General features: G+C 36.9%; 4 protein-coding genes across 6 annotated transcripts in view; 2 read left to right on the top strand and 2 right to left on the bottom strand.

The window, feature by feature from the left end:
• Window positions 1-919: 919 nt before the first annotated feature.
• On the top strand, window positions 920-2,007 carry LOC131978752 (trace amine-associated receptor 13c-like). The gene is made up of 2 exons (XM_059342505.1): window positions 920-1,112; window positions 1,194-2,007. The coding sequence occupies exons 1-2, from the start codon at window positions 943-945 to the stop codon at window positions 2,005-2,007; spliced, it is 984 nt and encodes a 327-aa protein (XP_059198488.1). The 5' UTR covers window positions 920-942.
• Window positions 2,008-6,784: 4,777 nt separating this feature from the next.
• sf3b1 (splicing factor 3b, subunit 1) lies at window positions 6,785-29,918 on the bottom strand. Of its 3 annotated transcripts, XM_059342490.1 has the most exons (24): window positions 29,828-29,918; window positions 28,100-28,272; window positions 26,706-26,807; window positions 26,192-26,306; window positions 22,708-22,787; window positions 22,416-22,601; window positions 21,142-21,616; window positions 19,635-19,756; window positions 18,493-18,690; window positions 18,283-18,384; window positions 17,272-17,451; window positions 17,098-17,184; window positions 15,299-15,569; window positions 14,557-14,702; window positions 13,776-13,922; window positions 13,387-13,512; window positions 12,414-12,635; window positions 11,308-11,490; window positions 11,096-11,207; window positions 10,040-10,160; window positions 9,812-9,943; window positions 8,903-9,175; window positions 7,969-8,185; window positions 6,785-7,356 (listed from the first exon to the last, which is right to left on the bottom strand). In XM_059342490.1, the coding sequence occupies exons 1-24, from the start codon at window positions 29,853-29,855 to the stop codon at window positions 7,198-7,200; spliced, it is 3,957 nt and encodes a 1,318-aa protein (XP_059198473.1). In that variant the 5' UTR covers window positions 29,856-29,918; the 3' UTR covers window positions 6,785-7,197. The 3 variants fall into 3 exon arrangements, with proteins under 3 accessions (XP_059198473.1, XP_059198474.1, XP_059198476.1); XM_059342491.1 differs by lacking the exons at window positions 26,192-26,306; window positions 26,706-26,807; window positions 28,100-28,272; window positions 29,828-29,918 and adding an exon at window positions 23,145-26,062; XM_059342493.1 differs by lacking the exons at window positions 6,785-7,356; window positions 7,969-8,185; window positions 8,903-9,175; ... (15 more) ...; window positions 22,416-22,601; window positions 22,708-22,787 and adding an exon at window positions 22,815-23,896.
• Window positions 29,919-32,868: 2,950 nt separating this feature from the next.
• coq10b (coenzyme Q10B) lies at window positions 32,869-44,814 on the top strand. The gene is made up of 5 exons (XM_059342510.1): window positions 32,869-32,992; window positions 39,246-39,401; window positions 41,894-42,086; window positions 43,494-43,595; window positions 44,406-44,814. The coding sequence occupies exons 1-5, from the start codon at window positions 32,895-32,897 to the stop codon at window positions 44,571-44,573; spliced, it is 717 nt and encodes a 238-aa protein (XP_059198493.1). The 5' UTR covers window positions 32,869-32,894; the 3' UTR covers window positions 44,574-44,814.
• Window positions 44,815-51,822: 7,008 nt separating this feature from the next.
• hspd1 (heat shock 60 protein 1) overlaps window positions 51,823-53,390 on the bottom strand; it is a 12,117-nt gene continuing 10,549 nt past the window's right edge. Inside the window, exon 11 of the mRNA XM_059342502.1 lies at window positions 51,823-52,880. Within this exon, the coding sequence (XP_059198485.1) occupies window positions 52,713-52,880 (168 nt within the window). The 3' untranslated portion in view covers window positions 51,823-52,712. The remainder of the gene's footprint in view (window positions 52,881-53,390) is intronic.

The raw sequence follows: 53,390 nt of genomic DNA, 5'->3' as shown, positions 1-53,390 counted from the left end.
TAGGAGACAAAGTCATGGACTAGGAGACAGAGTCAGGGACTAGGAGACAGGATCAGGGACTAGGAGACAGAGTCAGGGGACTAGGAGACAGAATCAGGGACTAGGAGACAGAGTCAGGGGACTAGGAGACAGAGTCAGGGGACTAGGAGACAGGATCAGGGACTAGAAGACAGAGTCAATGGATTAGGAGACAGGGTCAGGGACTAGGAGACAAAGTCAGGGACTAGGAGACAAAGTCAGGGGACTAGGAGACAAAGTCAGGGACTAGGAGACAAGGTCAGGGACTAGGAGACAAAGTCATGGACTAGGCGACAGGGTCAGGGACTAGGAGACAGAGTCAGGGACGAGGAGCAGGGACAAGGAGACAGGGTCAGGGACTAGGAGACAAAGTCATGGACCATGAGACAGGGTCAGGGACTAGGAGACAAAGTCAGGGGACTAGGAGACAGGGTCAGGGACTAGGAGACAGAGTCAGGGACTAGGAGCAGGGACCAGGAGACAGGGCCAGGGACTACGAGACAATGTCATGGACTAGGAGACAGGGTCAGGGGACTAGGAGACAGGGTCAGGGACTAGGAGACAAAGTCATGGACTAGGAGACAGGGTCAGGGACTAGGAGACAATGTCATGGACTAGGAGACAGGGTCAGGGGACTAGGAGACAGGGTCAGGGACTAGGAGACAAAGTCATGGACTAGGAGACAGGGTCAGGGACTAGGAGACAGGGTCAGGGACTAGGAGACAAAGTCATGGGCTAGGAGACAGAGTCTAGGAGACACATGAATCCCTTCCCCTGGGGCCGGTTAGTTTGAGGAAAGTTAACTTCCTGAACATGAGGAATGATGTAATGATCAGCCGTAGCTGTACGTGGAGGAGGCGTGTGATGTTTTATAACCAGCTGCGTGGCGTGCGGCCGTGGCCAGACGCTGCCTGCTGCAGCACCATGGAGCCTCAGCAGGGAGCCGAGCTCTGCTTCCCTCAGCTGAACTCCTCCTGCAGGAAGCCGTCGCTGCCCCAGAAGGAGGCCCTGCTGGTCTACGTGCTGCTGTCCTCCATCTCTCTGCTCACCGTCGCTCTCAACCTGCTCGTCATCATCTCCATCTCACACTTCAGGCACATCAAAAAACCTCTTTAACTGTCACGTTGATGACTTTTTTTTCCTGCATGTGTCGTGATGATTTCTCTCCTCTGCAGGCAGCTCCACACCCCCACCAACCTGCTCCTCCTCTCCCTCGCCACCTCCGACCTCCTGGTTGGCCTCCTGCTCATGCCCGTCGAGATCATCTACATCGAGGCGTGCTGGTTCCTCGGCGACGTGGCGTGCACGATGTACTACGTGGTCGACTACATCATCACGACGGCGTCCGTCGCCAACATGGTGCTCATATCTGTCGACCGCTACATCGCCATCTGTGACCCTCTGCACTACTCCGCTAAGGTCACAAAGAAACGGGCTCAGGTCTGCGTGTGCCTGTGCTGGATCTGGGCCGTGTGCTTCCGGCTGCTCCTCATGAGCGACCACCTGAAGCAGCCGGGCCGCTCCATCAGCTGCTCGGGAGAGTGCGTGGTCGTCATCAACTACATCTCCGGGGTGGCCGACCTCGTCTTCACCTTCATCATCCCCATCGCTGTGATCATCGTGCTGTATCTGAGGGTGTTTGTGGTGGCCGTGTCCCAGGCCAGAGCCATGAGGTCTCACATCGCAGGTCAGGCGGCTCAGCGTTCGGGCGCCCCGAAGAAGATGGAGATGAAGGCGGCGAGGACTCTGGGCATCGTCATCCTGGTGTTTCTGTTCTGCTTCTGTCCTTATTACTACCCGGCGCTGGCGGGCGAGGACACGTCCATAGACGCGTCGGCGGCGGACTTTGAGATCTGGCTGGCTCACTTTAACTCGTGTCTGAACCCCGTCATCTACGCCTTCTTCTACCCCTGGTTCAGGAAGTCCATCAGACTGATCCTGACCCTGCAGATCCTGAAGCCCGGCTCCTCCGACACTCAGATACTATAGTGACACAAAAACCTCACACAAACAGATAATCGTAATAATTTGTGTTGTTTTTATTGCTCCCCCATTTCATCCCTGATATATCCATACACACACTGATATTTATGCATGAAACTGAAACAGCCCCTCTGATGTTTATATCTAAGTAATAATCACGTAAACACAAGCATAAAAACATAACATTCAATTACATAATGGCATTTTATAACTGAAGTATCTAAGAGAAAACTACACCAATGCATCTTTTTTTTTGTCTGTTTTCAGGCTTTTTTTCCTGCATCCTGCTGACTTTTTCTGCATCAATTTAAAAAAAAGTGGAAATAACACATTATATAGATCCATATGATGTTATACAGATGCCTGAATGTATTTAATTTAGGTATGTTTTATATTTAGGTAATAGTCATGTAAACACAAGCATAAAAACATAACATTCAATTACATAATGGCATTTTATTTCTGAAGTATCTAAGAGAAAACTACACCAATGCATCTTCTTTTTGTTCTGTTTTCAGGCTTTTTTTCCTGCATCCTTTGCTTTGCATGTTATTTAGCAGTCGCTTTGGACAAAAGCGTCTGCTAAATATCATGTAATGTAATGTAATCCTACTGACTTTTTCTGCTTCAATTTATGGCAGAAAATATATATTATTAATATACAGTTGCATCTCAATGAATTAGAATATCATAGAAATGTGTATTTATGTCAGTAATTTCATTCAAAAAGTGGAAATAACACATTATATCGATCCATATGATGTTATACAGATGCCTGATTGTATTTAATTTAGTTCTGTATAATATCTAGGTAATAATCACGTAAACACAAGCATAAAAACATAACATTCAATTACATAATGGCATTTTATAACCTAAGTATCTAAGAGAAAACTACACCAATGCATCTTTTTTTTGTTCTGTTTTCAGGCTTTTTTTCCTGTATTTTTCTCCTGCATCCTTTGCTTTGCATGTTATTTAGCAGTCACTTTGGACAAAAGCGTCTGCTAAATAACATGTAATGTAATGTAATGTAATCCTGCTGACTTTTTCTGCTTCAATTTATGGCAGAAAATATATATTATTAATATTCAAGTGCATCTCAATGAATTAGAATATCATAGAAATGTTTGTCAGTAATTTAATTCAAAAAGTGGAAATAACACATTATATCGATCCATATGATGTTATACAGATGCCTGAATGTATTTAATTTAGTTATGTATAATATCTAAGTAATAATCACGTAAACACAAGCATAAAAACATAACATTCAATTACATAATGGCATTTTATAACTTAAGTATCTAAGAGAAAACTACACCAATGCATCTTCTTTTTGTCTGTTTTCAGGCTTTTTTTCCTGCATCCTGCTGACTTTTTCTGCATCAATTTATGGCAGAAAATATATATTATTAATATACAGGTGCATCTCAATGAATTAGAATATCATAGAAATGTTTATTTATGTTGGTACTTTAATTCAAAAAGTGGAAATAACACATTATATAGATCCATATGATGTTATACAGATGCCTGAATGTATTGTATTATATTTAGGTAAAAATCATGTAAACACAAGCATAAAAACATAACATTCAAGCATTTTATAACTAAAAGTATCTGAGAGAAAACTACACTAATGCATCTTGTTTTTGTCTGTTTTCAGGCTTTTATGCATCCATTTATGGCAGAAAAAATATATATAGAGAGAAAATATAATGAAGTGTAATGCTCTAAAGCATCCTGTATATATTTGAAATATCCGTTCTAAAAATGTATTCTTCTGCAGATGAATTTTGTGTCATTGACCCTCTGAAACTCAAAAAAGGACTAAAAGGACTTTATTATTATTATTGTTATTATGATTTTTATCTTGAAAAAATATTTAAATGATCATGATGAGATCTCTTCTTCTATTTCTACTTTCTGCAGCATTCGTGACAATTCAAAATGGTATATATCATCTAATAATGCTCTAAAGCTTTCTGGATTCATTTAAAATGTTTATTCTAAATATTTATTCTCCTGCAAATTAATTTATCTCATTTGACCCTCTGAAACTCTTGCTGCATGATTTGGCAAAAATGATTTGTAATTATTTTTGACTGATATTATCAGGACTTTATTATTATTATTTAGATTTTATATTGAAAACTTTCTACTTCCTGCAGCATTTTTGACAATTCAAAATATAATGGAATATAATCCAATAAGGCTCTAAAGCTGAAACCAGGCTGCTTGACTACTAATTACTAATTGACTAAAATTACTAATGTAATTTCTGTAGAAAAAGAAATGGAAAGATGGCATTTAATGCACAAGAAATTGTTAATTTAAATATCTTTTTTGTGTTTGAGTATACTACCCTCCAAAGGCTAACTGCAGTAACTACATTTTTGGTCAAAATTGAGTTATAACTGAAAATGAACTCCTTGATGTCTGTTTTATCATCTGACAAAGTTTTAGATTTCAATTTTGCTTTATTTCAGAGAAATAATTATATAAAAACCACAAAATCAAACTCAAAACCAAACAGTAATTGCACTTACCACAGTCTGCTTTGGATATATATACTCATTTAAACATAAAAATAATAGAAATTATGAGTTTATTTGATAGGGAAATTATAATCTACATTGTGATGAAGTATAAAAGTGAGATAAAATTAAATTAAGAATAAAATATAACATTACTTTATATTATTAAGTCTAAAATACAGAAATATTCAAAATAGAGTTGTAAAACACTTAAATACACAAAGAAAATACATTTGAAAATGTTTATTCACTGAAAACAAAATATAAAAGCTGAAAGAAGACAACATTTTAGTTACTGCACTCATTAATATTAGATCCTTTTATAGCAAAACCAGAGTGCGGTAACTATGTTTTTGAGGTCAAAGGTCAAATAAATCATCATGATTTTTGAGCATATAAATTGATTGATCAATACATGTAGAAATAAGTTTCATATCACTTATCTACATATAAACAATTTGGCTGGCCAGTTAAAAAACGTTAAACAACTGCTGTTTAAAGGTTAAATGACAGACAACCAACTTGGTAAAAAAAAAAAAAGTAATTTACAAAACTTCAAATCGACACACTTTAAATAATATTTCAATATTTACAGCACTATACTGTAATAAATTATTCTGTAGTCATTTCATTTTACTTAATATATTTGACAAAATGTATTAAATATAAATGCGTCCTTTATTTTGAGGCAGTTGTTTAAGTAACTTTAATATAAAAATGTTTACACCTCTGTCTGCATATGCATGCACCTCTGTTGTAAGGCAGTTGTAAATTTATCAGTTGTTGGTCGTATTTTCGGCTAAAGTTTATAATCTATTTTATCACCACACAAGGATTTGGCTAATGTTATTGTAATGGATGTAAAATGTCGCCATCTGTTGGTGAATTTAATCTATGACAGGCAGTTTTGGAGGAGATATTAGAGATAAATATTGATAGAAATGAGTGTATTTGATACTTTTGTTGACAGAAGGAACTAAATTTGAATGTAGCTAAATTTTGAAATATCAGTCTGTTTGGTACTGAATTAGTACGTTTTATTAGGATTGTAGTTGTAGCCTATATAATAATAATAATAATGACAATAGTAATAATAGATAGCAATATTTGTTTTAATTAATATTAGTATAAGTATAGAAGTAGTAGTACTGCCAGTATTAGTGGTTGTAGTTTGCATTATAATCGACTATAGTAGATACTACTAATATAATATACATATTAGTATTAGCAAGAACGTTTAAGTGGCCATATGACGACCTCAAAAATGCAGATGTGTGCATCTGTAAAAGGCACACATGCTTGTTTTGCACTCTTTCAGTGCCTGAAAGACTCAAGGGTCTGACTTTTAGTTTTTTGTAGACACAAGTTGAAGTTACTGTTAATTTTTAATTCTTCTTTGTTACTCAGATTTAGGCCCGAAGACATTTTTTGTGTGCTGAGGGCCCCATTTTGGTCTGGGGCAGCCCTGCTTTATATTTATATATTAACCTTAGCTTGATTGTAATGAATTTGATGGGAATAATTTTGGTCTTATTCCTCACACGCAGAGTGGAAAGTTATTAATTTCATACTGAAACTTAAAATGTCTTTTACTCTTTGTGAAGAGTGTTCATGTCTACAAAACTATCAAATAAATGTTTGTATAATGGACGGCAACATCATGATTTTCACAGAATATGAACCTCATGTGTCTCATACACACAATATAATAGATACAAATAAAATTTAAAAAAACATAAAAATCCTCATTAATGAAAATAAACTTTAGTTATCAAGAGTCAAACAGTCACAAACACAAAAATAATCTTATCTAAATTTTTTTTTAAAATATTTATCTTTAAACACCCAATTTTAAAGCATGTTAAAATGTTTTTTTCCTCCTAATTATCACTATTATATATTATTTTATATATAATTTATTTTAATTATATTATTTTCATATTTTTTAAGGCATGTTTTCTTTCCACAATGCTATTTTGGAACCAAGTTGTTTGACTGAATATATAGCAATAAAACTAAAAATGATAATGAGTCTAGATGGATAAAAAATAATATAATATAGCTGCGGCGTAAACATTTTTTTGTGACAATTAAAATTTTCTATTGTATTGCGTCCTTGGGTTTCTTGAACCATACCATTACCATTATTATTATTAATGTTCAATGTTTACGACACTCATGCATTTCATGTATATTGGACACTGGGTTCAGGTTATATGAAGACAATAAAAACACAGTTGGAGTTGGAGTTTTATACACAAACATTTTATTCGGTTAAATAAAGCAACGATCTAGTAAGAAGAGAGGTGACGGAGGAGCGGGTCGTACACTAACAAAAAAATGATCCAAATATTTAAAACATCCTGATGACTTTTCTCTGCATTCTGCAACAATCGAGGCTCGGCCGTTTTCTTACAGGGAACACTCAAAGAGTAAAAATTAAAAAAAAATTACATACAGACTCTACAAGTTTCCTCTTTTTTCTCCTATTTTCATGCTCGTTTTTTCAGTCCGGGGCCAGTAAAGCTTCATCAAACAGACGGTTTTAACCCGAAACATCACAGCTGCTAAATAAAAAGGGACTCGGCTTCAGACCGAGTCACAGACGACGGTGAGAGTGACGGATGAAGGGAGGAGAGGAAAGAAGAATTATTATTTACAAGACGTAGTCAAGCTCGTAGCGGACGTACATGTTCTTCTCGTCGTTGTAGACCTGCGGGTAGTGGGCGATGAGCGCGTCCTGCGAGCCGATGTAGATGGAGTTGTAGATCTTCCAGTAAACGTCTCGCACCTTCCTCGCCGGGTGGAACAAACCCTGAGGAGCAAACGACAGCACCGTCAGTCACAGGGAGCTTTTTATTAGATTTAACTCTTTAGTCCATGTTATTAAAATAAGACAGATCCTCCATCTAAAGATAATGACAGTTATCTAAAGCAGTAGTTCTCAACCTTTTTGAGTCGCGACCCCCAATTTAACATGCATGTTGTCCACGACCCCGCTCACTGAACACAATCTCACACGCACAGTTCAGATCACCCAGAAAAGAAACAAAATGACCATAAAAAGAAACAAAATGACGATAAAAAGACACAAATTGACCAAAAAAGGCACAAATTGACCACAAAATTATAAAAAAAAGAGACAGAAAATGACCAAAAAAGGCAAAATTGACCACAAAATTATAAAAAAAAAGACATGAAATGACCAAAAAAGGCAAAATTGACCACAAAATTATAAAAAAAAGACACAAAATGACCAAAAAACAGACACAAAATGACCCAAAAAGGCACAAATTGAACACAAAATTATAAAAAAGACACAAAATGACCCAAAAAGACACGAAAAGACCTGTAGGCAGTACTGCAGCATAATAAATAGATAACAATGTCTAATATAATATATAATAATGTATATATTGGTGCTGACCTGTAGGCAGTACTGCAGCATGCGGCAGGGCCCGATGGCGACCCGCAGCCCCTCCAGCGCTCCCATCACCGCCTGGATGACGTGCGGCGACGTCTCGAACACGTTGGGCCAGACGTAGTTCAACAGGTGGTTGAGAGAATCCTCGCAGCCGAAGCCGTACACGCCCAGAGACATGTGCTGCACCACGGCGCTGGCCGTCTGTCTGTGGACCAGGTCTCTGCAGGAACAGGGTCAACGGTTAGTCCCCGAGGTTAAAACCAGAAGCTTTGTGTTCATTAAACCAGTTACTATGGAGAATTGGTGGTTGTTTAGTGGATGTTTAGGGGGAGATAGCAGGTCAACAATAAATGCTACATAGAAGTGATGACATCATCTGAAAGCTGAGAACATGTTGTTCTGGTCAAAAATATCTAATAAAAAATGACTTGAATCAATTAATTATTTATTGAAATCTATTATTATTATTATTATTATTATTTTATTATTATTACGGGGTATAAAGCCTATAACATTAGTGTTGGCTTTCTAAAGTCCATTTCCATGTTCGATGTTGTTGCAGCAATTTTTGGGTTGATACCATTTGCTACACACATTTGGAGCTCAATAATGCAACTTTATTCATACATAGAATGGATAAAAATGGTCAGAAAACCCATAGAAGAATCTATGCTGTGATTTGGGTTCATGAACTTTGGTCAATTTGGAGATTTCTGTATTTTCAGCAATTGGATGACGAAACCTTCTTATTGTCACTATACCAAGGAAAGCTGCTCACCCTCTGAATGCTCTATGTTTGTGGTTGTAAAGTTCCAGCTTTCCAGTGATACCAAGTTTATCTAATTCAAAGCCTGTTTAGGGACCCCAGTGTGCACAAATATTGACATACAGTAGGCGGAAATGGCGGGCCCGGTTAACAGATTAAAGGTGGACTCACCGGTCCATGAGCGCGTCCTCCAGCAGCGGCGTGACGGCGTAGATGTAGTCTTTGCCCATCTCTCCGATGTACTCGAACAGGAAGGAGAGGGACTTGAGCACGCCGTTCTGCACGTTAAGCTCTGGCACGCGGTACTCGTTCATGAGCGCCGGCAGCACGGTGAACGGCGAGCAGGTCTCGGCCACGATGGCGATGGCCACGGTGGTGCAGACGCGGTTCTGACGCTCCTGCACCTTCAGGTTGTTGAGCAGCGTGGCCAGCACGTCGTGAGGGCTGCAGGGACGAGGAGCAGAGGGGGGTCAGGCTTTCACACGTTTACAGAAAAACTGATAAAGGCTTTAAACTTTACCTACTTAACCTTTAATAGCAAATAAAATACATTTTATGAACAGTTAAAAATCTCTTTTCCCAGTACTTTCTGTGAGTTAAATAAAGGCGAGGCCAAAATACATAATTACTTATCTCAAAAACACACACATAAATATATATATATATATATTTATTTATTTATGTACAGTATAAATTTCCATCACTTTCTGAAATAAATTTAAACAATAAAATCATGCCATTTTCTTTTTTTCTTTAAATGCAATATTAAGTATACTGCATTATGAGGAAAATAGCCAACAGGAATTTTCTTCCTTTTCTATTATAGGGACCACAATGGAAATAAGCCTTAGGGCTTTATTGTGTCATCCCTGACTATTTTTTTTATCTATTTATATTACGTATGACACAGGTTGCTGTTTCATATTTTTTGTATCAAGAATGGTCAAATAAAATCAATCAATCACCTTTCACCCTTCTGATTTTGTACATTTTCAGATTTAATGCATGGACCCAGCGCACTATAAGAGGCTAAAGAATGTTGTGCTAAACATAAACACAGACACCGTTAATGGCGCTCACCCAATGGCTTTGGCGATGTAGCCGAACGTGTTGACCGTTGCTCTGCGGATCGCTTTCTTGTGAGCCTTCAGCAGCTCCAGCAGCTCGAAACAAATCCTCATCCACTCCCTGGCCGACACGTACTCAGCTCCCCTAAAAAACACACACAAGTCAGGACACAGATAATAGTGATAATACACACTACAATCACATTTTTATGATGTAAATCTAAGGTTTTATTCCACCGACCTGTCGGCGATCCTTCCCACCAGGTCGATGCAGTTCTCCTGCACCTTCTCGTGTCTGTTCTTCAGGATGGGAGTCAGACGGGGAAGCAGGTCTTTGATCGGTGGAGTCATCTTGTGCATACCTGCAACAAGAAGACAAATTATCCAGATTAGTGTTCCATGATATAACCACACTAGAGAGGTATCACAATGACCTACGTTTAGTGGGGCTGGGCGATTATATGATCGCGATAAATTTCAGGTGGATTACAGTGATCAGCTGTGAGTATATTTACTCGATCAAACATGTCGGTTTGTAATTTATCGGAGGAGTAAACAGAAAGACCAAACGTGGAGCTAAACGTGGAGCTAAGGGCAGAGAAATAGATGACAGCCATAGACAGCCATGATTTGGAGCCATAAACCAGAGAGGAACAGGTGAATGTTGGGAAAGCGCAAAGGAAATTACAATCTATCCGCTGCTGAATGGAGAGAAAACTAACATTCACAGCACAGCAATTCACACACAGGTATGGTGCATTCAACGGTGCATTCAAGAGCGTGGGACATATGAAAACTTGCAGAGAAACAAGTTATGACTGAATAGAACCAAGTTCCATTAACAAGTTAACAAAACATTAACAGCGTGGGCTTTCTAACAACAAATCTCACAGTTTGTTTATTTCAGGTCTTATATCTGCAAAAACACTAAAGTAGTTCACGGTTATTTTTTTCTACATTTGACTAAAACTATTTTTTATATTTTTTCTATGTTCATCTTATTTATTTTGTATGTAAAAAAATATTGAACTAATCTCTACTTTCTTTAGTTATTAGTACAGATGATTTAAGACGGGCAGTTTAAAAACAGTATAAAAATCGTGATAATAATTTAGATCGGACGATATGAAAAAATATATTGTGATCTTTTTTTTTTTTTTTTGCCATATCGCCCAGCCCTAATGCTTAGAATATTTTGTTATTTACATTTATACACATTAAACCACTTTACTTCCTGCCTCCTACTCTTCCTGACAGGTGTTTCCTTTTATAAATCCTGAAATCTGCGGCGACGTACCAATAACGTTAACGATGGCCTTCAGCGCTCCCAGGATGCTGCCCAGCACCTCGGGGTACTCCTCTCCCAGGTACTCGTACAGCACCACGCCCAAGTGACCCATCAGCTTTTCCTGCAAGCAAACAAACAAACAAAAATGATGAGTTTCTAAAAATAACTCATGCGATCGCATCTTTGGGTCTCTGTATCTCTTTTTATTAACAGCAGCTAACCTCCTGACACGTCTTCATGACCACGGCGGTGCGGGAGATCAGGTCGGCGGCCTGCTGACGCACTTTGGCCGACTTGTTGTTGAGACGCCACAGCACCGTACCGCAGATCTGCGGCAGGTACGGCTTCACGCGCTTCCCGAGGGCGTTCACCACCGTGCCGAAGCCATTCAGCATCACAGAGTCCTGGAAGACAACGAAAAGAAGAAGTTAACATTGTTTTAGTATTTTTTTCCCCATTTTTTTTTTTTTTTTATTCATTACTATATTTGTGTAGGATTTTATTGTATTTAACCCTCAGGGCAGGTTGAGCTTTTCATTCTTCATTTGTTAATAGTTTTAGCTGTGTTCATGCATTTGGCATGAATTTTAGCCAGATTGTGTATCTTTATTTGCTCTTGTTATTTCCAGCCCAGCTCAGCTCCTGCAGTAAGGCTAAAATACACTGTGAATAAACAATAACTACTTTTCAGGTTGAGCCACTGAAACCCATTTCTGATCTCACTTATGTTAAAACATAATACAAATGATTAGACCACCATTGTTTTCTTCACTTGATTGTAGGTACATTTGTTCGGACAATAATAATATAAAAACTAAAATAGGTGATAAGAGTTTAATTTCAGAGCCAATATCTAGACATTTCCCAATAATGTAATACACTTTTTTTTACCAATTATGTAATAAAGTATAACACCAAGCGGGTCAAAAGTGAATAAACATTCAACTTTGACCTGTTGGTGGCGCTAGAGCTCTTGAGCTAGAGTTGATACACAGTATCACCACTTGAACCCAAGTAATGGGTGGTCTGCTGTTAAATTATTACAATATTGGGGAATTATTACATTATCAGGGCTTGCTAAATGAAGGCTAACCTGATAATGTAATAACCTCCATTGATGTTATACTTTATTACATTATTGGGAAATGCACTTTATTACATTATCAGGTTTTATTACATTTTCAATGGACTCAAGTGCAGATTTTTCTTACATTATCGGGAATTTATTACATTATCAGGTTCTACAGTGCTCTATAAATACATTTTGACATAACTTGAGTTAACAAAACCAAACCACTATGAAGAAATGCCTCATCCTCTCCCTCACCTCTGTCGTCTGCTCCTGGAAGGCGTACAGGATGCCGTCGATCAGCTGCTCCTCCAGCTTGTGGTCGATGTCGGCCGCGCCCAGGTTGCCCATGATCTTCTCGATGGTCTCCATCACCATCTTCCTGTACTGCTCCGCCTCGTCTTTCAGGTCGTCCACGATGCGAGAAATGATCTCTGCTGCTCCCACTTTGTTGGCCAGCTCCACCGTGGTGTCCACCAGCTGTTCAGAGGGATCATAATATTAAATGAATATCATTTCAATATATATTATAATATTTTTCTGCATCTTAGTGTTCCACTTTCAAATATATATTTTATCATCCTTTACTGTATTTTTTTATTATTTTCATCTTTTTTTGTCTAGGTTTATTACTTTTTATTGTTATTATTATCATCATTTACTTTTGTTTTTATTTATTCTATTGTACTTGTTTTATCTAAATAATTTGTAACCTGCCTCCAGTGTTTCCTCAATGCTTGACATTGACATGGCGCTTTATAGACAGATTAATGTATATGAAACCAATAAATACGATTCTATCAGTGTAATATGTGGCTGTAACCAACGGGTGCAGGGTGAGAACAGACGAGACATCAGTGGTCAGGTCTGCTGGCTCTCGTGTTGGTGTTCATCTAGCGAACGACTAGCCCTGATCTAACCACGGAGCGGCTGAACAGGCGAGAATAGTTCGCAGGAAACATAGTGCATGCATTAAGTAAACACAGCAATGAATTCTTAAATCTTGAGAATATTAATCGGAATTGAAATGTGGACAATATTAAAATATCCTAGATAAATAAAACAAATAAACTACAACCGAAACAAATAAAATAAGACTTGCATGCTATGTTAATAAAACATTGCACTGAGATTATTATGTATTACATTGTTTTATAATAAAATAACATATAAACAGCTGGAATGGCTATTTTTTAACTGTATATTTCCCTTATAAGGGATGAAGGCTCACCTGTCTGTAGTTGCGTCTGTCCAGAGCCATCCTGTGCTGCCAGAAGTGTTTGAAGAACGGCGGCAGGATCTCCGTCTTGATGTAGTTTGCTTCCACACCATCAGTGCCGCAGCACTGTTTCACCACCTGCAGGAAGGAAAACACAAGCACATGTCAGGAGAAGGAAAACGAGGACATCGACAGGGATTCAAGCGTTTGTTTGGATTTCTTGCAGAAATGTCACCAACGGGTGCAGGGTGAGAACAGAGAGGACACGGATTAATCAGCTCTGCTAATTCTCGTGCTGGTGTTCATCTAGCGACATACTAGCCCCGTGACAACCATTCAGCAGCTGCACAGGCGAGAATGAGTCGCAGGAAGTGTAACGAAGTTTGGTTTCCATCCTTTACCTTGAGCACAATCTTCTTCATCTCCTCGTCGGGCGACTGGAACTCTCTGATGAGGATCAGCATCACCTCTCTGGTGTAGTAGTTGGCGTACTCTGCGTCCATCAGCGGGATCAGGTAACCGATGGCTTTGAGGAAAGCAGCCAGACCCTGGAGACAAAGAGGGGGAGATTAATGAGAATACAAACTCAGATTTTGTCTTTAATCCTTTACAGGGTTTCCCATTAATTACCTAGACCGCCGCGGCCCCCTATAGTCTCATGTGCTGCGTTAACCCACTGAGGCCTAAAACGCCTGTAAAACCTCTGGCCGATTTTAAAATAAGCCCCTAAAACCTGAAAATTTTCTGGAAATTGTCAAGTGTCAACGTTTCTACTCAATAAAAGATTTTTCAGCCTCTGTAGCAGATAGAAATGAAATTCAAAAAGTATTTGAGAGCTTATACAAATACTACAAAACAACGTATCCGCTTTTCCAGGCTTCAATGGGTTAATGTCACATTTGAAGCTACTGAAAGTATTTTTACATGATTCATAATATAAAGTTATTTTGCGTTGTGTTACCGTTGTTCAGCAGAGTTTCTGTCACCCGTCAGTCAGTCAAAACGCGCCCCCTCTCAGTCGTACTTCGAGACATGCGTGCACATTCACACACTGACATGTGCACAGAATGTACCGAGCTGCCCACCCCACTTCTCAGCTTCAAAACAGAAACGTGTCTACTTGTCTGCATCAGTCCCGTCCCCACATGATTGCTTTGTATGTGTATGCACACGATTTCTTACCTTGCCTCTGTGCTGCCTGATACCCTTCCAGAGAGGCTTGAGGACCGAGTCAAAGGACTCGATACCGTAGGGAGTGGCAGCCTCAGCGAGGGCGGCTATAGCCAGAGCGCTGATGGTCCTGACCTTCTGCTGCTCGTCCACCAGACCTGCACAAACACACAGAAGAACAAAAGTCAGAGTCACAACTTAAGTCACAATTTAACCCTCTGCACCCCAAAGCTGCCAAAAACACACCTTTCATCGTAGCCTTTTCTTAAACCTATCGTTGTGCTCTTGTTTTTAAACCTGTTTTTAATCTTGTTGTACTCTGAAGCACCTTGGGATTGCTTTTAACAATGAAAAGTGCTTTGCAAATAAATAACATAAATAAATTAAATTATAATAGCAAGGAAACTGTAAAAATTGGCTTTATCGTTGGAGTTTGAACTTTTCGATGAAAGTTTCCACGACAAAAAGTACCTGAAATGAAGCTTAAAATTGTGATATTTCTTAAAAATCACTTTATTCTAAAACATGGCCAACAATAAACCTTTTGGAATAAATTGATCCTGTTAAAAACATTAAATGTGCTTCAGTATGTAGAAACTGTGGAGCAACCTTTTGTTGATTTAGTAGAAAAGTAGAAAAATGAGCAAAAAATTGGTCTAAAAAAAGGATTTACTTTTAAGAACTCCCTCTAAGAAATAAGAAATCTGGAGTCTACAAGAAGCTACAAACACCTTAAGATAGGACCGTGACTGACCGTGCTCGATGATCTCCACCAAGCTGCGGAGGTGGGGCAGGATGGCGCAGCCCATGAGGATGGCGATCTGCTGCACGATCTTGATGCCCGTGTGGCGAGCCTGCCACGACTTCTTGCTTTTGCACACGGCTTTGAGGAACGGCAGCAGAGAGGGAATGCCGAGAGCGGAGGCGACCACGGCGAAGGCTCGGGCCGTCGTGTTTCTCACGTACTCATCCATGTTGTCGATATCGGGACGCATCGTTGAGATCATCGTGGCCAAACCGGCGGCCTGAAGCGGACAAAATATCAGAGTTAGATATACAGACATTTACTGACCAGGTGAGGTTTGAGTCAAGCAACAATACTAACTTTAATAGTTATTAATTGAAATAAATGATCATAGGACCAAGGAATCTTTATTAAACGTAAACTAACAGGGTTATATTGCACTGCTATATGTTTTTAACAATTCAATTCTATAATAAATCATTTCTATTCTATAAATCCTATAATCTGATGTAACCAACGGGTGCAGGTTGAGAACAGACGAGACTGCTGCAGAAGCTCCCAAAAACTGTTTTAAGATCACAATATTATATCATGTCTTTTCACCGTCAGAGGGAGATTCCTTCCAAGTTTCTTTTCTTACATTTTCTCCCTTTTATTCATGTATTTTTGGGGAGAAATCCTTATGCATGTCAAGGCTCAGAGGACAGGATGCGCAGAGATTTAAAAGCCCCTTATGGTGAATTTGTGATTTGTGATATTGGGTTATATAAATAAACTGATATCATACATTTAGGCAGGACAACCCAGACCTAATTCTTTGATACAACGGCGCTACAAGAAAACATTCCTAAAATGTATTAAACCAATAAGTGGTATTCTTGTCATGCACGTTTTGAGTAGAAGAATGAATAAAAAAAAGCAATGACAAAAATTTAAATGTCACACAGATGTACAAAACTCTGTCATATGTTGTCAGTTAGCACAGGCTGTTTGTGGTTTGGTGTGTAAAATGCTTTACATCATCTCAAAAGAAATACTTCTGCATTGCTCCCTAAAACAAGTAAGTCATTTCAATATAAATGTGCAATTAAAAACAAAAGAAAGAAGAATCACTACTTTAGCAGAACATGTGCTTGTTTTCCAGGTGCACAGGTCTATATTTGAAACTGAAATGTTTATAGATAGATTAACATATATGAAATAAATAAACAAATAACATTCTATCAGTGTAATATGTGGCTGTAACCAACGGGTGCAGGGTGAGAACATATAATATTTCTATAATATTTTTCTGTCTTTTCTGTCTGTCTTTGTTAAAAAACATTTTCTTTTCTTTATTTGTCATTATTTAATAGTCCATTTTCAAATATACATTTTATCATGCTTTACTTTTTTATTTTTTATTATTTTCATTTTTTTTATCTAGGTTTATTACTTTTTATTGTTATTAATATCATTTACTTTTGTTTTTATCTACTCTATTGTAGTTTATTTTTGTATTTATTTTATCTAAATAATTTGTAACCTGCCTCCAGTGTTTCCTCAATGCTTGACGTTGACATGGCGCTTTATAGACAGATTAATATATATGAAACCAATAAATAAGATTCTATCAGCGTAATATGTGGCTGTAACCAACGGGTGCAGGGTGAGAACAGACGAGACATCAGTGGTCAGGTCTGCTGGCTCTCGTGTTGGTGTTCATCTAGCGAACGACTAGCCCTGATCTAACCACGGAGCGGCTGAACAGGCGAGAATAGTTCGCAGGAAACAGAGTGTACTTTATTGAAAAAAAACCCTCACGTTACCTTTGCCAAGTTAGAGATGATCTCTCTGCCTTCAACTCTCGCGTAGTAATCTTCATCAATCAGCAGCGGCTCGATCACCACCAGGATCTGGACACAAAGAGGACAATGACCTCAGTTACTCACACATAATCCAAAGGAAAAAAAAGAGCAGATCTTATTTTAAATGGAGCCTACCTTGTGTACGTATGGTCGAACCAGGTCGTCCAGTTTGTAGAGAATGCGGTCGATGACTTTAACCAGCAGGTGGCGCTCCTGGTCCTCCAGGGTGGGCGACATGAGCAGCGGCAGGATCTGATTGAAGAGCGGGCCGGCTCCAAACTCACGAGCTTTATCTGTGATCTGACGCAGAGCGGCCTGGAGAGAGGGGAGAGGATCGGTTAAAAATTCAGAAAAACCCTTGATAAATAATATAATAATTCATTATTAGTATCTGCTGATCCCAGCGGAGTATGATGGCCAACACTTTGACCTCCACTGAAAGCAGCAGCTCCTCAGAGAGGAGATCCTTTAGCAAGTAAATATTCACACTGCAGCCACAGACAGGCTCAGTGCTGGGTGTGGATCTTGCATTGGGTGTGATGTCATGCTTCATGCTATTTTGGCAGATTGTTTGACATAAAGAATGGACAGAAGAAGTATACAGAACAGCTGTCTGTCTGTTTTAATCCTCTGAACCCAACAAAAGTAAAAGACAATTTAAGAAAAATCACCAGAATTACATACTCGGAGCCAGAAACTCAAACTAAATTCTGCCCCTCGGCGATACTGTGAAGCCATGAATAACTCTACTCAGTCACACAATCTTGTGACAAAAATCCTATGAATGGAGCTGCAGGCTGTTAACAGAGCAGAGCTTGGAAAAAGAGAAATATCTTAATATTTATAGCTTGCAGAGCCCCTTGAGATTTTCCCAGTACTGGTGACACTTGTGGGCACTTGGAAAATGTTGCTTCTTTTTAGGACTTTATTTATTCTGCACAAAAGACACGAGCCTTGAATTCTCCCTACTTCTAGCTGCAGGACTTATACATTTTATATACTGCAGAGAAATACAAGGACAAAGTGAGTAAAATGTGCAAAAAAATAAAAAAATGGGGAGAAAAAAAAGCCCAGAATCTGTTAGCTGGAGTTCAGAGGGTTAGAAATGGACCCTGAAAATCATATGAGAAGATAAAATCGACCAACCTTCCTCATGGGCGGTGTTCCATTTTTAATCTTCAGCAGCAGCTTCATGATCTTCCTCTCTTTCTGCTCCTCTGGACTCAGCGTGGACTCATCCACCTCCACCTAACGCAAACACACACCATCAACACTCATGTCTAACTTCAGACGGAACAAACAACCCAGCTGCTGATTTTACAATCTATTTTTTTAAATGTATGTTTTGATTCTCACCAGCAGTTTGTCGAAGTACTGGATGTCGTCCGGTTTGAGGAAGGGCAGGTTCCCTGAGGGCTGGTCGTTCATCTGTTTGGTGGTGCGGTCCTCCACCTGCATGTGGAAGCCTGTCATGCCTCCGATGGGGGTTGGTGTGGCCGACAGCTTACGGGCCGGGGTGCGGATCGGCACGTAGCCAGCTGGTGGAGGCAAGACCTGTGGAGGAGAAGACAAACTGTCAGTACTGGGATGACTTCTAAATTATAAGTCTTGACTTGCTCACACACACCTTCACACCAAGGTTATTATAGTTAACGAAAACTAACGAAATAACAAAAACTAGAATTGAAAAAACATTTTCGTTAACTGAAATAAAAATAAAAACGAGAGTTTTTAAAAAAACGATAACTAACTGAAACTGTATTATGTGGTTACAAAACTAACTAAAACTAACTGAAATTATAGTGAAAATGTCCTTAGTTTTCGTCTTTGTCAACTTTTTTCATACGTAATTCTTTTGGTTGATATTAAATCTATTTAATCCATCTGGTTTTATGACTTAATAAACTTATTGGGGCTGAGATGGATCAGACAAAGGAAACATTTATTGTGACCTTATTGAATCTGGCACCCAACAAATACCCCATTACAAAAAAACTAAAACTAACACTAAAACTAATAAAAACTAAACTAAAACTAAGCATTTTCCAAAAAATAAAAAATAATTAAAACTAATGAACTCACTCTGAAAACTAACTAAAACTAACTGAATTTGAAAACAAAAATTGACAACGAAATTAAAACTAAAACTAATGAAACATCCAAAACTATTATAACCTTGCTTCACACACTCTATATCAAAGCTTACTCTGTAGATAATTTTAGATTAGACTGTGTAGCTCTCTGTACTCCATAGATTGTGTGTTTTTTGTTTGCTTTACTTTGTTTATTTATTTAGAATAAATACGTTTTTGGAATGCACATGCTGTCCATTTAATGTTGTACACTGTGAATATGTCAACCTCTATGAAAATAATTCCAAAATCGTTCAACCATTCCTAAATATAAATAAGATAATTTGATTAAACTCATTAAGTTCATTATGAATCAGCCCTGCTTTTATCACTAAGTAAATGAAGTGAATAAAAAGGAGCACGGACCTTGTATCCCTCGGGGAACATGGCATCAAGCTCCTCATCTGTGAGAGGTCGGTTCCTCTCATCGATCTCCCTCTCCCACCTCCACGCCTGCAGTTGCTCTGGAGTCATGCTCATCAGGTGACCTGAAGGAAACAGAAATTTAAACACACTTAAAAACACAATAAAATGGGGTTCTGAGAGTATGTTGTGAAGGTGGCCACATATTTTTAAAAAGCTAAGGACTTGAACAATTCCCTGAGCTATTCTTCTAGGGATTTTACTCATATACAACACAGATTCAATTCAGCACCTTTTTTATAAGTACACAAACTTTTCCAGCGGTGCAACAGTCCAGTTCTGCCCTAAGGCATAGATTACAGTCGTATCTGGTAGGTGCTCAAATAGAAAGATAAGATTTAATAGAACTGTACCCAAGAAACAACAATCACAAATCTCTCAGACAAAATACACCTGATGAAAGGTGTATTTAAGGTCCTTCCTTTTTCGTGTTGTAGAATCATATTAGCCACTGTGAGAGGTTTACAACAGTCAGTTTTCAGTCTTCTATTTCTACTAAATGTAGGTCTTTCACAAACAGTCGCCAAATCTTCTCAAACAAGTCTGGTTTCCCTCTCTGCATACACATTATTTTTTCCAGAGGTAAAGCTGTTAACATCTGCCTAATCCAAAATGTCACATGTGGTCTAATCGTCTTTTTCAAAAGAGGCAATTGATTTTTTTAAGCATGTAAAAGACACAAATCTATCAATATTCGTTCATTCAGGGTTCTATGTGACCAGTGGGATAGGATCCTAACATAAAAAGGGCAGGGTTCATTAGCAATCTTTTGAGAGTAACCTCTTTCGATTGCTTTTTTAACTTCTTTATTATTATTATCTTGTTTGTATGTGTGACAACATACCAAATTTTTAAAACTTTTATTTTGGTACATTGCAAAAGTGATCTAATCATACACAAAAACGCATGAAGGGTCGGACAGATATATCAATTAACCAATACTGGACTAAAAGGCATATTAGTGTATATGTTGTCCAATATGAAAACTTTTTACAATAATAAATAATGCAGAAACAATTTAGAAATGATGCCAGCTATTATGAATTTAGTTGAAGGTGGTCCCTTTTTCTATGAACTATGAATTATCCTCATATTTATTAGCTTTTGTCTTGTTTGTATTGCTGCTAGACATCCAGTTTTTCCTCATATGGGCAAAAAAGGGTTTTTGTCACCAGTAATACATGCTGTGATTGGCTGTTACTGACAGCACAGGAGTTCTGCTGTTTTGAGGATAGTTTGGGGGCGAAATGTTCAGTATTTGTTAACTTTTTGGCTATATCTTTTACATTTTTAAACAGAACTGATCGTCGGGCCAGAGTTCACCCGCAGGCCTGCATTAAATATCAAAGTGGCTTCAGGATTCATATGACTAATATCAGCTTCTGCAAAAGCGGTTCCTTCTTTCTAAAGTCAAACTAAATACAAACAAGTGTAAAGAAAGTGTCTCTACCTGGTGTTGGGGTGGCCATGTTCATAGCTGGCGTTCCAATGGGAGTTTTTCCAGGAGTTAGCAGTGGTGTTGAGGATCCCATCTGACTGGCAGGGGTTTCATCCCACCTTGACTTCCTCTTACTGGCGCCCGGGGTCGGAGTCTCGCCCACCGACTCGTCTCCTCTGTCTGTGCGTGGCGTCTCAGCCCAGCCGTTCCCATGTCCCGGGGTCTCCCTTTCTGTCTTTGGGGTTTCGTCCCAGCGATTCTTGCGTACGCTTCCTGTGGCTCCGCCGTGGCCAGGTGTGGCGTGGCCAGGTGTGTCCCTGCCGGGCGTGGCGGCGCCAGCGGGCGTGTGGCTGGGAGTCGGGTCCCACATGCGGGTGCTTGGAGTGGCGCCCGGGGTCTCACTGCCTTTGGGGCGGCCGGGGGTTTCATCCCATCGGCTGTTTGAGGGTGTGTGTGCCGGGGTGTGTCCGGGGGTGTGTCCTGGAGTCTACAAGATGAAAATACAAGATTAAAAACAAGAATAGGCGTGTTTCCACCGAGTACTTTTTGGGAAGTTTTGAGTGTTTTGGCTCTACCCACTAGTTCGTCCCCCTTTGAAGTGACTAACCAACGGAGTTCCAATGTGACAAAAGACCGATGCAGCGAGCAGTGCTGCCAACTTAGACTCTTTTTCAAAAAAGCAACTAGCGTCAATACTCCTTTTTGTGGCGTTATTGGAGTCTTTTGGAGACTCGTTCCTACTCTTCTTAAAGAATACCGGTAGCAGGCGCCGTGCCAAAGCACTCACAAAGGGCCCAGTCCTCCTGCAGCAGTCTCTCCCAGCTGCAGTCAGAGCAGGAGATGTTAACCCCTCAGCGTCCAGTATGCAAATGAATCACGCATGCGAGAAATCGTCACCTCAACCGTATCCAATCAGCATCAACTAATCAGTAGTAGTAGTCACTGAGCTGCTAACCAGAGAAGTTGGGCGGATCTTCCCTACCAAGCCAAACCCAAAGCGGCTCACTAGAGGGAAAAGTACATAATTGAAGCACGCCCAAGACAATCCACAACTTCAAAACAGTTGTGTGAAAGTCCTTGTTTCTACAGCTCCTTCTCAAATAGATTTTTATGAATGCAACCGCAAAAAATAACAAAAATAAACTTTGATTGAATGTTTTGATATATAGGTTTTCAAAACAATTTGTCAAGAATTCAAGGAAACAATGGATGAGCAATTGATTAAAAAAAAAGATTTTTTTTTTTTTTTAACGGTCAAGTACTTGTTTCAATAATTTCAATCTCACCTCAGCAGAGGAGTCGGCCTGGTCCCAGCTGGACATCTTTTTGGGCGTAGCATTAGAGGGGGTTTGGTCAGCTGTCTGGTCCCATCGACGTTTACGTTTTGCAGCAGCTTGTGAGGCGGCGGACCCGTTGACAGCTTTCAGCTCCCCAGCCTTGGCCTTCTCTGCCAGCTGCTGACGAATCTCTCTCTACAAAAGGAAAAGTGCACGAATGTCATAAAAATGATACAACAAAACACAAAGGACTAACGTGGAAATGGCCTCCAGTTAAAGAAAACTGTGGGTAGGCACTCACCTCCTCTTTGGACAGGTTCTGTTCTAACATGACGTCCACGTATGACCTGACCTGCAGCTTGGGGTCCGGCGTTTTGCCCCCTGCGCGAAAGAGCACGAACAAGAACATAGGACACTCATCAGTATACGCTCCAGGGACCCAAGTTATTACAAACACAGCAAGCACAAACACAGCCAGCTAACCCTGACTCTCTTTACCAACAGATTAACTTAGGTTCCTGTTTTATTATAAAAACAGCTGATTCACAAAAACATTCCTACTGAATTACATACAAATATACATTTTGTCTTGCTTACATACAGTCATAGCATTCTAATGAAAAACAAGCAGATACATAGAGAGAAGAGCTGAGGTTGTGGTGTTTTCTTAAAGTGGATTAAGAAGTTATAGCCATCACTGATGCAGGGGTCCTGGGCTGTGCTCTTCAGAATACGTACACTTTCAGTGCCAAGGGTCCCTCTGCAGTCAGACTTCAACCGGCAGAAAAGAAGCCTAGAAAATTTCTCTTTACCATTAGTAACACTTTGGAAAAGGGTTTGAACTCACACACAACAGTATACCACCTGTGTTGCATTGATTTAACGGCACTCAAAAATAAAAAGACATATCTTCTTGGGGCATAGAAACTAGAAAAAAACTCATGTGGAGACCATGTGGTACAGTTTTTGTTTACACTAGCTTATAAAAATGAAGTCAAGATTGAGGTTACTTCTAGGAGTGACATTCTGACAATATATGAGCATCTACTAATTAAAAAAAAAATAGGCAACAAATTATGATAAATATAGCCCAAAAATATAATAAATGACATGTCAGAGCCATGCTGACTCGCCTCAACAGGACTGGTTAATATCCAATCATGATACATTTTAGATCTTGACTTCAAATAAGGATAAGAAATATAGTCAAATATTTGGGCAGTGATTTTCCATCATGAATGCACGGGAACTTTTATCTTAAATTTGTAGGGAAAAATTGATAAGCCAGATATAAAAAAAACTTGGGGGGGTTGAGGTTTGTTGTAGCTGGGCTGCATCTGATTCCCCTCAAAGGCCCCCAAACAAACAGCCAGTGGACCCTGACCAAACTGACAGAAAGTGCACAGTTCTCTGTGTTCCCCCATAACCTACACAGGATGAGTTGCTGCACCCTTAACAGAGTGCAGTACAGGACTGGCAAAGCAGTACTGCTGTAGGAGAGAAATTAAGGACAGTTAGTATGGGCCTGTGGTATTGTGGTACACATTTTTTCTTGATAACATATTTCTATTTTACAGAGAGAGTTGTAAAATAAAAATATATTTACACAATAACGTTTGTACAAAGAGCTCTCTCTACATGCAGGCTTCAGATAAGCCCTACCTAGACCAACACCTGAAGCTCTCAGGCCATTAAAGCTCATATTGTCAGTGGAGGTGAAGATGCAATAAAAATGGAAAACAGTTAACTAGCTGGCTCAGACTACTGCTTGTTGTTTTACAATGCCTTTTCCAGGCACAGTATTCAAGTCTTCATGATTAGACGTAATTAAAGCCCAATAAACTTAATCCTCAGATTTGTAAAAGTAACAATCATGTCCTATGCTGAGGTCCAAGGACAATGGTTGCCCACAGAGGTGGTTAAAGGGATAGTTGGGATGTTGTACTTATCCATAACCAGTGTATTATCTACAGTAGATGGCGGTCCGTACGCCCCCAGGTTGCAGAAACAGGCAGAAGTACCGACACAGAAGCTAAACAATCTACTGCTGTGGACAGGGGAGATGATAAAAGTATTCTAAGTGTGTAATAAAAATCAATATCAACTTATGGGTACGCTATATTTAGAGTAGTTTCACCTCTTTAGCTTGCCGTCAAACAGCCCTGTTTAAGGGGGAAACAACTATGCTCTCTTCAGAGCCAAACACATCAATTTCTCCTCACAGAACACAGGAGTTCTTGACCTACTACTGCCTTCATCTGGTAAATGGTAAATGGACCTGCACTTATATAGCGCTTTTCTAGTCGCTTTGCGACCACTCAAAACTCAGACTCAGCGCTCATTCACCCTTTCACACACACATTCATACTGGTGGCAGAGGCTACCCTAAACGGTCCCACCTGCCAATTCATTCATTCACCGATGAACGCAGCATCGGGAGAAATTTGGGGTTCAGGATACTTCAGCATGTAGGCTGTGACGGTCAGGGATCGAACCACCAACCCTTTGGTTGGGGGCCAACTGACTCTACCAACTGAGCCACAGCCGCCCATCTGTTAGTAAGTTTGTGTTATTGTGCCACTTTGGTGAATATGAACATGAAATCACACAATAACATTAACAAACTAAGCAACTGAGTGGGCGGTAGACCAGCAACTCCTGTGTTCTGCAAGGTAAAAATGTTTTTATCAATGGAGTCTGGTGGCTTTGAAGAGAGCAGATAAGGGCTTCAATTCCCCCCGTGTAAACTTAAACAGAGCTGTCTGATAACATTAAGCAGTGAAAATATTTTGAATTGAGCAAACACTTAGGGTGCCCCAATCTACAGCAGTACATTGTTTATCTTCGGTGTTAGTACTCCTGCCTGCTTTCCCAAACTGAGGATTCTCAGACCGCCACCTGCTGCAGGTAATACACCGACTGTCGAGAAGTACCTCATACAACCAGACAAAAAAAATCCACACTGTCCCTTTAATCACAGCCCAGAAGACTAAAAAAAACAAACTGGCGGGACAAATTGGATCCGATTCTCACGTCTCTGTTATAACATAACCCTGATCGAACGAGAAATAATCCTAAACTGACTAGGCCAAAGCATATTTCTCTGCAATGCCTGCTGTGGGAGGTTAAGCTCTGTCTATAAGCAAGCAGGATGTTGTCAACTGAGCTCAGCATGGAATAGCAAAGTGTATTGGCAGGTGAATTACACCAAATCTAACCCTAAACCTTACATCCTCATATTCTACAAGAGGAAAATGCCTTTTTTTCCATCATAATTTATGCTGACCCTCACATGGGATAGTTAACCCTTCGACTCACACACAACCCATCTGCGACCCACGTCTGTTAGGTGAAATACCCCTTTTTTTAAATCATTGAGCACCTAACCACCTCTCCCACTGAAAAGCATGGTTACCCTGCAGTGGGTTTCTCTTTGTTTTATTGCACGCACCAGAATAAAACTTTTATTTTGCACATTAAGACCCTGAAAAGATTATTCCAAACCAGAAGATAAACTTGAGCCCACCATGACATTTGAAACATATTATCAAAAGATTAGGAAGAGAAACATACAATGACACAAAATGTTCCTGGACCACAGAGGATTGACCACGGGGAAGGCATCAAGTCTGGGAAGCAAGCTATCGCATTGTGGTCGAAGGGTTAAAAACAGCAACTACGGTTGTGAAACCATTGATAGTCATGGAAGTCACAAAAAAGTGAACCGTGAAAAGGGGGGAGGAAATGGGGAAGGTGTAATGAAGTCAGAAAATAGCTAAATTTACCGTCTGCAAAGGGGTCGAGTCGCTCAGGAGAGATGATCATCTGTCTGCGCCTTTGTTTGTATTCGTCTTCCCGCTCTGCGATCTTCTGTGGACGATGCTCTGCAAAGGGGTCATACTGCAAAACAAAGAAGGGGAAGAAATTCTGAGTGTGTTTCTAAACAGAAAAGTAAAAGAACAATATTAAAAAACGGCTGACTGACTAAAATTAAACTGTGAGACACTACAGGTGAAACGTTGTTTAAAAAAAAAAAAAAAACTTAAGATAACTCCATGAAACTTTCCAGGTGTTTTATTTACATCAAGAAAAAATATTTTGTATTAAAAAGTTTTGCAAATGAGGTGTGACCTCATTAAATGTGTGTTGTGGGAGAAAAACAGCCTAAAAATTGACCGGTGCATGAAAAGACGATTTTTCGCCTGTAGTGTCTCGCCTTAATTCTACAATAACTGGAATTTCCCTCCGATTCCACGAAGGTGAAAACATCATATTTAAAAGACAAAAAACGACACGTACTTGCTCGTCTGACTGAGGAATGGCATTGAGAATGGCCACCGGTGCATGGTACCCTGGCTTCTTTTGTCCCAACAAGCTTGTTGATGAATCTTCTTCATCATCCTGAGGAGAGAAACAGAAACAGAAAGAGTCTAGTCAAATCTCACCAGAAATGGCAAGACTCTCCTAGCCCATATGCAACAGACAAATGGGAGCAATCAAGCTCCAGAGAAAACTGTGACATTGTGATGGAATTAAAAATATTATCAGTAACAGTATTATAACCACATAATGGAGGAGGTGTAGTTTGCATGCCAACACTCTGCAACAATTCTAGAGAAATATATAGGGGTGTGACGAGATCTTGTGCCATGAGATCTTGCGAGATTAAACTCGATGATATTTCTTTTTTTGTTAAAAATCTGTCTCGCGAGACTTGTGAGCTATCCAAACTTTGTGACCTGTGGGGGCAGTAAAAGGAAAAGAAGAAGAGGAGGAGAAGGAGGGTAAGCAGCAAGCAGCCAGAATGACGTCGCAGGTGACGGCTCGTTAAAAAGAGTAAGAACGAATCAAAGCGGCACAGTCCTCCGCAGCAGTTTCCCCTAGCTGCAGAGCCAGGGTCTGAAAATTGCTAACAGGCTAACAGTTAGCTCTGTAGCAGTACAGTGTGTATGTGCTGCTGCTGCAGGAGGTGTTCACTTATCGATCTCGGTTTGTTTACAACAAGCACTGGACACTCTGTGCACAGTTAGCGATGCCGGTTAATTCAAGATTGCTATGTTTATGATCAGCGGAGATGCTGTGCATCAAAATTAGCCATGCTGCTTTGTTTTGATCAGCTGCAGATGTGCACAATTAGTGAAGGCGGCCAAAGTTGCTTCTCCCGTGTTTAATCCATCGCTTATGTGATCACGGTCGAAACTGTCGCTAAGCAATTACGCGACGATCGAAAACCATACGTCACCTCCAGAGTCTCTCAATCCCTCTGGAGGCCTTTTTGTAATTGAGAATTGCAGAGTGAGCGGACATTTGAGAGGACGAGACTTGAGACTTTCCTGGTGGCCACTCTTCCCCCTAAAGGAAACACGGCTCATATTGTTCGCACTTGAAAAAAAGAAAGAAATATTTCATTTACTTTATTTTAACTTTTATACATTTTAGTTTTAGTTTCAATTTATGGAAGAAGAAGTTTATTAAAAGTTCATGCGTACATCATGCATGTAAAGAGTCATAATAAAAGATTTCAAAGTGCATGTGCAACTCGATTAAATAAAAGTCTGTTGATCCAGTCATAGATGGTGTCATTGTAGTTTTCGTAAAAACTTGTCTAGTTCTCGTGAACCCAATATCGTGTCTCGTGAGCTGAGTGTATTGTCACACCCCTAGAAATATATCTTCCATATATCATAACTTACCTCCTCTTGTTCATTGGCAGCGATGGATGTGACGTATCCAGCGAAGCGGCTGTCACTGCCTCCGTAGATCTCCTGGTCATAAAAGCCCGTGGAGATCAGACCCACCCCCTGCTCTCCTTCCTCCAGCAGGGTGGCCTTCATCCCCTGGATCTCCAGGATCTGGGCCTCGATGTCTGCAGAGAAATGAAGAAACAAACAAGAAAAAAATACATTATTAATAAAACATCACAGTACAAAAATACATTTATTTTTGGTTAATTTGTTGAAGTACGTTTACTTTATTACTTTTTGATTTTAATGTCACAATCCAGGTAAAGTGCAATCAAATCAAACATTCATGTGGCTTATCAATCTCCTTTATCTAATCCCTCTGTAGAAAATGCTTATAACAAAAAAGTTTACTGCAGTCTTTCCAGGCTACTTTCTACTTGTTCTCCACTACATTCTAGAGAGAAATCATATTGAACCGTTTCACCTGATTTAATTACTTAACAGCTCTGATTTGTACAGAAAACAAAAAATATGATGTTTTGTTTTTGTTAAAACTACTCAACAGGGCAGCTGAAAACTTGTCTGAAAGAAAAATTAACTGGTCTTTATCATTTAAGCCATTTTCCACCTAAATATATGTATTGTGAATTCCTTAAAACATCACATCAAATCAGTTACACATAGAGTTGCAATACCTCAGTTTAAGACCAGAAATAACTAACCTTTATGTTTAAAAAAATGAAGATTTGCTGCTTTTACTTTTAATCATTGTGATGATTGTAATGAATTAGTCATAATGTTGAGGTACTATGGACTGTTAAGGGGTGACTTTGGGCTGGGGGTAATTGTGACTCCATTTATCACCATTTTCAGAAATTTTACAAATCCAACAAACAATCTATTAATGGAGAAAATGTTTAGTAGATTGATCTATAATGACAACAATCATTAGCTGCAGTGCGTCACAAGCTTTACAGCAGTAACTCCTGCTTTTACATTAATCCTAAGTAATAAGAATAATATAAGTATTATAAGATTATAATAAATGATATAACAACAGCCACGGGCTCCATGTGTCTGATTGAGTACGTGTCTGATTGAGTACGTATAATATAGTTATAGCAAAACTACAACTATATGTACGTTATGGTTTTGAATGCAGGAGTTTTACTTATAATAGGGTATTTTTACAGTCTGGTATTGGTACTTTTAGTAGATAAAACCTCTGAATACTTCCCTAAACAGTGTGCACAAAGAAATAGAGTCAATAACAGTAAGCTTGACACAAATAGCTGCACGTTCCTGGTGTTGTTAATTGAAGCTAATGCTAATTGGAGTTAGCCAAATCAGACATTTATACACGCGATTTTAAATAATAAATAGTGGTGTAAAATGGGGACGTTTTACAATAAAACACATGGTTGAATATTCATCTGGCTATGTAGAGGAGTCTAGGGGCACCAGACGTTGCACCAATATCAACAAATAAAAGGGTAAATAGTAAGCGACAGTCGTGGCTAACTAGCATGCTAACTAGCATGCTAACCAGCGCCATTATCTGAGCCGCCGCGTTGCGTCGCATCACGGCCCGCTGCTTATCGCGTCAAAAAACAACTAAATTATACATTACAGTCAACCCCAGAGAATTAGATATTGACTACAACATTTATTGGCACACAGTCATTTGAAAAGTGCTTCGTACCAGAAGCTATTTAGTGATTTAAAAAGATAATTTACCTTCGTGCGTTTTGGCGATCTTCGCCATTTTGGTGGTGGTTGTTCGAGTCTGGAACCGGAAGTCTGTCAATCCTGACTTCCGCCTCCCTCCAACTGCTCTCAGGTCAGTTTATATTATACATACATATATATATATGTCTATGAGTTTACGAACGCTGACGCGATGTTATTTTTGTAAAATAAATAAATAAATAAAATAAAATAAATCCCATATGTACGATGGAGTATCAGGGCCACATTTAGAAAAAAAAAAAAAAATTTAAAAGATTAAAGTCGTTGAATTACTTTTTTTTTTTTTTTTTTTTTTTTTTTAAATGAACTTTATTAAGGCAGTTGGGTGGGGTGTAATTAAAAAAAAATACATCAGAACGTCGCCAGGGGGTTTCAATAAATCATAAAGAGGTTGTCATACAAAAATATTATAAAAATTACAAATATTCAGAGTTTTAGCAGCTTTCAAATTAGTAGAGTCTTTAATAGAATTAATATACTGCTTGGTTTCACTTATAAATATAGAAAAGAGGGGATTTTTTTTGTGTATCGAGATTTATGTATGTGATATTTTGCCAATAGAATAATTAGATTTATAATGTAATATTGATTTTTTTTGTGTATGGGAAGTCAGTGAAACCAAACAGTATATTTTCAAAACAAAGGGACAAATTAGGTTCAATTGAAAAAAAAAGGAAGTTACAAATATCTTTCCAGAACTTAGACGAGAAAGGGCATCGTTGAATTACTTACGAGGATAAATTCTACGTCTTCGTCTTAATTACGAGACTTTAGTCTCGTAATTACTTCAATACTTACGACTTTAATAGCATTTTTTTTTGTATTGACCCAAATACATATGTGGTTCTTTTGTTGCTGTTGTTTTATTTGTTTGTTTTTACAGTTTGCTGTTACGTGTGTGAATGTTTACATTGTCAGCTTTGCTGTTATTTTCCCATTCTTGATTCGTAATATTATAAATTTTCTACCTGCTCAGTCTTGGTCTACTCCATGAAAAAAGGCTGCTTAAAATTAGGGTAGTAACATTAAAAGTAAATTAAAGTTTTATTGAAGGTGAAAATATGCGATGCAGAAAAAGCTAAAAACAAAAATGAACTTAAGTCTGGAGCAAAACTATTTTTGTCAGTCTTTTTTTTGTTGGAGACCAGAAAAAAGTTTTTATGCAAGTTTTATGTTGGAAAAAAAACCCTCTTAAAGACTTAAACTAAGAAAAACAGTTGCCATCATAATTTTCAGTTTTTGTTTCAGCTCTACTTTTATAAACTATTAGGTAGCTTCATTTACACCAAAACATGATATTTTAGAAGATCTTTGTATAGATTGTATGTAAAAAATAAATAAAAAAGTTCACTCTTTACTTTTATGCATAATTGTAATTTTAGAATAATGAATATTATATTATCAGTAAATAATTATAAATTCATTAATATATTCATCACTTTAATGTTGCAGCTGGTAAAAGTAGCAGTAGATAAAACATTTATTTTTTCAATTTATTATAGCTGTTGGTAGCATGTTTTAATTGCAGAAAATATATAAAATGAAATAATAAATACAAAATATTATACCAAAAAATTAATTAATACTTAAAATACAAAAAATAATTATCCTAATGTAAATTATAAAGTTATCTGGCAACGTTTCACGTGTGTGTGTGTGTGTGTGTGTGTGTGTGCGTGCGCGTGTGTGTGCGTCAGTCAGTGGCGGACTCAGACTGTTTGAAGGGCAGGGGCGAAAAAATAAAAAGGGCACATTCTGCACAACATGGGGCCCCACCAGGACGTCAAAAGCTATGATGATCATGTATGATGAAATATTAGCATTAAGTTAAAAGGAGATCCAGATCAAAGTAATTTGAGAAAATTTTAAATTTTTAAGTAAAATGCATCTATTTTGTGCACTTTGAGAGCTAAATGAGAGCAAACATCTCACATAACATTATTCACAGTTGGGTGATACCGTATTATAGAATCTCTAGAGGGCACATCATCATAATTTATTGTATAAAGGGGCACCCTAGAGGGCAATCAATACGTTTTTTCATGTGTAAAGAGCAGCCGATAAGGCACTTTCTCTCATTTTCACCACTCTAGAAGGCATTTTCGGCGCTTTTTCAACCACGGAGGCACCAAACTGGAAGAAGGGCACTAGAAGGGCACTCCTTAAGGCACGTTATCGAATTTTCTTGCACTACAGGGCCAAGGTTATTATAGTTAACGAAAACTAACGAAATAACGAAAACTAGAATTGAAAAAACATTTTCGTTAACTGAAATAAAAATAAAAACTAGAGTTTTTTAAAAAACGATAACTAACTGAAACTGTATTGTGTGGTTACAAAACTAACTAAAACTAAATAAAATTATAGTGAAAATGTCCTTAGTTTTCGTTTTTGTCAACTTTTTTCATTCATAATTCTTACACCCAGAACTGTAAGAGTTAATAACCTTATTGGGGCTGAGATGATAAACCAAAGGAAATAAAGGCAAAATGTATTATGACCTCTTTGAATCTGGCACCAACACATAGCCCATTACAAAAAAACTAAAACTAACACTAAAACTAATAAAAACTAAACTAAAACTAAGCATTTTCAAAAACTAAAAACTAAACTAAAACTATCAAACTCACTCTAAAAACTAACTAAAACTAACTGAATTCGAAAACAAAAATTCACAACAAAATTAAAACTAAAACTAATGAAAAATCCAAAACTATTATAACCTTGTACAGGGCACATCATCAAAATTTATTGTATGAAGGGGCACCCTAAGCGGTTGTGGGCGCCCTTCCTGCCCCCTCCTGAGTCCGCCACTGGTGTCAGTGAAACACGAGCCAACATCTCGTGACATTCCACCGCAGAACACAAACGTCAGACATGTCAGTTTGACGAACCCCGGCACCGTCCAATGAGAACGCTTGGTGGGCGTACGGGTCATCCAATGGTAGGCCGATCCTCGTACAGTGAGTGACGTGTCGGGGTTGGGGGGGCGGGACTAATCTGTGGGAGCCTGCTTGCCTGTCAACCTGAAAATTAATCCGAGAGAAAAGGTACGATGGCGAGAGGCGGCCGGAGCCTGCGGAGAGTGGCAGAGTGCATTAAACACTTACCGTCAACAGCCGGCAGGGAAATACAGACCAGAAACAGCGGCAGGTAAGGCTTTTATAGCTCAAATCTCCATTTAAAGTGAGACATGTAAGGAGAAGACAGACCTCAGACCAAAACAAATAGTTAGCTTAAAACTGAAGAAACGTTAGCACCAGAGATATTTAGCTAGCTAGAGATGTATTCGTGGAGTTGTAAACATATTTCGGTTTAAAAATAGCAACATTTACAAACTTAACTATTCATGGATCTCGTTTGATTTATTAGCCTCATAAAAAAGGACGTATTTTAAGGCTAATTAACGTGCTAACTCGCAGTGGACTACAGTAACATTAACAGGTTAGCCTTACTGTACCTGAGTACAGGTAGGAGGTACTGCTACTTTATTTATTATGATTATATGGATAATAATTATTTGTTTTACTGTACCTGAGTACAGATAGGAGGTACTTGTACTTTATTTATTATGATTATATGTATAATAATAATTTATTTTAGGAGGTACTTTATTTATTATAATTATTTATTTTACTGTACCTGAGTATAGATAGGAGGTACTTTTCTTTATTTATTATAATTATATTTATAATTATTATTTATTTTACTGTACCTGAGTACAGATGGGAGGTACTTGTACTTTATTTATAATAAATATTTATTTTACTGTATCTGAGTACAGATGGAAGGTACTTGTACTTTATTTATAATAATTATATGTATTATAATTATTTATTATACTGTACCTGAGTACAGGTAGGAGGTACTTTATGTATTATACTTATTTGTTTTACTGTACCTGAGTACAGATTGGAGGTACTTTATTTATTATAATTATTTATTTTACTGTACCTGAGTATAGATAGGAGGTACTTTTCTTTCTTTATTATAATTATTCATTTTACTGTACCTGAGTACAGATGGAAGGTACTTGTACTTTATTTATTATGATTATATGTATAATAATTATTTATTTTACTGTACCTGAGTACAGGTAGGAGGTACTTTATTTATTATAATTATTTATTTTACTGTACCTGAGTATAGATAGGAGGTACTTTTCTTTCTTTATTATAATTATATTTATAATTATTATTTATTTTACTGTACCTGAGTACAGATGGGAGGTACTTGTACTTTATTGATAATAAATATTTATTTTTATTATTATATTATAGCATTACTATTATGTTTTGGGTTGAAAATGAAACAAGGATTATATCATTTTAAACATATGGTATCAGAAAGTTATAGAAGTATAATACTTTTGAGATGCTGCCTTAACTTATTTGACAGCTTAAGTTACTTTGTAGATGCAGGGTAAATATCAGCAAAAAATGGTGATGTAGTATTCTAGATTAAGATAAAACTTTATTGATCCCTGAGGAGAAATTCACAAACTACCCAGAAAGTAGTTGAAAGGAGTCCCACTTTTACCAGCTGCAACAATAAAGTGATGAACACATGAATAACTATTTACTGATAATATAATATACATTATTCTGAAATCACAATTATGCATAAAAGTAAAGAGGGAACATTTTTGCATACAATCTATACAAAGAGCTCCTAAAAATATCATGTTTTGGTGTAAATGAAGCTACCAAACAGTTTATAAAAGTAAAGCTGGAATAGTAACTGAAAATTAATTGGCAACTATTTTTCTTATAGTTTAAGTCTTATAGAGTTTTTTTTAAACATAAACATAAAGACCTTTTTCTGGTCTCCAATAAAAAATGACAAAAATAGTATTGCCCCAGACTTTTTTCCAGCTTTTTCTGCATTGCATATTTTTACTTTCAATAAAACTTTTACTTTTAATATTACTACCCTATTTTTAACGTGTGAGCAGCATTTTTTCATGCAGTAGATCAAGACTGAGCAGGTAGTGCAAGCAATCACATAAACTGATAAGTATATATATGTTTTAACCTGTAACATTTGCAGCAATGTTTCTCTACATACGTTTTGTCTGGGGTTTAAAATTCAACACAGTAAAGGGTTTCTTTTTTACGACTCATAGATGTGAGAAAGATAAGACCATTGCAATAACTTTCTTTTCGAGGAAGCACAATGTCCTGGAAGGTATAAAATTAGTGTTTTCCGCAAATTTTAATTTTGAACACTTGTTCACCGTGATAGTTGCAATATTCAGTGTGCTGCCTACTCTTCTGGGGGCTGAATAAGAGAGCAGAGAGTCCTACTTCTTGGCTCTGAAGTCCAAATTTCTCAACCACAGCTCTCCATATCTGCAGCCGTACAGTTGCACAGACTTGGCAGTTTGAGGTCAGTGCCATGTGTCAGCTGTATCACATTTCGGGTAGTGAGTAGTGAATGGGCTCTGTTTGAAACAAGCCGCAGGCCGGCCATGGACCAGGAATTCCAAGCAGCACGCCACGAGAAGCAACAAATATGTTGCATGGGTTGTCTCCGATGATGACATTGATAGTGTCACATCACATCAAGTGGTGGTGACATAAAGGTTGGTTAAAGCTAATCATGTGCCCACAGAGCGGTGCCAGGGACATTGTGGAACGGGGTGCCACAGGTGCAGTGGGTGACAGCCAGGCACAATGGACACATCAGACACTCTGAGATACAGTACGTCTCAGGGCTCACAGGGTCCCTGCACGCTCCCGGTTGAGTTCTACACTACTGGTCAAAAGTTTTAGAACACACCAACTTTTCTAGAATTTAATTGAAAATTATGCAGTTTAATGTCTCAGTGTACTCTGAAATGAATGCACATTTGCAACATTTAAAATTCTTTATTGAACATGATAGTGTTTTGAAAGTAAAAAAAAAAGATTCAACATCACATTTTATGTTGGACTAAAGGACTAAAAAAAGACACAAAATGACTAAAAAAAGACACAAAATGACCAAAAAAAGACACAAAATGACTTACAAAGACATGAAAAGAATTAAAAAATGGACTAAATAGCCCAAGACTCCATAGAGTTAAGTTGTTAACCCATTTCTTGTTCCCTGAAAAAGGCCTACTTGTATAATTCTGAAATGTACATTATTTTTCAGTTTTGGTTAAGCTTACCTTTTTTTATTTACCTCTGGCAGTTCACCACTTACCTTTGTACCCTTTCAAGCTGTTCATTTGACTTGAACTGCTTGAATTTCAATAAAAAAATGGAAAAATTGGGGTGTTCTAAAACTTTTGACCGGTAGTGTATGTGCACCGCTTCTAGGCCGGACGAAAAAATGCATAGTGTTTTTAGGCTAAATAGAGATATACAGTCATGGAAAAAATGATTAGACTACCCTTGTTTTCTCTAATATCTTGTTCATTTTAATGCCTGGTACAACTAAAGGTACATTTGTTTGGACAAATATGATAACAACAACAGTAGCTCATAAGAGTTTGATTTAAGAGCTGATATCCAGACATTTTCCATGGTTTTCTTGATAATGATTTTGGTTATTATCAAGAAAACCATGGAAAATGGCTAGATATCAGCTCTTTAATTAAACTCTTATGTGCTATTTTTGTTGTTATCATTATATTTGTCCAAACAATTGTACCTTTAGTTGTACCAGGAAGTACCAAAAAATTTAAGAAAACAATGGTCTATTCCTTTTTTCCATGACTGTATATTGGTATTTTAAATAAAATGTGCAAAGTGTTTAGTTTTAACTCAATGGCACTAGAAATCATCATCAACCTATTTTATTTAAAGACTTCATCAAATTCAAAACCTTCCAACTTTTGAAGAAATGTGTTTACGGCATGTTTTACAAACGTCGTGTTGCTTTTCATCTGCAATCCGAAATCGGAAACGTCAATAGATATTATATATCGGTATGGCGGTATTGTCTCAACAACTTATCTCTTTCTAAAATATATCTGTATAACTCATAATACCGATATACCGCCCAGCCCTAATCACTTTGGTAAAGGTTAGAAACCCGTATTCACCCTTCCAGGACTAATAGAGTCCTCTCATTCATGGTGTCATGGAGGATCTGACTCAGGGCTTTACTGTGATCCCATTGATCCCTGTTAATCACTCAGTGTTTCCCCTATAATTGGACAACCGGAACTCCTGCCAGGCTAATAAAAACTTCTCTTTAATGCCAAAAATAATGCCCCATATACATTGTATATTGTTTCTTTTTTTATTCTTTCTGCAGCAGCACCCTGCTGTGGTTACTTCACATGTCTGTAATAACAGTAAGATAGTCAAGTGTCTGTTATCTGCTCTGCAAAGTCAGTTGAACAGGTGATACACGCCACATTTCAGACGACCAAATGAAACAGTTGATTAAAATTAAGGATCGCTTTGTGTTTTAAATATTGTTAGGACCATTTGTGATGAGATAAGATAAGAACTCAACTCAACAAAACACTTAACATAGGACTAGTTTCTGAATATGTTTTAATGTCGAAAAGTTACTTAATATACCTTCAATCAATCAATTACCCGAAACCAAGCTGATAATGCTTTTTGTAAAAAAAGTTATCTTGTAAATGACCTTGCAGCACAGGGAAACTTGGCTGTATAAATGCAGTCTATTATTACTAATAACTCCTTTTACTTGGATTACATTAAACATAAAATCAAAACCTTGTAATTTTAGTTCTATAGTTCCTTTGGGCTCGAGCATTAACTGTATTTTTTGGCAGGATATTGATTTCCTAATGTCAATCTTTCAGTTTAGAGTCCCCAGGCCAAACAGAAAGTACATAAACGTATAGATAAAATGCACACAAAACAGGGTTGAGCAAGCCTGGCTGCTTCGTCTGTACGTTTAAGGTCTTCAAATCTAAAGCTGGGGCCTTCAACCTTTGTTCCATTTTACATTTGAAAGGCAAATGCTTTGCAGGTTATTGGAGGAAAGCTTTCCATGTAAAGTGTCCTCTGGGAACTGGAACACAGGTGGCAGCTCGGTGTTCTTATTTTTAATTTACAGGTATTAGAGGCCAGTGTGCAAAATTAAGTTTTTGGTTTTTAAAGGTTTTTATCTAGGTTTTTATAGGTGCAAAATTACATTTTTGGTCTTTAAATGGTTTTATCTAGGTTTTTTTAGGTGCAAAATTAAGTTTTTGATTTTTATAGTTGCAAAATTATGTTTTTGGTCTTTAAATGGTTTTACCTAGGTTTTTATAGGTGCAAAATTAAGTTTTTGGTGTTTAAAGGTTTTTAATAGCTGCAAAATTATGTTTTTGGTCTTTAAAATGGGTATACCTAGGTTTTTTTAGGTGCAAAATTAAGTTTTTGATTTTTATAGTTGCAAAATTATGTTTTTGGTCTTTAAATGGTTTTACCTAGGTTTTTATAAGTACTAAATTAAGTTTTTAGTCTTTAAATGTTTTTCATTGGTGCAAAAGACACCATACATATACTCATTTGCATATTGTTGACGTCAACACTCATTTATTTGCATGAAGCTTTTTGTTTAAGTGGAGCAACAGAGAGACCACCCAATAGGTAAATAGAGAAATCTTCAGCAAAATGAACATAACAATAGTTATTTTTAATAAAAATTAAATAATAAAATAAAAACGTTAATAATAAAAATGAATATATAATAATGTTCTTTGGGTAATTTCAGCTGTTGAGTCTGGCTATATTATATATATTGGTTCTAATTTTTACATTTTTTTCTTGTACATATTGTTAAAACTTTTGTATTTCTTGTTAATGTTGCTTGTTAACTATTTATTGTTATTTTATTGGGGTTTTTTTTGGCTGCTGTAACATTGAACATTTCCCAGTTGTGGGACTAATAAAATAATATCTTATCTTAAAATCTACAAAGGGAGGGAGACAACTGTCATGTTTTTGTTGCTTTTGCATCTGATAAAATGCAACAATTTATTAGTATTTAGTATATATTTAATACTTGTTTAACATTGTTTTTGTCTGAATTATCTCTGCAGTTTAACTTATTTTACATTAAAAAAATGTAATTATATTATACAATGCATGAATGAAAAATGAAGAAAGTTATAGATAAAATTAAATTAAATTAAATTAAATTAAAATAAATAAATAAATGAACAATGCTGGTGTAGTACCAGTGCTGTTGGCTCAGTAAAAATAAACTATAATTAATAAATATTTTAACTTGCATTTGGCGAGTGTCGGGGGCTTATTTGGAGCCTGTTTCAGGACTTTTGTTGATGTTGATCATAACACAATCAGTGTTCTCAAGAGGACTTTCGGTCTCAAAAGAAAACTTTCTGTCCAACCTGTCCTGTTTTCTGCTTTATAAGAGCATCAATTCAAAGCTTGCCCTTTTTTTTTTGACCCAGTTTGACTGAATCCTTTGTTTGTTTCGTCCTCAGATACTTGTCATCATGTGGGATCCTGATGAGTCGCGTGCCTCCACTGCTGGGTGCAGCCATGCCCGGGCGTGGCATCGTGTTACCCGCTCGCACATTCTTCAACCTGGCTGACTCCTTCTCCAAGAGGAAGGAGTACTCTGAGAGACGCATCATCGGGTGAGTCACTGCTCATGTGATGGAGAAAGGGAGAATGATTTTTTATTAAATCATCTTCACTGTCACATTCTTTCTTTGGCATTTCAAGAGACATTCTCACTTAATTTGAGCTAAAGATGTTCTTGTTACATGAATTAAACAAATTCGTAGTCTCAAATTTGCAGAAAGAAGCACAGAGTACATTCAAATATACTAATATAAAATCTTAATGGTTTTGATGAGAATCTTAATTTATCTTGAGGTATATTTTTGCAGTTTTTGCAGTACAAATTCAGGATGTTTCCTGACCAAACTTAGATAAATCGACTTGTCTATAGCAAGTAAACAATCAGTAAACTCTCAACACTGAGAACAATTTAACCTATCATGGTCATTTAACCTAACATGGTCCCAAAATATTATTGTGCATTATATTATAAGAGTCATTAGAAACCGTTAATCAAATTTTTCAATAACCAAATAATAGTTTAAATGCATCTTAAATGTGCAACACTTTGCATGCACTGTGCATTCCGAACATTAAACAGTATCCTACAAAACATAACAACAACTCCTTATATAGACGTAAACAACTAACATGCATTAAAACAATAATCTTTAAGGAAAATATATATTTTGGATACCTGATTATTAACATTAGTAGATATTTATATATTTTTTATTTACATTAAATCATTTAAATTAATTGACTGACATTGAATGTACAGTATTATTAATATTTATTTGCCTATTTATTTCATTTCTATTTATTCTTTATTTTCTTGTGCAATAATGTAAATAATTTTCTTTTTTTTTTCTTTTCTTTTCTTGTTTTTTAATGTCTTATCTTAAAATCTACAAAATTGAATAGTATTTAGTATATATGTAATTAAAAATGTAAATGCATGAATGAAAAATTAATGAAGTTATACATAAAGTTATAAATAAATAAAATAAAAATAAATAAATGAATAAATAAATAAATAAATAAATAATGTATAAAGTAATACATAAAATATAAATAAATAAACAATGCTGGTGTAGTTCAATCTCTGGTGTTAGCATAGTGAAATACTATAATTAAGAAATAATCTTATATATATAATCTTATATATATATATATATATTTTTATTTATTTATTTTTTCTTTTTATTAATTAATTTATTTTCCCATGGTTTTCTTGATAATAACCAAAATCCTAATCAGGAAAACCCTGGAAAATGTCTAGATATCAGCTCTTAAATTAAACTCTTATCAGCTATTTTTGTTGTTATCATGCTTGTCGAAACAAATGTAACTTTAGTTGTACCAGGCATTAAAATGACTATATATATATACATATGAGGTAAATCTTCAGACCTTAAATCTAGTTAAGTGTGCATGGTTAAACAGTGGACTTCTCAGAAACAACCCTCATAAATCAGAAGGCTGTGTGCTATCTGAGGCATTACGTGCGTGTCGTTGGCGTGTGACGTACTAAATGTCCTCCTGTGTTCCATAGAGAGGTCATAATCACTAAATCTGTCTATATAAATAGAAGCAGGCGGCTGCAGCTACTTTCCCTCCTCTGGACTGATGCAGTTACATAATGGTGGTGTGGGAAACAATCTGCAGCTCATTAACTGCATCCAGACTTTTTTTTTTTTTTTTTCTTCATTTAATTTCTTATTTTTAATCTCTCTGCCTCTGTGTCTTCTCTCTCCGTTCCTCACCGACCTACTTTATGACCCTAACTGGGTCACGAGTCGTGTACGTGCCAGCTTTGTTTAGTGTTTAATATTATGTCACAGCAACTGACCTTCAGCTGCTTCCTGGTCAGACACTCAGGCAGCTTACCACTCTTTCTTCTCTCTCTCTCTCTCTCTCTCTCTCTCTCTCTCTCTCTCTCTCTCTCAATTCAATTCAATTCAATTCAATTCAATTGGCTTTATTGGCATGACATAGCAATGTATATATTGCCAAAGCAAGCATCAGAAAAAAAGATAACAAGATAAGGAAAGCAATATTTACAATAAATTATTATAATTCTGTTATTCATTTTAGATGAAAAGAAAAACTAATAACAATAAAAGAAAGCAATATTTACAATCATTGAATTACAATCAACATATAATTTATACAATCTAACTGTCCCAGCAAAAAAAAGAAGAAAAAATAAAATAAAAAATAAAAACAAAACAACCAGTGTGTGACAGGCAGAAACATAGAGTGCTGCTAATCTAATCTACAGCTCTGTGACTCTTCCCCGAGGAGGAGCGGCAGTTTTTCCTCATCTGACCATTTTAAAAAACCTTTTTTGACGGATTCAAATTTTTGGAAATATGTTTCTCTAATTAGTTCATATTTTTTACATTTGGTGAGGAAGTGTAGCTCTGTCTCAGGCTGACTGAGGCTGCAGTGGCAGCACAGCCTCTGCTCTGCAGGGAGCAGCTCTTCCTGTGCCTCTCTGTTTCCACAGCCAGTCTGTGTTCACTCAGTCTGTACTTTGTCTCTCTCTCTCTCCATCCTGCAGGTTTTCCATGCAGGAGATGTACGACGTCGTGGCCGGAGTGGAAAACTACCGCCACTTCGTGCCCTGGTGCAAAAAGTCTGAGGTGGTGTTCAAACGAGCCGGCTTCTGCAAGGCCAAACTGGCTGTGGGCTTCCCACCTGTGATGGAGAGCTACACCTCTCTCATCACATCAGTGCGTCCCCACATGGTCAAGGTGAGACCACCACTCAGCCCATGTTTAAAAAAAAAAAGTGCAATAAACTTAGGATTTGGATTCGCCGAACTCTGTTTAACCTCTGAACCCCAAGCAGCTTTTTTTTGCTCCTGTCACAATTAAATCACTGTGGCCTTGTATTTCACTGCAATGCATCAGTGTGGAGAACTCAAATATGTATTTGTGCAGAATAACACAGTTAAAATGCAATAAATCATAAAAAAAATAGAAACTATATATACAGTGGCAGTTCTACAAAGAGGCCTACAGGTGATGTGGCCCCTGTGTCAAATTAATGTCAAATAAAATGATCAATTTATAACAAAGAACAGCGGAAGTGGAAGTATGTATGTATATATGTGTATATATATATATAAAAGATCATTCTCACTGTAATGCACTTTCAAAATTGTGCACAAAAATGAGAAATAGTAGTTTGTTTCAATCAATGTACCGGATGCATCTCAATAAATTTGAATATGATGGAAAAATCCATTTCCAGTAGTTCAAGTCAAAGTGTTGAGTGCATATAGATGGGCATACTTTTCAGAGGCCAATATTTCCATATCCATTCTCGTCCACTTATCTGGGGCCGGGTCGCAGGGGCAGCAGGCAAAGCAAAATTGGTCTTTTGTAACATTCACAATTTTTTGAGACACTGTATTTAGGTCTTCATTAAATGTAAGCCATAATCATTATAATTAGAAGAAATCAAATACATTAAGACATGAAATGTTTCATGATGTGTGTAATGGATCTATTTAATGTGTTATTTCCACTTTTTCAATTGAATTACTGGCTTAAATAAACTTTTCTATGATATTCTAATTTATTGAGATGCGCCTGTAGAAGTATGGAGAAACTCAAACATGTATTTGTGCAGAATAACGCAGTTAAAATGCAATAAATCATAAAAAATAGAATCTATATATCTATATATCTCTATCTATATATATGCAAAATTTGCCCAAGTGCCCAATAATACCAATATTACAATCAGAATTATACTTACTTTACTATTTGTTTCAGCTTTACTTTGTAGTTTAGCTGCTCAAATGGATCAAGTTTTGCTCAGCCTCTTCCATCAACTTTCTCTGGTCTCTAAAGTTGCTTTAAAGTTGTTTAAACAGTTGTTTTACCTTCATTGGAGCTATATGATGTTTTGTAAAATATTAAAACTTTATAACTTTATGGCTTTAAATATTCTGCATGTGTTTTAAAACATTTTCCCCAAATATCAGCAATAAATATTCTGTATTTTTGTAATAATTGAGTCACTGGAGTTTTACAACGGGTGATAAAGCTATATAAATTATTAGATTAGATTTACATAATGTTTCTCTCTCATTTTCTCATTCTCTGCAGCAAACAAATGAAAGTAAAAGTGCACATTCTGTTGCTTTCCAGGCATCCTGTTCAGATGGTAAACTGTTCAACCACTTGGAGACAGTTTGGCGTTTCAGCCCCGGACTCCCCGGATATCCTCGCACCTGCACCGTGGATTTCTCTGTAAGGAGACAGACTGTGGCTCTACATTTAGAAGAACCAGTACAGCTCCAATAAACTAGTATATTAAATTACTTGTTAGTTCTCTGAAATCTGAAAGCAGCTGTGGAAGAAGAATTCAGAACCTTAAATAACTAATTTCATGCTGTGAAAATGCTTCACCGAGCTTTTATTTTGAAAATTCTCCACACAAAAATGCAAAAATATCCCATTGAAACCCATAAACATTTAATGACACAATGTACACACAATGTAATAATATATGGTTTTTTTTTTTAGAAAATATCTATTATTTAAATATTTTTTTTTTAAATAAAAACAGTGGCGTAATGGTAAAAAAACCTGGCATTTAAAGGGTTGAAATTCTGTAAATCAATAAATATTTGGTCGTTATGATTATGACTGATGTTGGTAAAAATATTTAACTCAGTGGAAGTGGAAAATAACAATATATAGAATTTTTGTTGCCAATAATAATCATAATCAAGACTGAAAAAATATTTTAAAAATATATTTCTTTAAAAAAAGAGTGGCGAATGTATATTTTTTTCATCTGTGTATTTTCTTTCTTGTTCTTTTTCTTTATTTATTTCTAAGTATACTGTAAAATGAATGACTTTATAAAAAATAAAGTTCTAGAAAATAAACATTAAGACATTATAAAGATTACTGATGTGGGTAAAAATATTTGACTCTGTGGAAGTGGAAAATAATAATATATAGAATTTTTGTTAGAATAAATGTATTTTTAAAGTATATTTTAAAAATAAAAACAGTTATTCACCCTTGGACGTTGTTATTTTCTCTTCTCAGATCTCCTTCGAGTTTCGCTCGCTCATCCACTCCCAGCTCGCTCACGTCTTCTTCGACGAGGTGGTGAAGCAGATGGTGTCAGCGTTTGAGCGCCGCACCGCCAAAGTCTACGGCACGGAGACGGCCATCCCTCGAGAGCTCATGTTCCACGAGGTTCACCACACGTAGCGCTGCACAAACAAACAAACAAACAAACAAACAAACAAACAAATAAAAACAAGAGAGGAGCATAGAGAGGGAGAAGAGAGTTCTAAGTGAAAAACTGCCGTGCCTTTCTCACAGCGGCGACCAACTTTATTTCCATCTCATGTTTTTTATAAACAATGTGATTTCCATTATCAGATCAATCTGTGCCTAGTTGTGAAACTGGAGTTCACAGGATAGAGAGAGAGAGAGAGAGAGAGAGAGAGAGCGAGAGAGAGAGAGAGAGAGAGAGAGTTTCCAGTCACATCTGTTCCTGTGAGCACGTCATCACATCTGTAAACATCAGCCGAGGGAACTGCACTGCTCTGACCAAACACCACCATTCTTCCACTGCAACAAGCTTTAAATTGAATAAGCTGCTTTAGAAAGACACTTAACAAGCACATGTCTTGGTGCGGTGCATGTATTATTTATCACGTTGGGATGCAGATGAGGCTGTTTGAAGGTGTAGAAGGGAAAGGAACAGGTTTTTATGGAAGAAATATTCGGTAACGCTTTATAATAAGGTCCTTAATAACCATTAATTAACAAGTAATAAGACATTGTTCTCGCTTTAGATCCGGTAGTTGCAAAAAGCATAGATAACTTATAGTTAACTTATAATAGATGAGCAATAAAGTATATTTTAATATCAATAAGCAAACAAAATAAGATTAATAAATGACCCATGGGTCGTGGGTGTTTGTAATGCTATTATTAACACTTATTAGATACTCATGAGGCTTTTATTAATGTTCTTAAGCATTTGCAAACTGTGAACAAGTTTCTTATTGGTGCTTATAAATCTCTTATAGCCTGCTATTAGCTGTATTATAATGCCATTATTAACACTTATATAAGCTTATAAACACACAATAATGTTAATAAGCAGCTTGTAAGGATTTACAAGGGCCTTATTACTTGTTAATTAATGGTTATTACAAGGACCTTAATATAAAGTGTTACCGAATATCCTATCTTTAGCAAAATGTTTGTGTCCAAGAAGAAGAAATGTGAGCACAAGCATGTGATTTTTGACTTAAGCACACATTTTGAAAGAAAGAAGCAGAAATCTCAGTGCGAGCACAAAATGTGAGCATGAGGAGAATAAATGTGAGCATGAGAAGGAGCTGTGTCACTGAAAAGGAATGAAATCATGCTCTCAAACTGAAAATCTACACTTTTGAGGAAAGATAGGATATTTCTTCCATAGTTTTTAGATGGAGCTCCTCATGGACCGGTTCTGGGCCCCTCTTGGTTGTGGTCATTTCAAGTGTCTTTTTGGTCATTTTGCATTTCGTTGTGGTCATTTTTGAGGCTTTTCATGGTCATTTTGGTCTCACTGTAGTCTTTGAATGGAGCTAGTTAGAGTTAACACATGGTTCATATTAATAGATTCATCCACTGATGAATAAATACTTGTTGGGTGAATCATTTAAACAAAAATCGTGAATTGCAGCCCAATTTTTGGCATTTCTCTGTGGTCATTTTTAGTCTTTTTATGATCATTTTTGTCACCGTAATCAATGCCATCAACTATGGAAATAAGTCAGTTTGATTAATCATCTAATCAAAGAAATACTTAAAGAATAGCCATTAGGTGCAGCCCTGTTTTTGGATATCTTAGGGGTGGTTTACTAAAGAGTCCAACAACGTTAAAAATCACTTGAGAAACAGCAGCTCTGGTCTCATTAAGGAATCCATTCACAAGGCTGCTGGATGTTGCAGCGTGGTGAAAAAGATTAAAAACTAATTTCAGTCAAGCTTCTTGGGAAAGTGCATTCAAGAATTCTACATTTCTGTGCAGACGGATTGGAAAAAACAATGTTCCTTTCTGCAGAGAAGCTGAATGTGTTGGCTGGTGACAGTTAATCGCTCGTCTCGGGGTCAGTGTGTTCAGGTCCGACTGTAATCTCACGGATCCTTTTACTCACTTCCTCTCACAGCTGATCCACTTCTGGTGTGAGTCAGCAGCTCAGTGCAGATAAGAGGGATTGTTAGTGTTGTTAGAGTGAGAGCTTGACTCAGGTGTGATGACTGAGATGTGATATGTGCACTCGTTTCTCTGCATCACAATATGGATCTCGTGCAATATGTAATTCGGAGAAATGTGCAATTTATTACAGGCTTCTTCTGTTTGGGACAGATGACTCAAAGATCATTCTGTGCAATATCAGTCAGTTAAAATAATTAACTTCACCTAATTTCGCTTTGTTTGGCTGTCACTCCTTTGGGCGTGAAGCTACAAAAAAACTAACAAAAAACCCCAAAATATAGCGAGGAAAAAGTTTTAAAAGACATAGAGAAGAGACAGTTTGAACGAGCAGAAAGTGACAATTAATGCATTGTTTGCATGGTGGAAAAAATGTCATTTTACATTTGAAACCTGAAGATATTAAATTAACGGTTATATGTGACAGAGAAAAGCAGCAAATCATCACATTTGACAACCTGGAAAAGACAATAATTGGCATTTTTTAACTTGAGAAGATACTGAAACGATCATTTTCTGTCATTCAATTAGTGGATTAATTGACTTATAGTTGCAGCTGTGGAAGACTTTTGCATTAGATTCTCCAAACTGTGGTCAAAGAAATGCAGGAAATTATCCTTCTATGCAATATTAGTCATTTAAAATAACTAACTTAACCTAATTTCGCTGTGTTTGGCTGTCAAGCTACAAAAAATGAGCAAAAAAACCCCCAAATACAGGGAGGAAAATATTTTTAAAGACACAGAGAGCTTGAATGTTGTGTTCACAAACAGAAAGCAACAATTCATGCGTCACTTGCTTTCAAAGAATAGTGAAAAAATGTCACATTAAAATCTGAAACCTGAAGATATTAAATTAACCGTCATATGTGACAAAGAAAAGCAGCAAAACATCACATTTGACAACCTGGAAAAGACAATATTTGGCTTTTTTTCTCAGCTTGAAAAGACACTGAAACTATCATTTTCTGTCATTCAATTAGTGGATTAATCGACTAATAGTTGCAGCTGTGGAAGACTTTTGCATAAGAATCTCCAAACTGTGGTTAAAGCATTGCAGGAAACTCATGGGAATAACTTTATTATTACAGTGGGAAGGTTTCTGGTGATGCATCATGTTACAGAAGACGATAAAAAAAACCAACACCAGGGTCCAGATACTTTCTGTGATGACTTGAGCGTGCAGGGCACAAAAAGAAATGAATGTTTAAAGTGGATGAACAGTAACATGACTGTAAATAATGAGAATATATTGCAGATGGAGGCAGGTTAGAGGCAGATAGACGTACTGAACGTACTGTAAACCATCAGGAACACTCACCTTCACACAGGTGCTTCAAAGAGTTTATTTTTGCTTTAGTAGGGGACGGTGTTTTCTTTCTTCTTCATGTTTTTCTTCTTCATGTTACATATACGAGTCATTGTTAAGGGAATCGATGCTGGACATGAGAGTTAGAGGGAAGATTTAGCACCTTTTATGTGGATTTCCAACAAGTTTTGATGGGAAATATCAATTGGAGCGATAGATTAATGTTAATGAGTGAACTGTATTAACTATTGACAGTGAATAAATGTCCCAGGATGCATTGCACGCGACGCAGACAAAACAAGTAGAAGTTGAGGGTTATTATTTGCATCTTTTCTAAGGCTTCGTCTCAATATCTCACTCGAATCTTCAGTCGTTTGACCTAAAAAATCTTGAAATTAAACCCCCAAACAACTTTTTTTTCTGCTAAAAATCAACACCAAGTCTTGTTGGTTAATTAAGCTCCAAATCTTGACATTTTACTACAGTAAAGTAATTTAATTCTGCACATTATGTTATGTGAAAAAAAAAAAAACTTCAAAATATTTAACTCACTGGAAGGGGAAAATAATAATGTATAGAATATTTGTTAAAAAAACATGTTTTTAAAATATATTTTTAATATATATATTTTTATAATTTAAACCTAAATTGTTGAGGATCTGTAAATGACTTGTTTTGCATTAAGCCCAGTGACAGGTGGTTAATTAAAAGAGAGTTGTTTGAATATGACACTCAATTTCTCTGAATGCAGCCAAACAACCAACTTTTGCAGCTGCAAACTCCACTTTTCTCACAAATCTAGCAGGAATTTATTGCTTCGGACTGGACATCCACATAAAAGCTGGCGAATATTCTCTATTTAAAGCTGCAGCAAAGTGTGCATTATCAGCAATATATACAGGTGCTTCTCAATAAATTAGAATATCATAGAAAAGTTTATTTATGTCAATAATTCAATTTAAAAAAGTGGTAATAATACATTATATAGATCCATTGCAGAGAATGAAACATTTCATGTCTTCATTTATGTATTTTCTTCTAATTGTAATGATTTTGGCTTGGCATGTCACGATGTTTATATGGAAATGTTGGCCTCTGAAAAGTATGTCCATCTATATGACTCAATACTTGGTTGGGGCTGTTTGACTTGAACTATTGGAAATGGACTTTTCCATCATATTCTAATGTATTAAGATGTATACAGGTGCTGTTTTTAAAATGCTCGGAGGCAAAAGGGGTTGTAACGGTTCTACATATCTACGGTTAAAGCTGATAAAGCTGATAAAGCAGAAAAAAGTACACACAGAAAATAAGATGGAATAAAATATAAGTTGTCTGTTCAGATGTCGACTGATGAACCTGGAGGCGTTTCTGTGTGACTCTCAGACAGTTTCACTTTAATTTGTTGGATTAAAGGGTCACACACCTGAAAAAAACCTTCATGGTTCCACCTGCCCGACTCACAAAGTGCCTCCTGGTTTTACTGGCAGCATATTTATCTTTTATTGTGAGACATTATACTCGTTTTATCATATTTATTACTTAGTTTAAGTGTAAATATTGATTATCAGACAGACTTTGTGTGTTTTTAACGGGACGGGGAAGTGATGTTTGTGTTGAATTACTTCAGAAAGATGTAGCGATTGCATGATTTATAAACTTATTTTTTCAACAAGCTGACTCATGAGTGTTTGTTTATTAGGACCCTAATGAAATTGGTCCGTTTATTCTTCTTCTCCCAAATGAATTGCCTTTTTGGGGGCTTTGTCATATTCAGAAACTCACCAAACTTGGAACATTTACGTATTTCATTGGTCTCAGAAATGGGCGTGCCAAAATGACTCACTAGCGGCCCTAGAAAGTTTAAACGGAGCGGCACCCTATGGGGAACATTCATGTAAACGAACGAAATTTGTATGTATCATGGCGAGATGCACCAAAAAGCCTCTTGTGCCAATACCCAAAACTCAACAGGAAGTCGGCCATCTTCGATCGAATATCGCATTTTTCATCTTTTTCGCCATTTACTCGTCGCATACTTTAACAAACTCATCCTACAGATTTAACCCAATCGACTTTAAGCTTGGTCAGTGCCATCATAAGGCCTCTGGGATCAGAAGTTATTAAAAGCTTTTCGGACCGTCACACTATGTGGGCGTGATATGGCGGCAAAATATGGCATTTTTTCATAAAACACAAGACTGTATAACTTGTATACATTGTCCAATCTGCTTCAAACTTCTCATGCATGATGATGGCCCATCACTGAACAGTTCTACATAACAATATTTCAGATGTATATATATACGTATATATATATATATATATATATATATATATATATATATACATATATTTCGGTAACACTTTATAATAAGGTCCTTAATAACCATTAATTTACAAGTAATAAGGCTTTGTTCTCGCTTTAGATCCGGTAGTTGCAAAAAGCATAGTTAACTTATAGTTAACTTATAATAGGTGAGCAATAAAGTATATTTTAATATCAATAAGCAAACAAAATAAGATTAATAAAGGCATGGCAAAGACATAATGGGTGGGTCATGGGTGTTTGTAATGCCATTATTAACACTTATATAAGCTTATAAACACACAATAATGTTAATAAGCATCTTGTAAGGACTTACAAGGGCCTTATTACTTGTTGATTAATGGTTATTACAAGGACTAATTTATCTTTATATTATTGATGTGTTTGACCCTGACACGCTGCAGGTTCACGGCCGGCTGAGGGGACAGAAATAACGGTGCCATGTGAGAGGTAAGAATAGAGCGGCATGTGGAGCGAAATGTCACTGCTGCCACATGGGGACCTTTAATTTGAAGGCCCTCCTGTGACCTTTGACCTGCACTGAGGCTAAGTCAAATGTTTGTAGGCAGGTCAAGGAAACATGGATCACTGAAACATTTCTTAAATTACTTATTACTTGGAAACCTGCAGCAGCTGTGGAAGAAGAATTCAGATCCTTAAAGAACTCATTTCATGCTGTGAAAATGCTCCACTGAGCTTTTTTTTGGTTAATTCTGGACACTTAAAGACAAAAATCTAATTACACAGCATCTAAAATAAAAATTCCAACCAATAAGATAATTGTATTTTTATAATATTTTTATATAATTGTATTATTTCTATTATACATTTTTCTTTTAAATCTGATAAAAATGCATCAAATAATTTAAATAAAATATATATAAAGAAATAAAATTACCCCCTAGATTTTAGTATCCAGCAAATAATAAAAAAAGAAGTCATAAAAACAAAAGCAGGTTTATATAAACAAACGGCCTTTTAAAGGTTTTAAATTCTGAAAAGAAATATTTTATAACTGTGGAAGTCGAAAATAATACTTGTTAGAAAAATATTTTTTTTAATAAAAACTGGTGTTTAATATATCTATAATTATATATATTATATAATTAATACATATTTGGTCATTATGATCATTAATGATGTTGGTAAAAAATATTTAACTCTGAAAATGGAAAATATATAAATATATTTAAAAAAAATATTTTATATATATATAAAAAAATTTTAAAATACATTTCTTAAATAAAAAGTGGTGTGATGTAAACAAACTGGTATTTAAATGGCTGAAATTCTTTAAGTTTATTAAAAGATTTATCTCTAAAAGTGGAAAATAATACAAATAATTATACTATAACATTAAACTAATTTTATGGCATTATTCAGCCATTTTTGTCCTAAGAAGATTTAAAAAATGTTTTAAATGAGGCACAAGGATTAAAGACTGTACTTGAGTAAAGTTTGAAACTGATGAAGATAAAATGGAGCCATTTTATTATCTGAACTGCTGTTTCAAACATTAAAACTTTAAATCTCAGCTAATAATTGTTTAAAAGTGAAAATTAAACACTAAAATATAGTTAAAAAGAACTCTAGTAAGCAACACATCTGAACAATTGAATTTATTAAATAAAAAATAAAGAAAAATCACCATGAATCACCGTCTACATCGTACAAAACAGAAGTCGAATGATCGCTGCTATCTGCCCGTGTTTAATGTGAATAAATCTCTGAAGTTTTCTGTCTCGTTGTTAAAGAGCAGGAGGAAAAAAACAGCACAAAGACGCCACAGAGCTTCACATGTAGCCCAGACCTGGAATGATCCAAAAACTGCCTCACAACCAATCAATCAATCAATCAATCAATCAATCGTGGATGATCAGAAGAAACTCACGCTGCTGCACACAGACATCTCTGTAAACATTTTAACTGTTTAAACATTATTCAAACAGGCCTCTGGTGACACTTAGGCACAGGGACAGAAAAAAGCTCAAAACTCTGTAAAGAAAATTAGTTTAATTAACTCAAATGACAGATTTTAAACACAGAATATTAGCTCGGGGGGAGAAACAAAACAGAACATATTTATATATATATATATAAAAAACAAGAATTAACAAAAACACTACGACAGAAATAGAGAGGAAACAATCGTGGCTAGGCATCTTTTCTGCTTTTTTTTTGCAGTAATACAGCATCAATATGTTTTATACGTTCTTTAATCTTTAATGTAAATCTGTATCAGCGTTTCTTCCCGTCGATCGTTTTCGCCTCCTGCAGAAAAACCTCCGGACGAACGGATGTAGTGGAAGGATGGCAGCAGGAGGAGGAGGAGGAGGAGGAGGAGGAGGGTGGTGGCATTAAACATGTGCAGCTCCTTCGTACTCGTCAGTTTGTGTTTCTAGGCAGAGTTTGGAGGAGGAGGTGCCGTCGTCTCCTCCTCCCCCAGCTCCTCTCTGCCTGCTTTAGTCTGTGCGGCGGCTCAGGAGGAGCGGCTTTAGAAGCCCATGCCGCCTCCCATCCCTCCCATGCCGCCCATGCCTCCCATGCCTCCCATTCCTCCCGGCATCTCCTTCTCCTCCTTGGGGATCTCCGTGACGACGGCCTCGGCGGTGGACAGCAGCGAGGCGACTCCGGCGGCGTCCAGCAGAGCCGTCCTCACCACCTGGAGGAGACACGAGGAGACGCGGGATGTTACACGACTTTATTAACAGCTGCAAATAATTATTTTCTGTACTGAAAAATCTGGTAAAAAGAATGCTTTTAAATCGAATGCTTCGATCTCTCTGCTCCAACAAACAGCTGATTCACATGATGAACTCTTTTTCATGAATCAGCTGTCATTAAATGTGTCTGACTGATAAAAACTGTCCAGCAGAAACTGTGTGGCTGCAAGTGTTTTGTGTCAAAGAAAGCACAGCAGAAGGCTGAGGCAGCGATCCAGATGGTTTTTCAGCCTTTTATTCTTCTTTAAAATTCTTTTTTTAAGATTAAGATGCCCTAATTTGTCCCAAAATGGGGAAATTCACCCTCTGTATTTAACCCATCCATTACACACCAGTGACCAAGGGCTGTGCCTTTAACCCTTTATCAGGCAAAGAACTATATTTGGTAACTTCAGGTAATATTTCGAGAAAAAAAGTTGAAAATTTACTAGATTAAAGTGGCAAATCTA

This window comes from Centropristis striata, chromosome 10 (assembly GCF_030273125.1).
Source record: "Centropristis striata isolate RG_2023a ecotype Rhode Island chromosome 10, C.striata_1.0, whole genome shotgun sequence".
NCBI classification, from domain to species: domain Eukaryota; kingdom Metazoa; phylum Chordata; class Actinopteri; order Perciformes; family Serranidae; genus Centropristis; species Centropristis striata.
The sequence above is the reverse complement of the archived record's forward strand: the minus strand, read 5'-3'. Positions and strand labels throughout refer to the sequence as shown.

What these genes read in the sequence shown, in the direction of transcription:
- sf3b1 (XM_059342490.1), bottom strand. Translation starts at nt 29,855, where the DNA reads ATGGCGAAGATCGCCAAAACGCACGAAG. An exon ending in GATCGCCAAAACGCACGAAG is followed by an intron (nt 28,273 to 29,827) that starts GTAAATTATCTT and finishes ATTTCTCTGCAG; the next exon opens with ACATCGAGGCCCAGATCCTG. An exon ending in CTGCCAATGAACAAGAGGAG is followed by an intron (nt 26,808 to 28,099) that starts GTAAGTTATGAT and finishes TTCTCTCCTCAG; the next exon opens with GATGATGAAGAAGATTCATC.
- LOC131978752 (XM_059342505.1), top strand. Translation starts at nt 943, where the DNA reads ATGGAGCCTCAGCAGGGAGCCGAGCTCTGCTTCCCTCAGCTGAACTCC. An exon ending in ATCTCCATCTCACACTTCAG is followed by an intron (nt 1,113 to 1,193) that starts GCACATCAAAAA and finishes TCTCCTCTGCAG; the next exon opens with GCAGCTCCACACCCCCACCA.
- coq10b (XM_059342510.1), top strand. Translation starts at nt 32,895, where the DNA reads ATGGCGAGAGGCGGCCGGAGCCTGCGGAGAGTGGCAGAGTGCATTAAA. An exon ending in TCTGAGAGACGCATCATCGG is followed by an intron (nt 39,402 to 41,893) that starts GTGAGTCACTGC and finishes TCCATCCTGCAG; the next exon opens with GTTTTCCATGCAGGAGATGT. An exon ending in TGCGTCCCCACATGGTCAAG is followed by an intron (nt 42,087 to 43,493) that starts GTGAGACCACCA and finishes GTTGCTTTCCAG; the next exon opens with GCATCCTGTTCAGATGGTAA.